Consider the following 51,601-nt stretch of genomic DNA (forward strand, 5'->3'; position numbering starts at 1 on the left):
TTTATCATTTGGATATACATGTATTTGTGAAATGACTTCATCCTCCATTGGAAATGCATTTTGTTGTTTTTAAATTACATAAATACTGTAGTTTACTTTGTTACATATTGTAGTTTAATTTGACTCAAAGCTGTCTATTCTGAATCTTGTATGAAATAGATAATGTATCTCTGTGGTACAGCATGTATTGTGTTTCTGCACTGCGCATGAATGCACATTTAAATAGATTATTCATTATATGTTATGTCTGCATGTATATAAAGAGAATAACAAATTTAACAATACATTTGCCACCTTCCTCTGTTAGAAGGGTATATTTCTTCATGATAATTAATATTTCATACTAAATACCATGTGCCGTGGCCTCGTTTTAACATCTCGAATGTGACGGCAGCAGGAACTGACTGTGCATTCATTAAATATATAAATGTACAATGTACTGTAGGGGAACAATTTTAAAATAACTTCACTCTTTTTAAACTAATTTTCTCATGGTCAAAGCATTGTGTTCCAATTTTAAAATGATAAAATAAAGGAAATAAAAATTTAATAGCAAAATTGCACAGACCTGAATTGGAGGCTTCACCTGTAATGACTTTCCTCCATTAAATTACTGTGACTGACACGATAACATGAACATCTCTAAAGCACACTTGGAAAATATAATGCAATCTAATGCAATAGTTACTGTAGTCGTAAATACGGCCCTTATAAAGACAAAGTAACAAACAACGTGCGATGTAATGTAATGCAATACAATACAGTTATAGACAGAATAGCAGATAATGCAGATACTTGGAGCCCTCAGTGTCATATGAGTCCTTAATGGTGAAATGATTCCATTAAATAGAGAGCAAATGTAAACTAAAAGATAAAATGAATTCTGATGAGAGTTAAAATCCACTCACCTCTGAATTAAATGCTGCCAAAAGTGTCAGTCATATACTGTATCTCAGCAGAACCATGATCTCATTAAGACCAAAACACTAATTGAGTGTACAGCCTGCTGACAAATTACCGGATTCCGACGTACACTCAGAGGCCTTAGAGGTAACAGTGATTGCGGTTGTCCAGATCTGGCTCTGCAGGTTGTGTCGTGCTGATAAAGATCCAGCTCTATAATCCCGATTCATAGTGAATCTCTACCTATCAGATGCTTCCTGGGCTCTTCAGCAGCCTGTGATTGACGATGATTATCTCAAGCGGATACCATATCTCTGCCATCACCGTGGCCATGTCAGGGATTTTAGGTGAGGATGTTTGATCAAATACAGCACCAAACAGCTGACAGAGAAGACGCACAGTGGCAGAGGCGTGTGTGGAAAGCACCATTGAATTAAGATATACAGATAAGGAATGATTTTTTTTCTCTCTCCCCTCGTGTGTCAGAGGCAAAATTATTGAGATTTGTGTTTCGCTGTGGTACAATTATTTCCTGACAAGCAATCTTCATGGCAGAGTCAGCCAGTCTGAGCTGTGTGTGAGCTGTGGTTGAAACAGAAACATAGATTCACCTACATACTAAAGGGATAGAAATAATGTCATTCAATATGATTGTTAATCCACTATCACTGTCTTTTGACTTTCAGTGGAATCATTTTACAAAATTCTGTTTCAAAATGAAAAAAAACATGTTCCTGAGCTCTATATGTGTATAAAATGAACTCTAAAGCTCCATGGAGCTTTAGAACATCTTTAAAACGTAACTTTTTTTGGTTCAGTTTTGCAGCAAAAACGCTCTGCTAAACACACTGTACACTGTCTGTTCAGCACCGACCAGCACACACACAAAGTTGGTGACAAGCTGGTGAACATAGTGGAGCATTTAGCAGCTAAAGAGCCATGAATGTTTCTCTGTGGAGATGGTTGTGACCATAGCGGAGCTAAAAGGAAAGTGAATACTTCAGGACTTCATTTGTCAGGTGGCTAGAGACTTGACCCCAAATTAATTCTGTTTCTCCATGTCTGCCGGAATCGTAAATTAGTTAGTAAATTAATTAGTTTGATAACACATTCACTGCATCGTTTTTTTTTCCTCACTACAAGAAGGTTCCAGGTTTGAACCTGTCGGCTGGCTGGGGCCTTTCTGTGTGGAGTTTGCATGATCTCCCTTACTCAGGCCTCCTGCGTTAATTGTACCCTGTGGTGTACGCCTCTTCACACCCAATGTCAGCAGGGATTGGCTCCAGCCACCCTACAACCCTTAAGGCTAAGCGGTAGAGATAAAAAATTAATGAATGTGTCGGCTTTATATGTGTTAATATGTCAGTTTGTTGCACTGCCTCCAAGTGGCCAAAAAAAACATTATTCATACAGGTTTGGGATCTTGTTTTACATGTGTGAAGAGATGTATGTAATGCTGATGTATGCCTCATGGTGATATACAAAATATCAATACTGAAAAAAAGTATTAATATTGTGCTATTGATTTCAGCCATATTTCAACCAGCTCTAATTACAAGCACTGACAGCTCACTTGTTATTTCCACTCATGCAGGCGCAAGAACACGTGAGGATGCTGGTGGTCAGCTGGCTGTCGGCTGCGGTCTGAGCGATATGTTCAAGTGAAACGTTTAACAGACTTGAGGTGACGCCAAGTGTTTGATCTGTCAGTGCACTGACAGTGCTGCGTCTTTGAGGTTGGCTTGGTGTGTCAGCATCCTGAGAAGAGGAGAGCTCTGACATATTAGATGTGAGGAGGCCAGTTGACCTTCGACAGAACAATGCTCATGTTTGTGAAGGAGAAACAGAAAGAGACTGATGGAGAGAACCGGAGTTACTGCCTCTCCTGCAACATAGATGTAGCGTACATGACACAGACAAAAGCCGGACTATGAGGAGAGCTCTAGAGTCCATCTATCAGTTAACATGAGAATGTCAAGAGTTAGTTAATGACGGGGATAGAGAAACAAATGAAGTGGCATGACGGCTTTGTGGATATTACTGTTGCCACGAATCAAGGCAGTGGAGGCCTGCGTGTGGAGTTTGCATGTTCAGTCCTTCAGTCAGAGTACTGCCCTTATATCTCAGATCTGCAGCTTGCGTGCGGGAGAATGTTCACAATAGGACAGGTTAAATTCAAGGGTCAACCTTGAGTATGTGGAAATGTATTCACACAAAAGAGCCTTCTTGTGCTAAAAGGAGCCCAGACCCTCACGACTATTCATCGTGTAGTTCTGAGTGAAGGTTTATGTTCCCTGATTTAGACATTTATTCTATGTATTTTTGTGTACCTGTGTCTGTATTGGATTTACGTTTCTCAATACTTCTGCCCTGCATTGCTGCAAGCTTAGAGCTCAAGAGCGTTACCATGAGTTGCGTGAGGCAGGTTACTCAGCCTGTCTGCAGCCAGCCAGTGAACCTGCTCTGAAACTGTATACCTGTGCTGAAAAGAGGAGTCGCCATTTCAGCGCTGTCTGTTTGGATCAGTGCTCCCCGTGGCGCTATGCCCTCTTTGAGAGCTCCTCTGTTGGGGATCTATTCCCTGGCCCCTGACTCTTTCCCTCCATTGACACAATGGGCCCATTGTACCTACATATACTGCTGCTGTGGGACCTTGCTTTGGATTTTCGGCAATTATACACGATCCCACTCTAGCCATGCCTCTTGTTGCTGCTTCATTGGAGAGAAATGCAATCAAATTCAGGAGAAATGCAGTGAAACGGGGATGCAGGAAGAGGCTTGCAGGAATTAGATTGTGGTGCTGATAAGTTCCATATAGAGCGAGTAAACATGTTCTTATCTTGTTATCCAGCTTGCACATTAACACATGGTGTGTGGAGGAGGTGGAGGAGGGCTTAAAAGGATAAATCAAATCCTAATCATTCTGTTTGGCTTTTCCCTCTCTCTGCTCTTTGTCTCTATTTCTGTTTCTCATTGTGCAAAGAACCCCAGCACACACTCAAGAACAATGGAGGGGTCAGAAGTACTAGCCATTTTCCTACACCTGCTGAATGCTCCAGAAATGAGTGCACAGTGATTACGTGCCCTAATGTGCGATGTTTAAAGAGCAGTTTCCTGCAGTAGAGTTAAATGATAGTGCCCTCTGTGAAGTATTAATGATGTGGATGGGTGAATCAGGTCGGCACAAACCTGTTGACGGCAGCCGCGGCTCTCTCTTAAAGCTACACCCAGACATCAGGCTTAACCGCTTGGTAAATTGGACATGCTTGTTGGCTGTAGCTCCAATTTATGTGCACTCTCTATTGCAGTTAGTCCATCTTCATTATTGAAATGGCCTCTCGTCAGGTCTTGACAGAATGGTGGAGATGGGGAGAGGGGGGGGCATACAGGAGAATCATGAATAATGTGGAAAATAAACACATTTGAGGCATTGGAGCTGGCTGGCAGGAGGGGTGTTGGGAGTGTTGTGAAATGCCCGGCTTTCGTTTTCTCTCTCTCTCCCTCTCTCTCTGCATTGGATGTGCAGCTTCTGCCAGTGGATGCTGATGCTGTGGATCCTCAGCCTTGGGGCTTTGTCTAACACACATGCAATTGGGTATAAATGTACACGCACACACACACACGCATACGCATACACACACACACACACACACAGCCACAAGCAGCCCTAGGCGCTGAGGTCTGGCAGGGCCTCTGTAGCCTCACCAGCATCCTAGCTGTGTGTTTTGTCACTGCCACTCTGGAGACACACTGCTCGGTGGCTACAGCCTATGTCTAATAGGGTGCTGCTGTGACTCCACTTTTTCTGAGTCCCCAGGATTGTTGCATTGATAAGTCTTGGCTTAGCTCATCTGGGTCAGCCAGTTCAGGAGTGGATATCCAATTCCAATTCAGGCTTTGTCGAAGGGGATGTTTTTAATGCCAGATGTAGAATTTCAATTTCTCAGTATGCCGAATTGATAGAAGATGACCTCAAAAACATCTCTTAGCTCTGTAAATGCCATGCGTACTTAAAGCTCAGCTTTAGCAGTAATAGTTCTTCTCTGTGAAGTAAAGAATGGGGTCTGGCTGGGTCTACCTACAGGGTCCTTGTACCTGCTGCACACATGAGCAGATGTGATGGCTCATGAGATAATTACCCACTGAGCCGGTGTGTATGCAACTGTAAGCTGAAGCAGGGGTTCCCTTCAGGTAGCTCTCCTGCTCAGGTCAGTGAACAGCTAATGACATTTAGAAGCAATAGGATGAAAGAGATGGCAGTTGTTTGTAGTCAGCTGCACACTACCTTTGTCGTATTGTCTACCGTCTGTCTTAATCTCCCAGCCACCGTTTTCACACCACAAGGAGATCATGTTATTAGATCCCCTCCCTTGGCTCATTTGTCATCCTGCAGCACCACTCCTCCAGAGAAGGACTGCAGGAACTGAAAAAAGAGAAACAATATAAACGGGCAGGAGGCCACAACATCAAATGTTCATCATTTACTGGCCCAGAGTCTCTGGTATCATCATTATTCTTTCAGGAATCGCACTAGGTTAATATGCTTTTTCTTCTCTGCGCCACCCCACCTACTTTTCACAGGCTGACAAACTTCAACCTCTCATTTCTCTCTCGCTCTCTCTCTCTCTGCCTTAACGTATTGTTTTGTGTTATATTGTACCCAGTGCACTGCATTCTGTTACACACACACACACACACACACTCAGTCATCCCCACCCCCACTTTCACCATCACTCGCTACGGTAAAAAGTATTGTCAGTGTTCACAGTTTGCTGTCACTGCCTCAGTCACATCTCTTTAATCTGTCCTCTTTGAGCTGGGTTGGTTTTCTTGCTGCTGAGGCACGTAGAAGGGAGGGAGTCAGCTAATTACAATAAACAAATATATGCTCAGAACCGCCTATGTAAGGTTCGCATAGGTTAACAACTCGGCTATAAATGTTAAATGAAGCTTAAAATAGGACAGTATGACATACAGTTGCCATAGTGATCTTAGCTGTGATTCTTTGTGTACTTTGTTGGTTGGTAAAGTTTAAATTAATCTTAGACACGAATCTGTGATACAGAGAAGACGTGAGTGATTATTTGGCACCCCAAGGGCCTCTTTGATGTCTCTATCACGTTTGGAGCTTTTTCCATAATTACTGCAACTTTGTGTTTGTCTTTGTTGTAATGAAGTCTAATGTTCTGCATTTAATTTTGCTCTGCCATGAGACACATGGCAGTCGCCCTTTGACGATGCCTCTCTTATTGACTTCTTCTCTCTTTCTGTTTCTCTCTGTCCTCTCTTGCTCTCTCTTTCAACAGGTGGGACAGTCAAAATGATGCGTAGGAGGTGAAGCGTTGAGCCGTATTGATGGATGTGTTAACAGACAGCAGTCTCACATTGATCGTGAAGACTTCAGAACCAGAGAATGCAAATGTAGTGGAGGACACAGGTGAAAACTATTTGCTTTTTCTTCCTAGATTTTTGATTCATAAACATAATATCAATTATTTTTGTCTTTTTAAGTGAGAAATAGATATTAAAACGTTGGTTTTGCCTTTTTAATTGTTTGAACTTTGCATAGAACATTTAGAGATACTTGGCTGTTGACCTAAGAGCAGAAATGTAAATTTTTCCAATAATCAAGTTTTTGCTAGAATTAATGAAAGATTAATGACCCCAGTTTCTCTAACAACATCTTAAAAACTTTGAAAAGACAATTAGTATTAGCACATACCATGGAACTAGCTTTCTTGAATTAGCTTTTCACCCTCGCCTTTAAGCTCTTTGACAAGATACAGGGAACGTGAAACACATCCTGTCTTTTTAAATGAAAAGTGGAAAAGAAACGATAAATGAAGCTTTTTAAGCTATTGTTAATCCTCTCTCCCAATGCTTCCGCAACTCAGAAATATGACATCTACCTTTTCTCATAAAAAGGTACAAATGTGAAAGAGGGTGCACCCATTAATTCTCCCACACTCATTCGTTCACAATCATTAGCATAGGCAGAGGAAGGTGAAGGTAAAACGCCATTTGCTCAGATTCATTTGCTTCTATACATTCTTGTATAAAACTTAATTCAAGTTTATTCAGGTACATTTACATTGTAGTCCTTTACTCTTAATGGTCTAGAAGTTCCACTGGTGTTGCACATTTTCCAAGACGCATTCGACCACTACCTAAAGTTTACCTTTTACCAAGCACCACTGATCCTTAGATGAGGTTTATCTTAGTGTGTCAGCTCTGGTCAGGCACAATGGGGACTGACTGGTCCCCCACTATGAGGACCACACAGATTATCCTCAGCAGTAGCTTGTGCCTTAAGAGAAGAGGAAGAGAGGAAATGAGAGAGGGGAGAGAGAGAGAGAGAGAGAGAGAGAGAGAGAGAGAGAGAGAGAGAGAGAGAGAGAAATTTCCAGTAAATTTGGGAATTTTTAAGATTTTGTACAATGTCAATATAAAAATCACATCCTCTAGTTGTGAACTTATTTGAAGGAAAATGCACAGAAAAAGCAACACGAGGTCTGATGGCATGTTTTAGTAGTAAAGTATGCCCATTTAATTTAATTACGCAACATACAGTTAATAACACCTTCCACTACTTTTTGCTAGCTAGCTATTAACATGTGGGATGTTGCTTGTTTGAGCATCCTAATTAAGGAGTCTGTCTCCATTGACTTGTTATTGTAAAACATATATTTATAAGTAAGTTGTTCACTTTATACTCTACGTTTGGCAGACAGCCCACATTGTTGGCTTGAATTAGCAGGATACCTTTCCCCATTAGTTGACTTGATAGCAAACTAACTTGCCACATGACACATTTCATTGTATGTGTTTGACAAATTAACTGATTTTTGTCATCAAAGAAAACACTGCTCATGAACAAAGGGCTTCAGAGGGTCAATCAGACTTCTCAGCTATTTATCTGCACATGGTGTTGCATCAGTGCATTTTACTATTTTTTTTTGAGGAGGGTCGTACGAAATGTTTTTACGCTGTTTATACAATATTTCAATTTATTCATAATATTTCAATATTTCAAATATGAGTTCAATACAATATTAAATTAGTCATTAGTCATTTCTTTGAAGTTCAGTTCACCTAAATTGTTGATTTTTTTCATTTCTATTCGACAGGTTTACAATTAAGCCTGCTTATGATATGGTAAAAGGTTCATTTCTATCGGCATATGACCTGGGATATATAGCCTGAGTAAATGACCCATAAATTTCCATTTTATTCCTGTTATTTTCTAGTTAATTCCCATAAATTCCCATGGAAAGTTTCCACTTCATATATTCTAAGTATTTTGTAACCTTAGTGGAGAATGAGAGTAGGAAAAAGAGCGGTAGAGGAAAGGGTGAAAGCGGCTCCATTGAGCAGGAATAGGGCAGCTCTCTGAGGAGGATAAACATGAATCATGCTGCAGTTACTCACCACTTATTATGAACATCCTGTACTGGCTGGATTGATTTCCCCCCACCATTCACAAAATGCCATATTGTGAAGATTGAGCAATAGGTAGCAAGTGGCTTCTGTGGCTGGCCTACCAGCTGGATGAGTGAACGCCCCGGGTGGCTGAGCTGCAGAACGGCTAGCTCGGCATTTTACGGATGTAAACGCCTCCATATAAGAGGGATAAGAAGCAGGGAAGTTGGAAGGGAAGTAGATAGCAAGAAGAAAAGGGAGGAAGAAGGGGATAGAAAGGGGGGATGGGAGTGAGGAATCATTTCAAAAAGCCATTAACAGAAGGAATGGACCATGTCAGCTATTTTCATTTGCATTGTACTTCATATTGTGATATTTGAGCTATTTAATTCCTTCGGCCACACAGAGTGAATGTATGGCTTTGATAAATGTTAATATCAGGGACAGGTGGTTGTCATATTGAAATATTCTTATACTTTCTCCTGTTTATAAAGTGGGCTGTAAGTGAAGAGAGAAAAGGCATGGATGCATGTGTGTATGTGCATGTGTGGCATCTGACACACTAATAGATGAGGCCACAGACGCCAACTTGTCTCTCTCCTCATGTCCATGGCCATGTCCCTCGGCATGGGCTCGTCTCCCCGCAGAGCCGCCTGGCACAGGAGCGGCTCGGGCTTACCTCAGGTGGACGAAGCCCTGAATGTCATGGCTAGAAAGATAGACGAGGCTCGCAGGGCTCAGAGTGCTAACTGGTCTGGTCTGGTCTGGTCTAGTTTGGCGGTGGTCGGGCTGTCTAGCATGGCTGGGTTTGGCAGGGTTGGGGATCAGAAGATCACCACCTCCTGCCAGCAGCCGGGGTCCTTCCATATGCTCAGTGGTGAATGTCCATGCCAGCTTGCGGGAGCTGTATCACATCCAGCCTCGGTTTCTATTCAAGGAGCACTTCTCCTGATAATGCAATTACAAAACTACAACTGTGTTAGGGTGATGTCTGAGTGTACGAAGCTTGTTTATCATTAGTAGATGAGCTGCTTTTTCTGTAAGCTAGATATTGAATTCTGGCAGCAATGAGTATTTTGGATGTGTATCTTGTTTACATTTGCCAGCTCAGATGCAGGAGTAACATTATGCTGTACCATAACAGTGAATATGAGGCTGCCGATTCCCCTTTGACCTCTAATGTCAAACTTGATTTGTCATCTACAGTCATCGCAGTGAGACCCCATGTGTGTGTGAGTGTGTGTGTGAGTGTGTGTGTGTGTGTTTGTACCTGTCTGACTGACTGATCTGTGGCACATTCTGAACAGCTGAAGAGCTAATGGTCCAGCTGGAGACAGATGGCCTCTCGATAACACTATACCCCCAAGCCAATACTCACACTCTATCACTCTCCCTCTCATACACACACACACACACACACACGTGCACACACACACGCACATGCATGTACATACACACATATGCATATTCGCATTTACACATACACATTTCTCCCACATACCCAGAAAATCACATGCACGCACACATTGGATAGGATAGATTGTTAATCCATTATAAACCCTGAGGAAACACATTTTTCAATATGAGTTTAATGTTTCACAGCAATTTTGAACAATCTTTTGGCAATATTAGGTGGCAGCTTAGGTTTCATGCAAGCACGCGGGGGATAAAGGAAGTTAATTTCTCCCCTTTTTTGTAATTTCCCTCTTTCTGTGGCTTTGCTCCTTTGTACGGCTAATGAATGAGATAAGTAATCATTTCTTTATATTTGCCTTATCTAGGAGTGCTGGGAAATTACTTGGTAGATTTCAAATACTGGCACTGTTTACATACAAGTCCAAATAAATCCAAATGAATTGCGTCCATGCCTGAAAAATAAACAATTGTTGTCCTCCTATGCTCCTGTACCCATACAACGAGATGCAAAAATGTAACACTGCACAGAAAATACTCAAATGGATGTCTGTCCTGACTCCACAGAGCATGTGTCAGTGACATGCGTTTGGTCTGAGGTCATTTGGGCTCACAGATTGAAGGGATCTGATGCTAAACACCTCGCTGTGAAGCTTCTGCGGCCTCTGACAAGTTGCTGCTATAACAGTTTTCTGACTCCGAGAGGAGGAGAGAAGATGCATATTTCTCCTGAGGTTTTCTTCATTAAGGATGACAGTAACGCAGTTGCCTGCTTTTAGTAGGCGTTCTAGTTGCTCCAATGTGTCTGCAGGCCGCAGACCCAGAGAGACCTGCTCTCAGAAATTTCATTACCTCGTTAAATCACTCTCAGATCATATCCGTATTCAAAGATTTACTCACCACCAATACAGCCACGTTGAACACTGTTTGTTAGGCAGTCTTCCCCTCAAGCATTTATCACTACCTCAATAATGATTAGCACATCCATTCTAAAATGGGGGACATTGCTAGTTAACCTCTGTGAACGCAGTAATTGCTGTGGTATGTTTTTGAATTTAATTTTTTTTCTGGCGTGATTTTAAAGAATATGTGTGAGGCAGCAGCTTGGGATTGTAGAGGGAGGCAGGTGTAGATGATATTGGTTATACAGTCTCCAACATATGGGGCTGTCGTGTCCCATGTGTACGTACCTGCCTCCGCTGCTGTCATCTAATTATGCAGAGCAAACAAAGCTATCTGCCTGCTGCTACAAGCCCGCTTCTGTGGGTTTTGATTGTTACTCATCAGATGGATGTCTTCAACTGATTAAGACATTGTCACAATCGACCTGTGGAAAATCACCAAAACCTACTTTCAATTTAGTCATTACTGCTATTGTTGCTGCCAATCTGTGTAATTTTGTGGTATCTTGTTACCTTAGAGCTAAGTTGGATCTGTGTCTACTGTATATAGATGAAATGCTAAAGGAGGGGGCGGTAATGCAAGATGATTGCATTCATTTGATCTCATATATTGCTCTTGGGTCGGTGAAGGAATACAAAGGATAATAAAGTATCATTGTTGTATGTTATTTCCATAGAATAGGTGATTTCTGAGTTAACGTTATTTTAGGTACTCTCTGTCTATGTACGAAAACTTTAACAGAAAATTCAGGCCATTTAGTTTATCCATTAAATCTTGTGCTGCTTCTTGTAAACATACAGTGAAGTCGCTCATTTTGTCCTGTTAAATAGAACAACTGCATTTCTAGCAGCTCTTTGTCACTTTCGCTTGTGATAAAGAGCCATGTTAACTTAACATGAAGCAAGTGACTCCATTTGTGAGTCACCTTTCTCAAGTTTTATGTGTTCTGTGAGAATTTGGTGGGAATTTTTACGGCTGTGTTACTTCTTGCCTTGTCTAGACTTAAGAAGTTGTCCTTACCCAGCTTGACATTGCTAATACCTCTTATTGAATTTTAGTACCAAAACTGAATTATTAATGTTTAAGGCTGGCATCACAAAATGACAGTTTTAGCTCTAGGGGGTTAATTGACACTAATTGCATTGCAACAGCCCAGAAGAAATGTCAGTGTAACTAAAGAACAAAAAACAATGTAATTTAACTCCAGACTTACACTTCAAAGAGTTGAACTGAAAATCTGAGCTGAAATCTTTGGTTTTTTTCTCCCTGCAGGGGCATGTGAGCAGAGTGGTGATCTGAGTCTGTGCGGGCTCGTTGATGCTACTCTCCCTCCATCCTCACCTCCTCCTGCCGCAGAGACTTCACAGCAGGCCTGCCCAACTCACCAGAGGACCACGCCTACATCACCAACCCTCCCCCTTCCCCTTGGCACTGACTCCTCTCTGGGCCTGACAGCGGCCCCCTGCCCTCCCTCTGATGATGCTCCAACTGTAGTCCCCCACCTTCACCACACTCCTCCCGCACCACTTCCAACCCCAGCTGTAACCTCCTGGGGCCCAACAGGAGAAACCCAGAAGACTTCCCTCCTGCTGCCTGTTGCCCTCCCTCTGTCAGCTACAATGATGGAGCCTGGCACTGTGTCAGCCCTGACAGAGGAGTGTCTTCTTCAGCCTACCCGCACCTGCCTCGGCTGCTTCATCGAGAACCGAGATGCCACTGACCCTAATTCCATCCAGAACCCGCCCCATGACCCTAACGCCAACCCCGACACAGAGACTGGGCTAAGTGTAAGGATAGGGGATGTGAGCCGAGAGGACTTCTCTGACATCAACAACATCAGCATCCAGTGCCTGAGCCATGCGGGGGAGGCAGTGAGTCACTATGGAGAACCGCTCCTCTCTGACCAGCTACTTAGCTTTCCTCTGCCAAAAGCCCCAGGTGACGGCAAGAGAGTGGATGGAAACAAAACAACAGAGGACTGTGATGACCCAGAGGATGATGCATCAGCTAAGAACTTGTATGAGGGACTGTTACTGGACAAAGTAAGCGGAGAGGAGGTTCTGCTTGCAAATGCCAGTCAGGACTGGGGCTACTTCGAATCCTTCATCAGTGAGAGTAAGATGGAACTGCTGGACCTTTGTTCTAAGAATGAGCTGTCAGTCAACCTCTTCTCTGAGGAAGATGTGGACAATCTGTTTGATGATGAAGATGATGATTCAACTTTAAGCAGTGATGTCTGTTCGCTGAAGATTCGTTATGAGTCTTTCCAGGACAACATGAGGGAAAAAACTAATGTGCTCCAGGAGGAGACACAGTTTAACTTCTTCCCCAGTGTCCTGGCCAACTGTGCCAAGAAAGAGGAAGGAGCGGGAGTCTTGAGGAGGAGTGCTGAGGAGCTTCAGCCCAAAACTGATGAGCTCATCCTGGAGACAGGAGAGGAAGGAAAGGCTGGGGACAGCAGTGGCAGGAGTCCCCTTGATGGCTCCCAAGGCTCACCCATGTCCACTCCCAAAGTCAACTACCTAATGGACTTCAATTCTACAGAGGAGTCCGGGGAATTCAGTGATGACAGCTCCTGCACTGGCTCTTCCTCAGACACCCTGCAGGAGGGCAAGTTTAAGAAGGGCCACTCAAAGAGATTGCTCAGCCCCTCTAACCCTCTAAACTATGGTTTGCGCTCTAAGAGAAAGGTTCGATACAGCGATGATTACTTATATGATGTTGACTCGCTTGAGAGTGAGAAGAATGCAGAGAAAAAAGAGAAACCTCCCTCTGGTCAGAAAGAGGAGGAGGATGTAGACTGGTGCCCCAAAAAACGTCGGAAATCCTGTCGTAAAGAGCCACCAGTGGTCATTAAGTACATCATCATCAACAGGTTTAAAGGAGAGAGACTGATGTCAGTGAAACTGGGAAAGTTGGACCCTGTGGATGCTACTGTGAGCTTAAACACTGACACAGTAAGCAAATATGAGACACTGGCTCCTCTGAAGGATTTCTGGCAGGAGAGGCAAAGAGAGAGACAGGAACAGCTTAAGCTGGCTGCCAGAGATAAACAACAACGCGGTTTCCATCTAAACGGACGCCATCATCGCCCTTTTAATTCTAGTCATCCCAAAAGGAAATACAAGATTGCAAACAGGCTTAAGGTTCAGAGGATTCACACTGTGGAGCAATCAGCAACAGCACAGGGCTCCCCTCTCTCTGATCAAGGCCAGAGAGGTGTCACTAAAGAAGAGGCCACCCCCATGGCAGGGGGAATAATAGCAGCCCCAGGCCTCCCAGTGACATTAGACACAAACTCCATCATGCACACAGTCACAGCCAAGAGCCGCTCCCAGGAGAGGGAGGAGAGGGAGGGTAGGAGATTGGGAGGAAATAAAACAGTCAGGATAAGGAAATTCAAAAGCGAAGCCAGGCTGAGGAGCAAGAAAATGAAAGAGGCAGAAGGAGAGGAGGGGAGGAGCGTGACAAATGAAACGGATGCCTGTGTCGCTGCAGCACAGATTGAGAACCCTACTGCTGGGTTAGAAGAGGCAGGCATTAGCTCAGCTACAGTCAAACCCCATTTCTCTGACAATACCACCACCGCTCACACATCTGAGGAGAAATTCCCCTTTGTTTCGTCCACCTGCTCTCCTGACAAAGCTCCCTCCTCAGAGGAGGTAGAAGCGGGTGTCCCTGTCATCCCGGGGGGCTACCTGCAGACCCTGTTAGATGCTACAGACTCCTCTGGTGGAGCAGCTATCTCTTATTTCCCCCAGCAACCCTCTAGGCAGCAGTATCCTCTGGGGCTATCCCTAGAGGAGAAACAGTTTCCGTCTCTGCAGCTCGCTCAGAGCTGCGTCCTCTCCCCTCCCTCGGAGTCAGAGCTCCAGCAGTCTCCCCAGAACTGCCCCAGCTTCCCCCAGATGTGGCACCCGCAGCTCTGCGCAAGTCACAACCAGAGCTTTGGGCCCGAGACCCCTGAGACTCCCATCTTACCCAACAACTTCCCAGCTGCCGTGCCCCTGAATGACAGCCTGCCAGTGTCTAACTACAGCCAGCTGAGCCCTGAGGGTGACAGGCTACTTTATGAGAAGAGCTACCTGACTGAGGCTGGGCTGCAGCCCGGGGCAGATCTGCAAGTGTGTCAGTCTGCCTGTGTGGAGGGCCAGGTGCAATACCAGAGAGGGTCCCTGTGCACAGACAATGGCAGGCTCATCAGCTATGACTCAGTGGGCTCTCTGTCAGCCTCCTCCAGCAATTACAGCTCCCTCAGCCTCAAGTCCTGTGAGCGAGAGGGTGAGGAGGAGGGCAGAGACAGTTTCTTAGCTCATTGCAGCCCGAAAGTGGTGATTCAGCAGAGTGTGGATGCCCTTACCCCACTCAGGGAGTCCTCAGACCTGCTGGACATCTCCAACTTCACTCCTGACAAGTTTAGACACTCATCACTGTCAGAGCTTTCCCCTCCTGAGACCCCAAACCTGTCCCCCCAGGTGGTGGGCCGCGAGATGAAGATGGCAGGGAATGTTGGAGAATACCAGGACGTGAACGAGATGACTATGGACTGCAATAGGGAGGTGAAGTGGAACTGTGACGTTATGCAGCCACAAGAGCACACAGCAAATGCATACACAGTGGAAGACAGACAATTTCCGCTGCACAACTTTAACGGTCAGGATGTGTTAGATTTAGAGAAAAAGGAGCTGGGAGGTACAGAATTTGGTGAACAGACTGGCGAGATGTTGGCTGGTGCGAAAAGCATAAAGTCAAAGAGGAAAGGCAGTTGTAAGCAGGCAGCTGCAGGTCAGAGTCCAAAGAAAGTCCGGGCTCCCAGAGCTCCTAAGTCAGAAAAGGTCAAGACCCCCAAACAGAACTCGCGTTCCACCAAAAAGATAAAGGCCATGTTGGAGGGTAAGGCAGCAAAGAACCAGGCAGGTGGCTGCGGCACAGGCCTGACTGACAGTAGCAGCACCGGGGACTGGTCTGGCACAGGCTGGTCAGAGAGCAACAGCCTGGTTGGGGACGACCAGAGAGAATTTGAGGAGCCCTCCAATATTCTGTCCAACATTGTCTCTGGCATGGCTGAGGTCCAAAGGTTCATGATGGCCTCCATTGAGCCACTGTGGAACCCCATGTCTGAGGCCTGCATGCCCTCTGAGGCCAATAGCCTCAACCTAAAGACCCTCAAAATCTTGGCAGGCACAGAGGCTGACCTGAAGAAAAAAGGAGCCGTCCTAACAGGGGCTGGGAGAGGCAGAAAGGCAGGGGGAAAGGGAGGAAAAAACCAGCCCAAATTCAACCCCTCTCATCCCTTATTCCCTCAACTAGCTCTGGGCTGTAACATGTTCGATAAACCCAACTTTATTAACCCTGGGCCTGCACACAAAAAGCTGTACCGCCACAAGACCAGTGCAAAGTTCCCTCGGATTGAGACACTGAAGGGGAAGCGAGCTGAGAGAGACCCAAATAAGGACATAGCACTGATGACCTCTTTTGAGAAACTGAGGTAATATTTTGTTATCAGCTGCTGTTGCACCCCTTCTCACTTTCCCCCCACTACCTGCTCAGCCCTCCCTCCCAAGCATACCTACACTGACGCTATGCCAGAGCTGCATGAGTACTACGTTCCCCCTGACTACTCCCACTTCCTTTTAACCCCCCCCCCCCCCCCCCCGAAGAGGAAATTAATATCTGCATGACAAACTTCTTGTACTTTGCAAACTACCTATTGAGTGATTGTGTCAAGCTTGATTGAGATTTGAAACGACCATGGCTGCATTTTTCTTGCTTTTGTTGTTTCTGCTTTGTTTGTTCTTCTTATAGTCGTTTTTGTTTTACTTTTGTCTGAAAAAAAAAGAATAAGCCTTGAAAACAGTTCTGTCGCCTTTTTGAGGAACTTGTTTTTGTATTTTCTCAGCAGAACTAGCTCCCCTGAATTATGTATTTATTGCCCTTTTCCCTAAAGATGTAGCTATATACACAAATGCATTGAGTGACATCTACGCACCCCTCCTCCTCATCTGTTTTTGTATGCAGAATATGGATGTCCTGTTGTTGCTGTCCTTCATACACTGCCTGGCTCATTTCAAGAGGGAAACCTACAATTAATGAGCCCTATTTAAGCCCAAGACATCTTGAAAACACAAGATGGGACCATTTTGTATTGATGACATATCAGACGTTGTCTTTTTTTTCCCCCCTCAAATGGAATGACTCCCCGTTTCTTTTTATCAAGCATTTCTTTTTCTTCTGGAGTTTAGAGGAACTGGTTATCTAAATTTACATTTTTACGCCTTGCAAATTCATAAAAGCTCCACCCTCAGAGTATTTTTGTCAATGTTGTTGTACAGGGACATGCAATATTTGCAAAAAAAGATGATTATAATCTTAAAATCAATGTGCCAAAAGTAACAATGCTGTGTAAATGACCTCTTATATATGTGTGAATATTGGCTGTTCCTCTTTTCTATCCATTGGAGTATTGGCTGCTCGGGTTGGAGACTCCTTACAGAGACTTGCCACTACAGGAATTCTTTATTTGGGACTTTTCTCTCTTCTCTGATGAAAGGCACCAACAGCTGGCAGTGGTACAACACCACTCACTAAACCAAATCAGAAAGACTCTGAATTCTCCTCGTTTCCCCCACTTTGTTTGCCAAATTCAATTTACCTCAACATCGCCTGGCACTGAGAAGCAACAAAAGAGAGGCAAAGGGGAGATCTGCTCTGAAGGCTACTGTAGAGGAAGAAGATGAAAAAAGAGATGTTCAAACGAGCTTTCTCTGGACCAAGGAGACTGGTAGTGCAGATGTTTGAGGGTAAGCAAGGAAATTATATATCAGCTGGGGCTGTGCCTCACTGAATAGCTGTTTTGTACTGGAGATTCAAGGCAGTTTATTACTCACAGAGATTCTGATGTACGCATCAGTCGTGAATGGACATTACAGTTTTGCAGTTAGATTCAATGTGAATGTGAAAGCAGTTTTCGGTACAAATGGAATCAGTAATCTTGTAAATGAAGGAAAGCATGTCTTTGCATTAACTCCACATGGGAATCTTACTTCTATCTTACCTAAAATGGTAATTTAAACAGTAATTTTTCTTGACATTCTCATGTAATTCATTTCTGAATGTTCCCATACTTCATAATTTGCACCGCTGGTGTATTATTTTGGTTCATTTTCACATAATGTCTAAATCTGACTTCTTTCTTTTGAAGGTACTGTCTTTTATATGTTGTCCTTAATTGTCATCTCAGTTTTGGTGGGTCAATATTTTGGCAGAAAATCAAGGCCAAATAAAGGCAATCTGATCCAGTGTATTTCCAGGCTATGTACACTTATTACTTTGGGTTCATTCACTGCCTCACTACCCTGAAATAAATCCACCTTAAAATCAACCATACAATCATATTTAATTGGATGTGAAATCTCTGATTTTATATACTAAAATTAATTTCAGGAGAAATGCAGAGCCCCTTCAACCGGTTAGAAGAGTATCTTTAATAAATATATACTCAAACAATAGGCCTATATTTTCCCTCCCTTTTGAATGTTAAATATAATTTTTAATCACAGCAGTAATTACATGAGACTGCATGGAGATGTGCGGGCAAACTGAAGCTTGACGTAAAAACAGGCCTTGCCACACTGGATATGGTAATTCTGACGCACAGGTGATAGTAATTGATTGCTTGCATATGGCAAGAATCATAATCAATCTTTCTCTGTCTCTTTTTTCTCTCCTCTCTGCCATGATCCTTTGTTTCTTTTCTCCAGTGTATCAGGGTTAGGACCAAGACAAGCTGCTGATGGGAAGCTCCACATGGGCTGCAAGCCCATTTAGTCTGCCTTCTCTCATTTCTGCCTATTGTCAAATTGAATGTACTTCTCTGAGTTCATAGTTTCTTTTCTTCTTTTTGTTTTGAAAATGTGCCACTGTTGAGCTGCCTCATGTTAATGGTGCTAAGAAAGCTGACAATTGTTTTCTTTTGTTTGTTTTTTTTTTTCCTGGTTTTGGTTTTTTGTTTTCCCAGAGTTAACAAAAAAAAGAAATGCAAAATAGATTAGGTACCTAACCCTCTTTATGAATGTATATTATAATGTTATGTTTGATGTATTCACTTCATGATTCTTTGACATTGATTGGAATTACTTTTGCTCTTTTCATTAAAAGATTACCGAGCTTTATATATACTGTCTAGAGTTGTTACCAGAAGGAATCTTAATGAACTCTTGACACTACAAAATCTTGTATATTTTTTGTGTGCCAATTTGTAACATATTTTGTAAGTGTATATTTTTCTTAGAAAGTGCTGTGAAGTATTTGTGTGTGTGAGTAACCTTTTATGCGCCTCTATGGGCAGTGGAAAGGATATACAATGACAAGTTTCTGGTTTTAAAAACCAAAATATGAAAGTATCAACAGAAAACTAGAAATATTTACATTTTGTTGGGAGTTTTGTAATAAGACCATGATCTTGTTGTGAGAGTGTTGTGTTACTGTGCAAAACACAAATAAGCAAAGAAAAAAATGAAAACTTGGAAAAAAATATAATTTGTGAACAATTTGCTGTTTTATAGATTTTCATGTAAATTATTTGAGTATTATTTTGTTTTTTGTTTTGTTGTAACTGTTGCAAAGGTTTTAAATATTTGTGATCAAGCCTGTATGGTGATAATGTAATATTGGTAACTTGCTGAGTTTTGTAATAATGTTTATGGAGTAAATATACAAATTAAAATAAGATTTTGAATGCTGCTTTCTGAAGAGAGTTGGGTTGTGTTTTTTACCCATTGCTCTAGCCAGTAACTACAGTAAATGTAAAATCCCCAAACTATTGACTTCTCTGCAGACTAATTCAGTCCATACAAAATAATAATAACAAAAGGTTATGGCGTGCAGTTTTGTTAAAAACAGTTAATATTACAAATAACTGCCAGGAATGAAACGTAAGTAACACATCTGTAAAGCAGAAACACCCCACCCTGTCTTTTTGTGGTACTACTACAATAATAGTAATAGGGAAGCACATAATCTGTTATATTCAATGTTTTGCCACAAAATGTGTATATGTAAATACAACCTTAATAATTTCAATGAGTCTGTCTGTATTTGTTATGTTGGAAGGTTCTTAGACGAAAGGCATTTTAATTTCTGCACAAGTCTGGCTTTGCCTCATGTTATTTTAATGTCATATCTAATTAGCACACAGGGTCAGGCATTGCTAGAGTGACTGCTCATCCATAACTCTGAGCTGGGCTGCCATAGTCCGCACTGCAACTCATTCTGGCATGCTTAATTGGAGCTGGAGATACTGTCTCAGGCCATAAACAGATCCTGTGATGTATGCCTCCAAAATTGTCAGGTGGTATTAGCATTGTTTTTGTTCTTTAGTCACCCATAGCAGATAAGGGAGCAAGCAAATTATAAGATGGAATGTCTAATGCAATGGATCAGGTACACCTGTGGTTATTAAATGAGATCCTAGTTTTTTTCCAGTTTGTGCTCACACTGCATAGACAGACATGGACTCTCTCATTAGAGCATTTGTCATTAGGGCAATTGTTTGTTATTTATCATTACTGACAAGACTATAGAATAACACTTTGATAGAATCAGTCTATTTCGGGACGCTTTAATAATGTAGGCGCACACTTTTACTTATTGAGTGAAACCACAAGAACCTACAAACAATACAATTACTCAACACACATTTTTTTCTTGCTTGGCAGGCAGATTAGGGAATAGGGATTAAAAGGATCAAGGGAAATTTATAATATTACCATTGACTTTGACTGAAAATACTTGCTATTCTCACACACTATTTTCATACACTATGGTGTGCTCAAATGCACTAATATTGGACTACTAATAATTAACAATTATTATTAATACAAGTTACTAACACAAAAAGTAACAATATACAGAGGGTTTGGCATCAAGTTAGTAAAATAGTAATTAACTGGCTCAACAAAAATTGTTTTTGTCAATATTTTTACTATTGAAAGAGGAAATTAAGCCTCAATGGCAACACATTTTTGCGAAGTTGTATACCCTAACCTGTCACTTAAAGTGAATTAATGTTAACTTTGTACAGTTAGATTTGGATGCATGTCATATTCTTTTGTTCTTCCAAGCGAATCTCCCAGACTTCTGTCAAAAAACTTGATAAATTGCTCGTCCTCTGACAGGTGTAGTCTGCAGTGGCAGCTGTGGATGTGCCTACATGATGGCAGTGCGGAAAAAGCCTGTTCATCAGTGGAACTTGAGTTTGGTACTCGATGCTGGTTGAGTGGCACTGAGTGAAGGTGTCCGTGAATTACTTCATTTTAGAGTTGCTTTCCTGAGCTACACATACTGTACATCATACTGTACATCATACAGTGTGTGCTATACTGTGTTGTTTTTGTATACAGTGCACACCGCTGGTTGTTCAACAGTGGAGCACTAATGATGCAGAAAACATCAAATAGGATTTTACTTATTGCCTTGCTGCCATTTGAATTTCACTATATGTCTGTAACATTTGTAGTTTATTGCCTTTTTTTTTTAAAGAAAAAATATAAGAACGGAAACCATGCTTTAAAAACACCAAACTACAAACGGGATTAATAACACAACGATAATGACATGATCCTTTAGTAACTATTGAAACATGAATTGCTTAGTTTATGATGTGGATGCTGTGGATGCTGTTGGGTAAATGCCAAGTATGATTATGAATACATGAACAGATTTTATTAAAAGTCGTTGTTGCTGTCATATGCTATCTTCTAGCCTGAATTCTGCAGAAGGAGAAAGTGTTTGCATGAACAACCGCATCGTGCCGCTACAGCTGAACAGTACCACACAGTCCAAAACAAACACCTTTTTTTCTAATGCTCCTCTTGGACTGGCAGGGGTTCACTGAGCCCTGAGCTTTGTCTTTCAGGCGAGCCCACTTATCGGGCTGCGTGTAACTCAGCCCGCCTCATTCGCTACGACTGTCGGGCGTAAACTCAAACCATTCGGCCTGCGTTATTCATGGTGGTGTTGCAGTGCCTGTGTCCACCTGCGAGGTTGTACTCAGGGACAACTCTTGTCTTGCCTCCGTTTCCGGAAGATCATTGTAGCCTTCCTAAAAGAAAGAAAATGGAATCCTGAAATCGCGTTTAGCTAAGCAGTCAAACGTTTTTCAGAGGATACTGGAAGAACAACAGGTCGTACGATTACATTGCTACTAACTTCACCGAACAGGTAATGTAATGCGGATTTTGTGACAGGCTGTATATACGTTGTGATTGCGATTATTTTCAATAGCTAGGTTAGCTAATTTTGGCTTGTTTGCTCTGGTTTGGTGCTGGTTGTGAACGTCACTGGTTGACGTCGTTTGCTGGGTTAGCTTGCGGCGATGCTAACACGATTTTACTGAAACTATGTGTGTTGTCCAATATGCCCAATATCAATAAACAAGACAAATATCCGCTTCTCTTAATGTTTCCTAACATCATCGGCCTTTGTGCTCAATAAATAATTACGTGAAGCTAATGTAACTGAGGACACCCATCACGAAGTTACTGGCCAAGTTAGCGTTAGCTGATGCTAGTATTCCCGGCTAGTTAACATGGAAGCTAACTAACTGTAGCGTAATTAAGGCTCAACATCACCAGGGTTGTTTTGTCATGTAAGACGCTTGGTTCGAGCCGACAATACAGATGGTATCATACTCACCGCATCGCCAGGTGTTCATTTGTACTGCACATTACAACAAACACAGTGGGTCGTCCTTGGTTAGCAGCGTTAGCACCCCTGTACAATGCTAATGGATAGTTAGCTAGCGTTAGCTAGGCTAACGCTAGATGATGCCATTTTGTTTTTATCTCGACTTTGACCAACATACCGTTTTCCCATATGTTTTAAAAACACACCAACCATCAAATTATCCACACCAGCTATTGCTATTGTACGGCCACATTATCAGGATAAGTACGCCACGATGAAGTAGTGACTCAGCTAGCCAATATTACGTTTGTAGTAACTTAGCATGTCAGTGTGCTTTGTAACCGGTGGACGTTAAATATTGATTGTGTTGTATTTCGACTCGAGTTTTCCCTTGATAACAGGTTCCCTGGTTGATAGTTATACCCTGATTCATCTTAGCTAGCAGAGTGGTAATACTTGAAGTTGTCAGCTAAGACATTTTCTTGTGCCTGTGGTTGTGAACCTCTGTGGCACAATCCTATTGTGAGTGGTCTCACTCCTTTAACTCGTCTAACTACATGTAGAGACAACAAGCAGTGCATATTCATCTGTTCCTGACATACATCTTGTCTTTCTGTTTGACTGCAGCAGCTGGATCTTGCTGAAAATTGGAGAACACCCCTCGACCTCCCTCCCTTCAGAGTCAATGGAGGGGTCTGACAGCTTAGAGCAGGGTGGCAGTGACCAGCCAGAGTCACAGCGCCGAAGGCAGCTGGACCGTCTGGGCAGGGAGGAGGCCTTCTACCAGTTTGTCAACAATCTCAGTGATGAGGACTATCGTCTCATGAGAGATAACAATCTTTTGGGTACCCCAGGTAATCTAATCACACTAGTATTAAGTCTTGTGACAGTGATCTGTGATTATTGTATAATGTTAAGCAACTCAGATGGTCATGAGCTGTATTATAACAAAAAGTGGGGCAAGATATCAACACTCTGCACATCTCAGGTATTCAGAGTGAGGTAAGATGGTTGCATCACACAGATGTCTGTTTAAAAAGGCTCCAGCAATTACGCCAAGTAAGCATGAGTGCAACAATTAAATTCTTGTGTTAGATGCCTCACATCAGAAGTCTTCCAGTGGGCCGAATAAGTAGGCTACGGTGTCTGAAGAAAGTTGAGATTAAAAAGAGACATGTCTGGTCCAAAGACGTGAACATGCTTCTTTTTACTCCCATATGTTGTTGTGATGTGGTGTCACAGTAGTGTTTTATCTTTTGAATATTTGATTTTCAAATATTTTGATGGTGTTGATCATACTTCTAAGGTTCTGTTCAAAATAATTTTGATGATGGGTGCCTGCCCTTTGCAAACTTTTCAATCACATTTGGTTGATGATATCAACATTTTATTTTCTTTTGAGTTATTGGTAAAGTCTCTCTCCTCCTCCATCTTTTTACACGTCTCCTACCTGGCCAGTAGAACTAGAAGTTATAATAAAAGTTAGAGGGAGAGTTAGGATTATTTAAGATGGTGTTGTATGAGGCACTTATACATAGTCAGTGTATTACCTAGCTAAGCAATGTACTGCTGTAAATGAAGATGTATTTAAGCCACCTAAAAAAAAAATCAGTTGAAGTGTACTTTGTATATTCAGATTACTTTTATGATTTTACATTGTCGTCAGACAGCACTTTCCAACGGGAAAAATAAGCCTCTGTCTCTCTCTCTCTGCTGTCTTCAAAGACATTAGGTCTGATCTGATTTATCATTTATTTAAAATATCACACAAGGTCACCATGTAAAGTCGCACAATAACAAATAAACAACTGATCAAGGCAGCAGTAGATTAGCAACTCTGTGTTGTGTTTTTTGGCTAAAATTTGGCGAGTTTTTCCTGGTGCCCCCATCCACATCAGTACACTGCTTAGCATCAGTGCCAGTAATCCTGTCTGCTATGAACACTTCCAAAATGGGGGCTACTGCAGTTACACTGGCTATGGACAAGTATTAGATACAACCCCACAAAAATCCGAACTATGCCTTTTTAGCTTAGCTAGTCTCCTCTAGTTATGGATTTGTCACTATGTTGGAAATGCAAGCGCCTACGGACTACTGAAGACTCCCAATCCGTTTCTGTCCCAGGACAGTGGGAGGGGGAATGTAAGTTTGGAGCATCCTTTAGCGGAGCACCCTGCAAGGAGAGGGCATTGAATGGACAGTGGCATGCCCTGGTAAGTCTGGAGGTTTTCAGTATTGTCCTGTTGCTCTGTGGGCTAATACAGTACAAACCAATTTCACCACTGATTTTCTTTCTGACACATGTACAGAATTTCTGCAACAGAACAATTTTTTATTTCCTTTTTCATTGTAATGTTCTGCCTGTCAGATATTTAGCTGTTACAGTGAGTCGCTCTGCCGACTTCTCCTCTTTCTATGCATTAAGTCAGAAAATGTTTTGTTCTTATTGTAGGGAGTTAAGCTTTCAAATCCTTCCAGACACCAATGAGCTTAACATTTAATAACCTTCAAGAAAGGATCACATGGATTGCCAAAAAGTAATTTCTCTTATAATAACAGACTATGGTATTGTTTTCTAATGTCTCCTTCAGGAGAAGCAACAGAGGATGAGCTGTTTAGTAGACTTCAGCAAATCAAAGATGGTCCAGAACAGCAGAATAACACCCCCAGTACTGAAAGTGGAGAAGAACCAGTTGGTATGTTTGCCCTTTTTTGACGCTATAATTTACAGTGAAAATTAGAAACAGTTTGTCACGTGTTAACTCGGCTGATTTTTCAGAACCACCGGAAAGCTCTGAGGATCCTGCCAGTGGGGACAGTCTCTTGGATTGGCTGAACACAGTGAGACGCACAGGCAACACAACCAGAACTGGTCATCGTGGAAACCAGTCATGGCGGGCCGTAAGCCAGACCAACCCAAACAGTGGGGATTTTCGCTTCAGCCTGGAAATCAGTGTGAACCGCAACCTGGCTGAGCAGCAAGCTGCTACTGAAGGGGAGCAGGAGTCCCCAGAGCAGTCCTCAGAGGTGTCTCCAGAGGCCCAAGAAGTGGTGGCAGCAAATGTTGAACCGCAGGTCCCCATGGAGACCGAAGTGATGGAGGAACCAGTTGTAGAGGAGTTAGCTGTCATTGTGGAACCGGAACCAGAACCGGAACCAGAGCAGGAACCAGAGCCAGAGCCAGAGCCGGAGCCAGAGCCAGAGCCAGAGCCGGAGCCTGAATTAGAAGAGGTTGTTTCACAAGAGACAGCTGTCCAGCCCGTACAACCCCCACTTTCTCCTTCTCCACGCAGGGGACAAAGGAGAGCCCGCAGCCGCAGTCCAGAGCCACGCAGGACTAGGGCCCGCACAGCCAGGAGCCGCTCCCCTCTCAACTTGGATCAGCTGGATGGTCTTCCTAATCCACGTCATGCTTACATCTCTCAAGGTCCCAACTCTGCCACCAACGCTCCCCCTGTGCCTCAAGTAGAGGGCAGCTCTCGGACTCGACAACATGTTCTATCCAGGCAAAGCACTGTTGACAGTGATGTTCAACCATCTAGGGCTAGCGCAGAACCAGTCCCAGAGGCCCAAAACGTTGCACCTCAGGAAGGAGAAGCTGCTGGGGGGGAAGGTGGAGCAACAGGGCGTCGTCCCCCTACTATTATGCTTGATCTCCAGGTGCGTCGTGTGCGTCCGGGCGAATATCGCCAAAGAGACAGCATTGCAAGTCGTACCCGCTCACGCTCCCAGAACTCAAACAACACATTTCTTTATGAGAGTGAGCGTGGTGGTTTTCGTAGGACTTTCTCACGCTCTGAGCGTGCTGGTGTGAGGACCTACGTCAGTACAATTCGCATCCCTATCCGAAGAATCTCTGATGCAGGCTTGGGAGAGGCAACCTCAATGGCTCTCCAGTCTATGATTCGGCAGATTATGACTGGTTTTGGCGAACTCGGCTACCTCATGGATTCAGACTCTGATTCTTCAGATTCAAACCGTGGAGCCAACACACCTGTGGATCTGGCTGAAGCCCTCAGCAACCCTGATGCTACTCCTGCTGCCACTCCTGCTGCTGATGTGGATGAACCACCTGTGGCTGCTGGAGTCAGGGCAAGGACAGCTGAGACTGATGTGGATGAGGGCCTTGCTGCTGGTCTGCCTGCCTCCGGTGGCAGAGCTCGACCTAGACCACCTATTAGCCTAGAGGAACCTAGCTCACTACCTTTCCTGCGGCTTGCTCACTTCTTCCTCCTAAATGATGATGATGAGGACCAGCCCCAAGGGCTGACCAAAGAGCAGATTGATAACCTCTCCATGCGTAACTTTGGTGAGAGTGATGCCTTGAAGACTTGCAGTGTCTGCATAACAGAGTACGCAGAAGGTAACAAGCTGCGTAAGCTGCCCTGTTCTCATGAGTACCACGTGCACTGCATTGATCGCTGGCTGTCCGAAAACTCCACTTGCCCTATTTGCCGCAGGGCTGTCCTGGTATCGGCTAACCGAGAGAGTGTGGTGTAGCTCATAAAAGACTGCAGGTCTTTTGTCTCAACCCAAGTAATATTATATCCCAGGTCCATGAGAGGCTTTGAGGAAATGTATCTCCACTGTTGAAATGTATTTCCTTCATACCATTTGTGAGTTTAATCATAATGCAGTCACAGGTTTGATTTTTGGGTGCTCCATTTGGTGACATTGGGACATATTCAATCTCTAGTAAGAATTTTCTCATTTGCAGTCCAAAGTCAGGCACAAGCAATGCATGCTGTTTGAATCAACCTGTAGTGACCAAGCAGTTTGTTGCATTGCATCAAGCTGTGCTCACAAGCAGAATCCCCTGGTTATAAATGCTGCACACCTGCTTTTTTTATATTGGCTCCTAAAATGGCGCCTTATATACCAGAAGTTGGGTATTGGTACAGATCTTAGTTACACCAGTTCAAAGTATTAGCTGTAAATAAGCTTGTAAAAATAATTTTGAATCATACTTTGTATCAGTGAATTGGTTTTGGATTGTAAATTATTTCATATTAAGATTAGGGTGGTGTTGGTCACAATTACATTCTATCAGAGCATCCCTAAATTTGGTGTTAAACAAAGAGGTTGTATCAGTGTACACAGCAGAATTATGTAGAGATTGTGATGTCCAAAAAAATCTAAGACATTAATTGGTTTGCCAATGACAGTGTGACTGAACACCTGAAAGAAACAGCTGTTATATTGGAGTGGCATATAACATGAAAATTCTCAGTGTGCTGAATTGCTTTAAAAATACAATGTTGTACAAGGGAAAGACAAGTCCAACAATCCTTGTTTTCTTGATCATTAAAAATGATTGACTGGTATCCATACCAGAAATTAGGGGTGTCTCAATGTTAACTTGATATTAAGTTATTGGCATGTGTATTTCCCAGCTCAAAAATACTATACTAACAGGCATGACATGTCAAAAAAATCTGATTGTAGATGCTTTTGTGTTTTTCCCCCCCATTTGTAAAAGGACATTTACTTTTTAATGTACAACCATGATTTCACAATAATTTTGTCCTGTCATCCGTTAGCTGCTGGTTTGATTCTTTAACTTTACACAAAAGTACTGGGTTGTCTATTAACTGATGAATTAAGTTCTCTGAAATGAGTGAAATGACCGGAAACTTGCCATCTCAGCATCTCTTTAAATTCACGTGCACCCCAGTGTACAAGTGACACTTAAGTTATTAATCCAAAGGTTTGAGTGTCGGACATTTACCAAGTCTGAAAAAAACATTCACACCATTAGCCTTCTGTCTTCGTAAGGCTCTAGTTTAAAGTCAAGAACCTCGCCCACCGCACCCTCCTCCAGTCTCAAGAGCAGATGCTCCATATCGTTGTGCAATACATGCTAGACTGACAGTAGGGGAATACAAACCGTGGTATAAATGTATGCTATTGTTTAAAAACTGTTAATGGCTAAAATCTTAAATGAAGACTTATTACCTTTTTAAAATGTGTTGACGTTCTTTTTATTTTATTTAGAAGTTCTGTAGGTTTTAATAGCACTGTTGAGGAACAGGAACGCTCGTTAAAGGAAGAAAAAGGCATTACTATAGATGCCATCCTGTCACGTTTCTTGTTTCACTGTTTGATGTCTTTGCCACAATTATTACTTCCCTTTGTGGGACATTAAGGTTTGAATGCAAGACACTGTCATTGTTGAATACCATGAACATGTAAATGAAATGTATGTTCCCTCTTAGGCCATGCTTTAGTTTTGGCCTTGTTCTGTGACCCACCCAGTGCAGTATGTTTACTGGGTGTTAAACGAAACTAACCGCTGAATTAAACAAGTTGTTATGCTTCAAAATGCATTGCAGGTATGCATTCTGTACAGTCACTATGCTGTTGGGAATGTTTCTGCACCCAGGTGCACAAATTATTGGTTATTACTTCTACCTTATATATTAAACAGTATAAATATACTTTTATTTCCCCATTTGCTTTGATTTGACTGGTTTTTCTGGTCCCGTAAAGCCGATACTAGTGGCTTTGAATGGTGAGTGCGATAGTGGTGTGAAGGATTGTTGGTGTTCACTTCCCATCAGTGTTATTATCATTAAAGTTCACACCCTTGGTGCTCTACATGACATTTTACAAAATATGTGTCATCGTTTATGATGCGTTTGTCCACTTATCCTTGCACTTGAGGAAGCAGTGTTACTATCAGCACCCCTACTGGTAAGACTGGTGAAAATCCCCATTCATTCCCAACTGTCAGATTTAAAAAAAAAAAAAAAAAAGTATGATTTTTGCAAGAATATCAGATCTTAAGAAGGTCCTGAAACAAGAATGACCACTAACTATCCCCACAGTTAATGAGCCGTGAAGGAGTGTTATTTTAAGTACAAACAGGGAAGTTAAGTTTATTTAATATCGTCCTTGCAGAAGCACCAAGCAGACACCACCATGCACAGCAGATTTCACCATGAAGTGTAGGAAAGCTGTTCCTTATCGCCCCCTTTGAAGGTTACTTGGTACTTTGGTCAGTGCAGTGTAGCAGCTCACTGGTTAAAAACAAGGAAGTAGCGCACCGGTGTCAGATCTGTGCAGGGCAGGATGGCGCTCCGGACAGCTGCGAGGCGTCTGTTGTTCTTCCAGAGGAAATGCTGTGAGGTAAACGAGCTGTATGACGCTAACTGCTAACGCTACACCTGTTCTCTCACCTGCGTCTCGCTTTGTTAGGACTGAAATTGCTGAAACTTCCCTTTAGAGAAACCACGACGCTGACTGTTAGAAGGTGGTCTAGTGAACGACCGACTGACATGTTAACTTACAAACACTCTTACTCAGTTTCATTCAAAGAGAACTTGTTGTGTGTATGTGTTAGCTAGCTATGACTCGTTGCCATGGCTACAGCAACATTTGGCTAATCGGTACAACTAGCGTTAGCGTCATCACGAGGCCACGTGACCAGAAGAAGGGGCCATGCTTTGACCACGCTGTGGCGCTCTTGTGCCGTTTATGCTATTGATTTCACCAATATCATTTTTTATCCGTTTTCTCGAAGACTGTCTCCATCCAAACACCTGGAGGTGTCAAATTTAAAGGAACATGTCCAGTTAAACTGAGTCATCTGGATCATTTGGTTCTAACTGTGAAAAGTGTGCCAGACACAGTCAACTTTTATACCTCAGTCCTTGGCATGGAGGCCATCACTTTCAAGGTATGCAAAGTGCTTTATTAATTATCATTATTATTCTGGTTATTATTAGATAATGTCAGTAATAGCATTATTATGTGTGCATCATTTACACAGGGCGTCAGGAAGAGTGACTAACGGTGTAAGAGATCACCCACTAGATGGCAGGCTTTGGTTAAACGTCAGCTGATGGAGCCCCTCTCCACTCAGTCAGTTCTCACTTCTCAATACTTCTCCTCTGTGCTCTTTCAAGGGAGACCGTAAGGCCCTGGGTTTTGGCCAGCAGAAGTTTAACCTTCACCAGCTGGGCCAGGAGTTTGAGCCCAAAGCCAAGCGTCCCACCTTGGGCTCTGCAGACCTGTGCCTCATCACCCAAACCCCTCTGGCTACAGTAGCTGCACATCTCAAGGTCTGTCACTCTTTTTCTCACAGACTTAAATCAATGAATCAATTGCTAATGCCAGTCTTAATCTTAAGTGGCGGCTCAGTGTCAGTTTCTGTCGTCTCCTCTCCTCTGCAGGTCTGCGGAGTCCAGATAGAGGAGGGTCCAGTGGAGAGGACTGGAGCTGTGGGGACCATCACCTCCCTTTACTTCAGAGATCCGGACGGCAATCTCATTGAAGTGTCAAACTACAACCAGTCCATATCAGAAGGATCTTCTTGAGATGTCTTTGGCCTTGTTTGTGAACAAGTCTGTTGGAGCCGCTTTGCACGACAGGAGTTTCTGCTGTGACGTTTTGAGACCAAAATTGCTGCAAGTTAAACAACACATGCACTATTTTCAGACAGGGTGGAAAGCATCATTTGGCTTTACAGAGACAGACTCACTGTTCCTGTGCAGTTCTGCTGACCAATGGTTGCTGTTTTAATCATGCATCTTAAAGGCTGCCTTAGCACTCTTAATTCAGAATTAAAACTAAACATCTTTAGATGCTGAGCTATGTGACAAAATGGGTACTTTTGATGAATTTCTTTTACTTTCTGAAGAGAAACTGAACACTTAAAGAACCACTGCTTTTTCAACTGAAAATAAAAGGTTCTTGTATTCACACAAATACAAGGTCCTGTTGTTTCTGCTTTTTGATAAAATTTTTATAACACTGATTTATATTAGGAATTGCCATTATGTATTCATTATTGTTGTTTTTATTAATGTAGTTTCTTAAGCCATTTATTATTGCAATAGTTCAGTTTTATGGTGGCTTTTTTATAACAGATAATTTGTCCATCTGAATAGAGAAAATACTCGCATTGCACTGCATTGCTCATCAGGTTAACAGTGAAAAATAAAAGCCAGAAATGCTAGTTAATTAGGAAGGTAAACATAATTTTCCAATTTATATTACAAAGACCGTTAAAACGCATACTGTACAGTGCACAGGCTAGAGGGACAGATGAGACTTGATTGTTTTGATGTATAGACACACATATTTAGGCTCTTTGAAGAGTTTGCCTGTGATAGTATTAAATTAAGTAGAATGGAATTTCCAGAAAAAACCTTTGTTTATGGTCTGTTCATATGTGGGCGACAAGATGACCCAGTTATCACTTCTACACACTGTGAAACCTGAGTGTGAGAGGCAGTGTAGATGTATAGGGTGTGTGAGGTTATTGATAGTGACGAAAGAGGAATTTCCTCCCTCATTCATTTCCCTGTTTCCTGACTGTAAACCTTTTACCTATTTTGGCTGACACCTATAATTCATCCTTACTGATGTGATCACAAAACTGTCCCTGGTATGAAGTGCGAGGGACCTGTTGTTTTTGAAGAAATTATTATTATTCTCCCTCACAATCCTGTTTTTGAGGGGCTTAGGATGCTCAAAAATTGGCACAAATGTCAGAAGTGGTAAAAATGGCAATTGGGCTCAGATGTGGTCAGTGAGCTCCAGTCGCGCCCCGTGGTGCGTACTAAAAATTGGAAGGACACAGATTGGATCTCTATGAAACTCATTGGGATCATAGCTTACATGTTGAAGAAACTTGCAAAATATTTTTCAGTTTTGTTTTTCACAAAACAGAAAGTCAGGCATTTTAGACTTCACACATTCATTTTAATTCCTTGGACATGTGTTTGATGCTTTTAGGAAGCACAAAAAGTTATTAAACTTTGCATTCATGTTTCTATGAGCAAATACTTTGATATATGTCATAATCAGGCTTGGCTTATAGTGCCCCCTAATTTCTGTTAGCATTTTTGAGGTGCTAGAGGTGCTCTAAAAGTCTTTGCACATGTATCATGAGTGGCCAAGCCTGATATTTCATATGGGTCTTGGGTGTGGTAAATCAGCTTGAGGGCCCTCCCTGGAAAATTTCAAAGTCACAACCCCGTCCACAAATTTTACAGAGGTATATAAAAAACAGTGAAGATTTGTATCATGTCTAGACTTTAAAAACATAACCTACTTCCATTTTAAATAGAGTTCTTGATTTTCTCGCAATTCAAGTCAAGCACAGAGTCGTTTAAACGCATTTTCGTTTGACAGAATTAACTTTAGCGACTTCAGATCCAGGAACTTTTTGAAGCCAAATTGCAAAGCTTTTGAAGTTTCATGAAACACCCTTGACTTTAATTTCAATTTGTAATTTGCATTAATTTGCACTGTTTCTTTATTTTATAATTGCCCAAATTTACATCAGTCACATTACTGTCGTGTTTTATATATCTTTACTTATATTAAGTAAGGGGTGGCTGTGGCTCAGTGGTAGCGTGGGTAGTCCCTCAATCGGAAGGTCGTGGTTCATCCCCGGCTTCTATGAATCAGCATGAATGAACCCCAACTTAACATAGCTTCAGTGTGTCAAAGAATAGTTGCTAGACAAATGCGGACCATTCACCATTGAATTTCTGTGCATGTCAGAGTATGAGCTCATCGGGTTGCTTGAGCATGTGAATGTGTAATCTTGCTTCTTATTTATTTTACTGGTTCACTTCCCTCTATCAGTTATCGTCCACTGTCAATCAAACCTTTGTTTATGGTCTGTTCATATGTGGGCGACAAGATGACACCAGTGTGTGAGAGGCAGTGCAGATGTATAGGGTGTGTGAGGTTGTCGATAGTGACGAAAGAGGAAAGACCTTCATTTCCCTGTTTCCTTACTGTAAACCTTAACACTAGCACCCATGAAAAGCAACCTGTCCAGCCTGTCAACTGTTGGAAAGTCCATCCATCCATGTCACAGCTATTGTCGTGGACAGGCTTGGATTCTTTAAGTTGTTTCTATTGTGTTTTCTCATTGTGGGTGGAGACAATATGTAAAATGGATACCTGTAATTCATCCTTACTGTGGTGGAATTCCCTCTTTTGTTGAGTGTGTTCCAGAACAAAAGCCTCTTTCCCGCATTGCAACATATCATATATATACACAGTGGGTATATATATAAAGTATTCAGACCCCTTCACTTTTTCCACATTTTATTTTTCATACATTTGCAAAAATTTCTAAAATACTTTTTTCACTTTGTCATTATGGGGTATTGTGTGTAGATTGATGAGGGAAAAAAAGAATTTAATTCATTTTGGAATAAGGCTGTAACATAACAAAATCTGGGAAAAGTGAAGGGGTCTGAATACTTTCTGTACCCACTGTATATACAGACTGAGAAGCCTGATTCGACACTCCAGAGAACACGTCTCCACTGCTCTAGAGTCCAGTGGTGGCTGCTTCACACCTCTGCATCCAACGCTTGGCATTGCACTTTTTATTACAGAGATTGTCAACCAGTGCAGGTTCTTCTGTTGTATTCTGAACCCAGGGCTGCTTTTAAACTTTGCTCCTTTTTTTTTTGGAAAGACCCACAGCTCTCTTTAATGATAAAGTAAATGTTGACATCTTTAGTACAGTATTATTGCTAATTAACACAGCGAAGCACTTGCTTGTGGAGTTAATGCACACAGGCCTGTCCAGTCATGGCTAACTTGTGTTTGCTTCCCTTTGCCCCATGCTGGACTGAGCTGGACAGACGCCTGGAACAGAGCCCCCGTGTCTCAGAAACTGGCATCAGTTTCCTCGTTTGTGCAGTGCCACACATTAACTTGAGGACCACACACTGGAATGAGGAAAACAGCTATCTTTTTCTAGCTATGCCCCACATTTAGACGTCTTTTATGGGAATCTAACCTTTGTATGCATGGATGTTACTTATTAACTTTGTCCTAACTGAAGGACACATAAATGCATGATGAAAACACTACAGACACCCACTTGGTTTTAAATGATTTATGATTACCCTAATTAAGATAATAACAAAAGTGCCAGTTTTTCCTTCCTTCTTTGAGGATAACACAGCAGGATGTTTTTTTCTGTTTGGTTTTTAATGAGTGTTTTAATAAGCATGGTCAAGTAATCACACGGGGAGATGTGAGTATTTTTCGAGGTCTAAAAGAACACTTTTTAATTTTCTCACACCATTTCACACAAGTTCTCAGACTGTGATTTGAGTTGTTTTATTAAACATAACATATTTAACATAAATGCACAAACAGATATACTACATATGTGTAATGAAATATTTACAGTCAAAGTTCTATTGCATTTACATTTTCAGAAGCATAAAATATTTACATGGTTTCAATTAACATTTTCACAATCCATTATTTGGCACAAAAAAACACAGTACAATACAACTTAATGTCTGTATAATGTTCAGTACATAAGTTTTCCTTCATTTTCCCTTTGCAATGTAACTAAATCAACTCATCTTGATTTCTCAGTAAAATAAAACAAAGATGGAATAATAATATATATATATATAATAATAATATGACTTGGCTAAATAGATATTTCAGTATTTGTCACCACTGGTAAAGGAAACAGTACTGGCTATAGCTCCTTTTTATGTAACACCTTCACCAAATGCAACAGCCAAAAAGTAATAATGCTCAAATATATAATTTTACAGACAAGGTCTATCTAATAATGTCTGTTTTACTGTTATTGTGTATGAAATTGAGTGTTCATTGTAGCTGGGAGACCAGGGCCCTGCAGTCCCCCAGTCTATCCAGATGCTCCACCACATCAATCAGCCTCTCAACCTTCTCTGAAGGAAGCACTGCCCCTGCGTTGTTTCTGAACTTCTTCCTCAGGCTCTCATTGCTCAGTGGGTTACGCCAGTGACCGTAGAAGGTGTCACAGCGTCCTTTCAGAATGTCGCCCCCAACAAGCGTCACCTGGACTTCGCCATACATGAGGTTGAAATTAGCCGGGTTGTCCTGCGGATGCTCCACGCGAACACGATTCAGCAGAGCATGCAGGTCAGAGCGCCTCATGGCAGCGGGTGTGAAGGACTGCACAGTCACCTCGCCATCCAGGAGAGCGCTGCAAGCATTGAACTGGAAGGAGTGGCGTGCCTCATGCTCTGAGTCAGGTAAAGGCCTGTTAATGTACTTTGATTTGGGGACTCTGAGCAGGATGTCCTGGACTTGAGTTGGGGGGAAAGTGCCAGGGCCAAGCCCTACAAGAAGCTTATGGACTGAGGCTGCAGCATCTGCTACCCAGTGCATCCCCAGATGGGCAGGGAAGCGCTTGAAGCCCATGTCTTGCTCCTCTAGCAGGAACATATGGCCGTCATCACTGGGTGATTCTAAAGGCTGCGGGACATAGTCTTCATAAAAAGCACTGAAGCCAGCCACCCCAGCCACAGCATCCAGGACCAGAGGACTTGCCTCTAAGCCTCGGGAGGCTAGCAGAGCGGCCTCCAAGCCCAGACGCGAGGCATTACCGATGTGGAGGGGTTTAGACTGAGTGGCAGCATTAGCCATTGGGGCTCCTGACAAAGAAGCAGCTATAGCCAAGGCATGACTGCACTGGGAGGGATCCAGAGACAAGAGGCGAGCACAGGCGGCTGCACTACCCATGGTCCCCACCACACTGGGAGGGTGAAACCTGGTGACGAGAAAGACGGAAAGAAAGAGACAAAGAGACCATGGTCAGGTGTTGTGGAACTACAGTGTTTACTCTTGTGTTTAAAGGAGCATTTAAAATGGGCGTTTGTCATCATTATGGTTATAACAGAGCTCCTTATGTGTAAAAGTGTCTCTTTGAACAAACAGCTACTCTTAAGCATGCCTCTCTTTATGCAGTAGAGCTTATTTCAGCAGTGTGTGTTAGAGGAAATTGTTTTTTAGTCATTTCAGTATTTGATAAACAAGCAAATGATGTGGTGGGTCATTTGACTTAGTGTAAACACTTCCTAAAATGAGTCCTGTGTGATAGTCTCCTCCACATGGCTAATTGTGCTAACACTACCCACAGGGCCTCATCTGTGTCTGAGATTAACATAATAACATGCCTTTCACAGCTCATTGACACCACTATGAGACTGCAGATTACACTGCTCCGGCCTCCTTCTAAACCACACTGCACACATCAGCAAAGTCAAATATGGATCTCTTTAGACTCCTGTGGATACTTCTGTGGACAGTAAATAAAAACTCTTCAACAAGGAGCTGGCTTATATATCTGTTAAATGATAAATATTAAAATCAAATACAAAACCTACTGCAATGCAGTTAAATTACAGTATCTACGTGAAATTTGACTGTGCTCTGTGGCCCTCACCTCTTGGGGATGTTGTGGGCCTCATTTGAGAACCTCATCAGTCGGCCCTGGATCTCGATGCCGACGTTGAATGCCAACAGGAAGTCCAGGCCGCTAGGTTTGCTGTTAGCAGGCATCATGTCACTGAGTGCTAACACAGCAGGGAGGACAGCTCCTGAGGGATGAGTGGCAGGGTGCCATGTATCATCAAAGTCCATAGAGTGTGTCTGCAATAAAAAAAAACGAAATAAATAAGTAAAAACAAAAAGCCAACACATTTTCACAATCAAATGACTGTGAAAAAAAGTACATGGAGTTACTTTAACACTGAGAGCAACTCAGTGATTATCAATACATATTTTATGAAGCACAGAAATATTATGTTCTTGCTGGCAGCAATTCACAGCACTAATTCACAGATAAAGGAGATGGGTGCAGAGAGCTGCAATTTTGCTCTCTACACCCATCTCCTTTCTTAGCAAATTGGAAAATCCCTTTAATTGCTATAATTGGCTTTCACCACTGGAGGGAAATGTGGGCTGCAGAAATGAGCTTGACATCCTGATGCCTTCTTTAGGGAACGAGGGCTGCGAAATGTTTGCAGAAATACTTTTGGAAAATTCTGCAGAAGGGTAATGAGGGGTCAATTTATTATTTGCGTCAACCCTCCTGTGGTTGGCTGCCCACATGGTACCAGTGCTGAGTATAAAATAGCAGTATTTTGGTTGTGGAAATGGGTTCAGTGCATCTGAAATTGTCTGGTGTACTGCTGCACAATGGTGACCCATCTGTTCCACCTATTCATACTCACCGCCACTCCATTGACAAAAGCTGCCAGTGTTGGTGAGAGCCTTGTGCCCCTGCGTCCGTACACAGAGCTGATGTCATCAGCAGCATACATGTGCTGGAGGGAAAAGACGGAGACAGGTAAACAGAGAGTCTTCACAAGGACGTGTTTGTAACACAGCAGTCGTCACATAAGTGAACTTTACCACTCCTGGCATATCACTTTTCAGCTGAAGCTGAATAACGTTCTTTGTGAGTTGTATGTCAAACACAGAAATTCAGTGAAAAAGGTCACCAGATATATCAAATTATATGATGAAAATTCAGTAATAACCTGTGATTTTTTTTTTTTACTCATCTCATCTGTCCTCACACAGCTGTTGCACTCATCTGTTTCATTGCCTCATATCAGATAAGACCTTAAGACCTTTTTTCCCCCCCTGCCCCTCACCTGGCAGTGCTGCAGCGCCAGTTCAAACACGTCTGTTGTGCTGCCAAGCAGACCAACTCCAATGCTGTCCAGCACCATCCTTTTGCTGCGATGGAGCACCATGGAGGACAAGTGCTGGGGCTTTACTTCACTGATGAACTTCCCGTAGCTGGCCGTGACTGTGTCGTCCGCGGCAGGGCCCTTCAACACTGCAGAAGGAAAGACAGAGGAATGCAGTGAGTAGAAAGAAAGCACATGAGCTGTTTGTAACAGCGGAAGCAGAGAGAAATGTTTTCTTGTGTTTGGACAAGAGGAGGAGGAGACAAGTTTACCTTCCACTGCAGACTTATGCAGCCCCCTCACAGCCCATACTGGTCTAATGGTTTTCTGTAGAACAAAGAGTATAGAATATCATTATTAACACCTATAAATTGAGTAACATTTATTTTATTTCTATGAAATAGATTTTTTTCCCCACATCTTAGCTCCCTTACACACTGTGTACAACATGATTTTCCTCTTTTGTCAGATTCTGTTCTAATTAAATCCTCCTTGTAGCCGACTCTGACATCACTATAAGGAATGTTACTTAGCCTCGTTGTGCCTCGTTTCAAAGAGCTATTGTTCAGCCAAGGTGATGCTTTTACAGGTGTAGTGTCATCTGCTCAATTTCTCATAAAGCGCTCTCTTAAATGAACTCTCACTATGTACTCATGAAAGCCATCTACACAGTACAAACCACAATGTAAGTTTAGGGATTTGTGTTAAATTCTTCACAAGACTGGATGAAGTCAAACAGTTTGAAGCATTCCCAGAGTGATATTTTCCCTTTAATTCCTTTTTTTTAATCTATTAATCTGACAGATTAAAAAAAGTAGGCCTACAAAAGTATCTTTAAATCTTTACCTTTAATGTAGAGATCATGGCTTCTGTCAGTTCTGTCACGTTGCTCCTCTTTCCTCTTTCTTTGATGCAGTAGGTTTGGAGTCAGCAGGTTGTGAAGGATGTTGATACCTTTTGGACTGAGAGAGCACCAGCCTTATATAGTCCAGGGTTCACAATAGTAGCAGGTACAGGCCTACAAGGAACAGGGAAGGGCAGGAATATCCATGACGAAACCTTGTAAGAGTAAATTGAGGAATTTTCATTATCATTATTGTCATCACCAGCATCACCATCCCCAGAAGAACAGAAAGAAGGGGTGGTACTTCATTGTTCAAGGTTAGGAGCAGCAGTGATGTCATCTCTCAGGTTTCACTCTGTAGTATAGTGTGGGGGAATTTTCAAGAACTCCTCCTACGCCTACCACTCCAGCCTTATTTATGACCACATTTCATCCCTCCTTAACTCAACTCAACAGTCCATCTGAGCTTCTTCGCCAGGTAAGGCTTTATTTTCATTTGCTTCATTACTGGCAAGCACTATGACTTTATTACAGGCACTCTTCAATGTGATTCAAAATGTATTGATGGTGATAAGATGCTTTTCACAAAAATATCTATAGTTAACTTGCAAGATGCTCCATGGCAGAACAAAACATATTACAGTTTAATGTTATTTATGAGATTTACAACAAATACCAAAATTACAACTCTGAAAATATGTAACTGGCAAAATCAAAAACAGTACTGATCTCTTGGATGAATAAGTCTATATCAGTCTATATCAGTCAGTTATGGATAAAATGTGGGCACCTGCTATTTTCCAGTTGTTAGATCAGGAAAGTTGAATACAGCTACTCCCCTGTGTCTCGTGCTACTGTCACACAATAACAGTGGTTTAGCCCACTTATGACTGGGCAGGGCCATCGACTCAGGTTCCTGAAAGTGCCCAGGGAGATACAGTTAGACAGAAAATAGTTTTTTTTGCATATTATATTAATAGTATATTAATGTTCCTTAAAGGTTTTATCATTTATAATTAGTTTCCTTTTTTGTAGGCCTCTCCTGCTCTATAAAAATCAAATAGAGGGTATTAAGGCCATTTTGCACCTTGTGGTCACCCTATGTGGGTTTTTAAGAGTCAAGTTGTGCCTCCCAACGACAAATGACCTCTCATTCTGGTTCTGCACATTATACCAAATTCATGGAAAGATTTAAATACCTTCATGGACATGTTCTCTGTGTCATTTGTTTGTTTGTTTCAGTGAAACTGCAGTTTGACACTAAACACGACACAATGGCAACATCAGACAGGTTTCCAGCCAGTTTCTATGGTGAACCTGGAGTGTTAGGCATGTTATCAAATGGAATCAGTGCGTTCCTCGTACTTCTACAGAACTTCAATACAGCACACACTGGCAAAGCACCACTCGGAGTGGAGAACATACTTGCAGGTACAACTTTTAGAAGATCTGCCTGAAGAATGTAATAAAAGGTAATATAGAGTTGTTTTAGTAATTTCAATTTCATATTTTTCTAGGTGTTCATCTCATCCTGATTGGTGGTGTATGCCAACTAGTGGCCGGGCTGCTTTCCTTTAGGAAATATGATCATCTGAGTGGCACTGCCTTCATTGGCTATGCTGCTCTTTGGGGCAGTTATGGTGCCACCCGAATATATGTTGGTGCCTTAGCTGAAACAGTTGCCATGCCACATCAGATGATGATGAACAACATATCTCTGAATGCCACCACAGAGATCCCAGTTTGCCATTTATGTCTGTCCATAAATGAGTCAGCGATTGCCGGTCTGGTCCCCTACATCCTTCTGTCCTTTGTTCTTGCCTTCTGCTCTGCCACAGTCAACTACATCATGCCTTTTGTTTTTGGGGCCATCACAGCCACCTTAGTTTTTGAAGCAGTGGGTTTGGTAGCAAGCTCCTGGGCTCTCGTGGTCTCAGGGGTTCTGGAGTTGCTCATTCTGATTTTTGCCATCTACGGTTCAGCTGCACTGCTCGTCAAAGGTCTGACCCAACGTTTAGTCCTCAGAGGCTTCGGTACCCCCCTCTTTAATGTTCTCCTGTTAGGGACCACCAACTCAGGAAGCACCCAGAGCATTGGCCAAGAGAAGAAGAAAAATACGAAATATGCAGAGCCCATGGCCTTGGGTTTCTTCTGTGACACTGTTGCCCCCTTCATCTTTGCTTTCTACAGCTTTGGGTACATGAAGTCCTTTGGCCTAGGGGCTGCATGGATCTCAATCATCACAGTTGCTCAGCTGCTCTCCAGCTACTACGCCTATTTGCGCCAAGATTGCTACCACACCACCAAGTTTGGTCTTCATGCCACATATTGGTTGATTAAAGCCTGGGATGAGTTTGTCGTATCTGCTCTGGTTGTAGAGGATGTGGTGTCAGGGAGGGAAATAATGATCGGAAATTGGTTCTTTGTGATAGCAGGCTTGGTGCTCTGCGTGGGAAGCCTCAATACAGATGTGCTGGAGCTGATCCACAACATACTGTTTGTCCTACTAACAGTCTCCACAATCCCCCAGATCCCTCTCCGGGGATACTACATCTTCTTTGGCGTAGCTTGCTCCCTGTTCACTGCTGCCTCCCTGTACGGCACCTTCTCACGTCTTATCAACACCATAGCAGAGAAGTTGCTAATCCCCGTAGGACCGCAGCCCGTGTCCACCGACCAGATGATGAAGGTTTTTAAATACAGCAGGTCCAAGCAGGGAGACCAGGAGGCGCTGCCCCAAACTGACCAGGCTTCAGATGCCCTGTTCTACCTTTCAAATGGGGTTGCAGCTCTCTCAGCTCTTCATGCAAGTTCTTCCAGTACAAATCCTGCCTTCCTTCATCTGACTGTCCCTTGGGTCCTCGTCTCTGGAGTCATCATCCAGGTCTATGTCAGTCGGCTACAGGTCATAGGAGGTGGCCGTTTTGGGTCTGTCATCTCATCCATCTATGTTGCAGTTTGGGCAACATGGACCTGGTTTAGATTTGCAGGTATGTCAGTACAAACATGTTTAAATGGACACTTGTTTTGGCTGAATTACACAAAATTCTGATCCCAGCTTTTTCTCCTCCAGGTAATCTGCTCCAGCTTTCCATAGCAGCAGCCAATGGTTTCACAGCAGGAGCCATTGCTCTCTTGGTCATCAATGCTTTCCTTATACTGATTGGTAAGGTTAACAAGAGTATTGTTCTTAGGAGAATGAATGAATTTGTTTGATTTTGAGCTTGTTTTCATTCTTCCATTATTCATGTCAGCTGCCTATAGGAACCTGGTTTTGCTGTTGCTAACAGCAGTCATGGAGGTTGTTCTGGTCTGTTTCCTGCTTTCCACTCTGCAGCAACTGCCATATGAACTAGAAAGTAAGCACTCATTCTGAAAATTTGTTTAGGGTTTAGGTAATGCACTTTTTTTTAATAGGCTTAAATTATTATTATTATTGAAACATTGTGGCATTTTCTTAACAGTGGCAATGCTTGCAATACTTTCAACAATTTGCTTATATGGAGCTCTGGCGTCACTGGTGAACTGCATCTACTCACAGAGGCTGATGCCCATAGGTCCTCCCTTGATAAAGGTAACCAATTAAGAAAATCATTTTGCATTCCTCTGCCAAATCTATAGTGGTTTGTTATATTCTATCCTCTTGATTGTTATGAAAATGCCCCTCCCTCTGTGGCCTGTCTCAGGAGGAAGTGAAGCAGGAGTCTGTTCTAGAGCTACCCTGTCCTGTGGCTGATTCACGACTCACCAGTGGTCTCCTGAAGATCGCCCACCTGCTGGAGGAAGGAGGAGTATGTGGCATTCCCACAGACACTGTATATGCCCTGGCTGCCTCCTGCAAGAATCCTCAAGCTATAGAGAAAATCTACAATATTAAAGTAAGAAGTGAAAAATAACCTGGAGCATCTGAGCCAGATTATTTAATCCAATTGCAGCATTTTATCTTTATTGTGAAACTCACTTATCTGTGACCTCATCCAGGACAGACCAGCGGAGAAGCCCATCTGTATCTGCATTTCTAGTGTGGAGCAGCTGGTGGCAGCCAAGCCTCCCTTCAGTCCTTTGCTGTGGGAGTTTATGAAGAATGTGTATCCAGGAGGCATCAGCTGCATTGTCAGCAAAGGAGACTGGCTGTTCAAACTAGGTAAACTAGGTTTATAGTTCACAACTTTAAATCCTGTGCTACTGCATTCAGTTTATGTCAGTTTCAGCTTATTTTTTTCTGTAGGAGTGGGACCGGCTTACGATCGTGTTGGCACCAGGGACAGCATCATGATCCGCGTCCCTGACCACACTGTGACCGGGCACCTATGTGACATCACTGGACCCCTCGCTATAACATCAGCCAACCCCAGCGGAGAGCCAGACAGCACCCATCACAGCATGGTCATCAAGTAAGTGTCATAGCAGTGCGACAAATGTGTCTTTTATTTTCAATTATCCCAGTGTTAATGCTAATGTGGCACATGCATCACACATCTCCTGCCATCTGTTTTACCACAGGCGACTAGGACACAAGATTCAAGGGGTTCTGTGTGATGGGGACTCAAATGAAGTTGTTGCTTCCACCGTGGTCAACTGCCTGAAAATTGATGAAGGTAAAGGGCAAAAATATTCCCATTACACTCTCTAAATTTCATATATTTTAGCAGACACTTTCTAACTCAAGTGTGTCATACTCTCTCCACAGGGATCATCACCATCGTGAGGGAAGGCTGTGTCCCTGCAGTAAAAGTCCGACAGATCTTTGACAGAGTGAAAAGCACTATGGTGTGATTGTCCCATACCTCATTTGTCTCCTTCAGACGGCCTCTTCATGCTCGCTTCCCTGCAAGATTAGCCTCTTCAGCACTCCTATTTCTATTCAACAATCTCAGGGACACTTTTTGAATAATATGAGAAAGAGTTTTGCTTGTGGTGTATGTATATAACTGTGGATGTCTTGGTAAATGTTACAGTAAAGTAACCATTTGTCTCTCAGTTTGTCAGATATTTCGGTTACTTTCAACTATATCAAAATATATTCATTATTGAATTGTAAATGTTTATACTGTAAATATGTATTTGTTCCTTTAAATTATGACATGCATTAATCATTTTTGTTCATTTTAAGGGTGGATTATAAAATCTCGTATTTAAACACGGTTCATTCTTGAACTGAATAATTCTGTCAAAATAAACTATGAAACTATAAACTATTCACTGATGTTGTGTAACACTTGTGTCCTAAAAACAAATATATAGAGTGATACAATTATTACAACTTCACATATGTTTTAGAGCATTTCTGCCTGTATTCAATAGTTCATAATTAAGATGTGACAAGAAACAAGAGGGGAAAGAAAGGAGGAAAATAAGATGCAATAAAGATCCCCAGATGGAGTAAAACCAGGGACACAGTGATCAGAACACAGCATGCTTGTCAACCAACAGTTGATTTATTGATTTAGAATTTACAATGAAGAAACTATTTGTTTTTTAACTGATGCATTAAGGATACAAAGTTAATTTACATTTACAACATTTATAAAGAATACTTTTTAAAAACACAGAATGCTGAAAATTAAAACCAGTGTCCAAAATGCAGTCTAACAGTTAACTGAAGAATTAACAAAGCAAGTCAAGAGAAAATGTGGTGCACACACACAGAAAGTGATGGGGAAAGGTCTTTGCATGCATGTGATAATACATACATACAAGGCATTGCTCTAAACACTCTGAACTTAGACATACAGCAATGTGACTTAACCCAAACTCACACTGTCAATGAAAAAATAATTTATTGAAGCCACTTGAGCGGCTCTGCGAAGCTGTATTTAGGCACAGCAGTCACAGCTAGCATGTGTGTAACATGGTTTCAAATCAGTTTTCATTTATTATGAAGCCATATTATTATGAAGCTTTATCTCTTATAAGCAGAGCTGCAGTCTTACACACTTCTCTGCTCCTCCATTAGAACAGTCACCCACCCAACATCCCATAGAGACTGTGTCTGTCCCCCGACCACTCAGACCATTTAGATCTATTAAGTCCAACAGGAGAGGAGTTCAGCCTAAACATTTAATCAGAGTTAATACCACTGGCACAATGAAACAGGACAGGAGAGTGAAATGTGGACTTTTAAACATCAGATCTCTGCCATCCAAAGCTGTTTTAGTAAATGATCTGATATCTGACCATGAAATTGATTTATTGTGTCTGACAGAAACCTGGCTACGTCCTGAGGAGTATGTTTGCCTTAATGAGGCCACTCCTCCCAGTCATACTAATACTCACATTCCCAGAGATTCTGGACGAGGATGCGGAGTTGCAGCAATCTTTAACTCTAGTTTAATAGTCCAACCTAGACCTCCTTTGAAAGCCTTGTTCTTAGTTTTTCACACCCAACCTGGAAAACTCTAAAACCAGTGTTGGTTGTCACAGTGTACCGCCCTCCTGGTCCAGACTCTGAATTCTTAACTGAGTTTTCAGAGTTTTTATCAGATTTAGTCCTCAGTGTGGACAAAGTGATTATAGTAGGTGACTTTAATATTCATGTGGACAATGAAAATGATCACTTTTGGACTCAATTGGCTTCTCCCAGAGTGTAAATGAACCAACTCACTGTTTTAACCACACTCTTGACCTTGTTTTGGCTTATGGTGTTGAAACTGAACAGTTAAGAGTCTTTCCACATAACTCTATTTTATCAGACCATTACCTGATAACATTTGATTTCTTGCTTACTTCCTTACAGGACTATGCTCTATATGACAGAGAGGTCCTCACTAGATCCTTATCTGATAGTGCTGTTGTGTGTCTCTGTGCTGTGGATGACCCCCATGTTAATCTCAGCCCCTCCCAAATTGATTATCTGGTCGATAGTGCTGCAGGTTCACTGCGAATGACACTAGACTCTATTGTCCCTCTAAAAAAGAAGAGAATTAAAGAGAAGAGACAAGCTTCCTGGTATAACTCCCAGACACGCAAGCTTAAGCAACACTCACGAAAACTAGAAAGGACATGGCGGGCCACCAAAGAGGAAGAATCCTGTTTAATCGGGCAACATAGTCTTAAAACCTATAAAAAGGCCCTCTGTAATGCCAGAGCCGCCTACTACTCCTCATTGATAATGAAAATAAAAGCAACCCTAGATTCCTTTTCAGCACAATAGCTAGGCTGACAAGGAGCCAGAACTCTATTGATCCTTGTGTTCCCTTAGAGCTCAGCAGTAACGACTTCATGAGCTTCTTTAATGATAAAATTCTAACTATTAGGGACAAAATTCAGCACCTCCTGCCCTCAACAGGGTCTGGTCCAACCTCAAACCTAGGAACCATAGAAACAGCTGTTAGACCTGATGTGTACTTGGACTGTTTTTCTCCAATTGATCTTGCTGAATTGGCCTCAATAATCTCCTCATCTAGATCGTCAACATGTCTCCTAGACCCCATTCCTACTGGACTCCTTAAAGAGGTCCTGCCCCTAATTAACACGTCCTTACTGGATATGACACATCAGTCTTTACTAACAGGCTATGTACCACAGTCCTTTAAAGTAGCAGTAATTAAACCTCTCCTGAAAAAGCCTACTCTTGATTCAGGTGTGTTAGCTAACTATAGACCTATATCCAACCTTCCCTTTCTCTCCAAGATCCTGGAGAAAGTCGTAGCTAATCAGCTGTGTAATTTTCTGAATTGTAATAGTCTATTTGAGGATTTTCAGTCAGGTTTTAGAGCGAACCACAGCACAGAGACACTGGTGAAGGTTACAAACCTCCTCCTTATGGCATCAGACAGAGGACTTCTCTCTGTCCTGGTCTTGTTAGATCTGAGTGCTGCTTTCGACACCATCGACCATCACATCCTGTTACAGAGGCTGGAACAGTTCATTGGTATAAAAGGAACTGCATTAAGCTGGTTTAAGTCCTATTTATTAGATCAATTTCAGTTTGTACATATTAATAACGAATCCTCTGTCCACACTAAGGTTAGACATGGAGTTCCACAAGGCTCAGTGCTTGGACCAATACTCTTCATCTTATATATGCTTCCTCTGGGTAATATTATCAGGAAGCACTCCATTAATCTCCACTGTTATGCAGATGATACACAATTATATTAATCAATAAAGCCAGATGAACACAATCAGTTAACTAAACTTCAAATCTGCCTTAAGGACATAAAGTCCTGGATGAGCAGCAACTTTCTGCTGCTAAATTCAGATAAAACTGAAGTTATTCTGCTCGGCCCCAGACACCTCAGAGACAGCTTTTCTACTACCATAACTGTTCTGGACGGCATTAATCTGGCCTCCAGCTCCACTGTGAGGAATCTGGGAGTCTTATTTGATCAGGATTTGTCCTTTTAACATTAAACAGATTTCTAGAACTGCCTTTTTCCATCTACGTAATATTGCCAAAATCAGGCCCATCATATCCACAGACGATGCAGAAAAATTGGTCCATGCATTTGTCACTTCTAGGTTGGACTATTGTAACTCATTATTATCAGGCTGCCCCAATAAATCGTTAAAGACTCTCCAGCTGGTCCAGAACGCTGCTGCTCGTGTTCTGATGAGAACTAAAAGAAGAGACCATATTTCTCCTGTACTGGCTTCTCTTCATTGGCTTCCAGTAAAATCTAGAATAGAGTTTAAAATCCTTCTCCTCACCTACAAGGCTCTTAAGGGTCAGGCCCCATCATATCTTAAAGAGCTCATAGTACCGTACTACCCCACTAGAGCACTGCGCTCCCAGACTGCAGGTCTACTGGTGGTTCCTAAAGTCCTCTAAAGTAGTGATGGAGCCAGAGCTTTCAGCTATCAGGCTCCTCTCCTGTGGAACCTCCTTCCAGTTTGGGTTCGGGGGGGCAGACACCCTCTCTACATTTAAGAGTAGACTAAAAACCTTCCTTTTTGACAAGGCATATATTTAAGGGCTGGCTCAGGCCTTAGACCAGCCCCTAGTTATGCTGCTATAGGCTCAGACTGCCGGGGGACTCCCATGATGCACTGAGCTCCTCTATTCTCTATCCTCCTCTTCCTCTCCATCGTTATGTCTCATGTCAGCCAAATGTCTGCCTCTAACTTGCTGTCTTCCCCGGAGCCTTTCTGTGCTTTCTCATCTCTCAGGTTCCTGTGGATCCTGGTCCAGGTCCTGCTGATGTGGTTCTCCATCAGCCAATGGATGTGCGTCTGTCCTCAAGGGTAAGATAAGGTGCTGCAACTTTTTCGCATTTTCCTCGTCTTGCTAGGTCTTCAGGAATTCTATAAATAGTTGTTCTTTTCAACATGAAGCTCAATTTCAAGCCTTTTCCTTTGTGATTATTTTGAAATGATGTGGTGGATTAAATTACATTGCCTCTTTTGTTTGCTGAATTGCGTACACTACTGTGGTGGGTGGTTTGCTAACAAAGGTGAGCAACTTCATCCACTGGGATTTCCTCACATGATGTTTCATGAGGACACAGAAAGAGTCAGGAAATATCCACTGCAAAGAGGACTACGTCATGCTTCTCCCAACAAGACGTCAAACACTTGTTCTCAGCAGAATATATGTCGCATCTTATACTTGTTTTATTTAACAGAAATCTTTGAATTTTGAGCTTATAATTTCTAAATGTTACATTCTTATAGGAAGAAATTGTATTTTCCCAATATATCACTTTGAGTGAACTTGAAAGATGAGGCTATATGTAATAATAATGTCCTTGAATTTTCTTTCTTTAAAACACAATCTAAACTCTTGTTCTTATTGAAGGAAGTAATTTCCCTGACACCACACGATAACTGTCACAACAAGGAAATATCTTTGAGTTTTCCTGGTTCTCAAACCTGCACTGAGAAACACATCCTTATGACTTCTAAAGAATAGTAACTCATTTACAGGAAACAGGAAACTGATTTTCACATTACTTTGAAATAACAATATAAGGCCCATAAACATTAATCTTTTATTTACTCATAGGTGCCCACAGTACCCATTATTATATTATCATTTATAATAAATAAGTAATAAATAAGTACTAAATACGTATAAGGCTTAGATTGTAGTCATGCAGAGAACAAAGTGCTCAGTGATGTTTTAGTGGCAGTGAAAACCATCCGCACACGGTGGAAATGGTGAGAGAGGGCCAGACAGTCAACAAACACACAGATATTTACCCATACACTACGTGTACTGAAACATGTCCACAGAAACACCCAAACCCTGTCTGACAAAACCACTGTTGTGAGAGGTTATAGGTGTGGATGTCTTCTCACTTTCCTCCACAGGCTGTTAGTCACTGTGGTTATGAGTGTGCAGAGGATATCCTTTAGTCTTCAGCCAACTCATTGACACCCAAAGAGAGGACACAGGAAGTTCCTGAAAGACAAAACCCGTGCGTATGCGTCTTAGTTCCTCAGCCAGATTTATCATCTTCTTAAAGTTTCACCAACATCTGTAACTGATCTGTAACAAGAATCAGGAAGTATTTTCAGAAAAGAAACGCACACAAAGAAGAACATACAAATAAAGAGCATTTACTGTCCAGGAAACAGAATCAGGAGACAACATACTTTACTGAAGGTTTCAGCAGAAGAAGACAAGAGGATGTTTTAGGTTTCATTTCTCTGAGTGTTTGTCCTGGCAACACTTTGTAAGTCAGATTAATGTCAATCATTACCTATCGTGTGACAAAACACACCTGTTCTGCGCAGCTTTACCTGTAACCCTAATCCTAGTTGCGTTTTTATTGTAATAGAAACATGATTAAATTTCCACTTGAATTGCCAGCTTATGTGATCAGTATTAGTTTACAAACAAAGAATTATATTTTGGTATTATTTATTGTTAGATAATAAAGTGACTTGATTTCAGTCTTTTTCTTCCTCAAACAGTTGCTGTATTGATTTGCAAACAAAGAATGATATTTTCATTGGCTTCTGACAGACAAAACCCAGGAACGGCCTGTATGCGTCTTAGTTCCTCAGCCAGATTTATCATCTTCTTAAAGTTTCACTAACATTAACTGAACTGTGACAAGAATCAAGGAGTATTTTCAGGAAAAAAACGCACACAAAGAAGAACATACAAATAAAGAGCATTTACTGTCCAGGAAACAGAATCAGAAAACAACACACTTTGCTGAAGGTTTCAGCAGAAGGAGACAAGAGGATGTTTTAGGTTTCATTCCTCTGAGTGTTTGTTCTGGCAACACTTTGTAAATCAGGTTAATGTCAATCATTACCTATCGTGTGACAAAACGCACCTGTTTTGCGCAGCTTCACCTGTAACCCTAATCCTAGTTGTGTTTTAATTGTAATAAAATGTGATCACATTTCCACTTGGATTGCCAGCTTATGTGATCAGTATTAGTTTACAAACAAAGAAGGATATTTTGATGGTTATCTACATAACGTAAAGTAGTAGGAGGTATATTATTTGAATTGCAAATTTTAATAAACAACAATGTGTCCAGGCAGCTTCACAAATGATGGACGATGATGATGATGATGATGATGATGATAGAAATCATGCCCGGGTGGCAGAAACTGTTTATCCTACTAGAGACAGCTAATAAAATGACTTGATTTCAGCCTTTTTTTCCTCAAACAACAATTGCTGGGTCAACTGGTCAACTGGCATTTTACCTTTATAATGATCACATCTGTATTAATAAACATATTTAGCCCTCCTGTTATGTTCATTTGTCAGGAACAGCAATGATGTTCGTGGGTCAATGTGGGTCAAAAACCAAAACATCCTAATAAACATTGTTTATATGTGATTACCAACTCCATTACTAACAATTCCATCAATATTTAGTGCAATGGTGTTCTTTACCCCTCATAGATAATGGTTCAATTAGGATAATGCACTCGTTTTTCTTAAAAAATACATGTTCAAACTTTTTTTAATGCACATTGGAAAGACCTACAGATAAAATACAATTGTTTTACATAAGGTTGATTTTTTTTAAATTTTGTTTTATATTTAAAAAAAAAATAAAAATTTCATGGGGGGGTATTGATAAATTAAGATGAGACACCTCTTCTGTTCAGGGTCAAATTGACCCGTTCACTTAAAATCACGACAAATTAGTCATAAAGAGCTCCTCCAACTGGTTTTCCAGTGTAAACCTGCATGTTCAATGCATAACCGGTGTTTGCGTCACATGCTGCCCAGATTTTTATGCTGTATATCCCTGGTTTGGAAGGCATGCATCACCTGAATGGGCAGTGAAATGGGCAGTTTTGCCTGATGTATATTTGGGGATGAGGACCACTGTATTTCACCATTTTTTTACATGAATGTCTTGCTTGGAGGAATTGAATAGCAATTTCCTCATCTGGTTCATAACCAGAATCAGAGTAATGTTAATAGGACTCCAAAGCAGAGAATCTTTTATATGTTTAGCCCCTCCCCTGATGAGGGTCCACTGAGTGTGGATGGAGTTTTCCCACGTGAACATGAAAAGTTCCCACCAAAAGTCATACTAACACCTGCACTGGCACTTTACAGGTGGGGTCAGATTGGAGTGAAATATGTTTAATAGTTGCAAAGACAGAAATAGTAACAATTCTGACCCCTTTTAGTCTCCACCTGGACTGCCGGGTCAAATTGACCCGAACAGTATCAATGTAATATATACATGCAGGGGGGGGTTGCAAATATGTGACATGAACAACTTTCATTTTATATGTTGATTACACTAAATAAGGCAAGCAGAAAAAGTTTCATAATAAAAAAATACTTTTAACTATTTTTCCCAGATTTTCAAAATTCAAAACGGGTCAATTTGACCCGGAACACGACAGGAGGGTTAAATATCAGTTATGTAACGGAGAAAAATCAGTGCAAAAAAAAATCTGTACACACCCAAACAGGTGATTTTAATAGACTAAGCTAACCATAACTCTATGAACTAATAGCAATAGTAACAGTGTGATTATCCTAAAAGTTAACAGGAGAGAGATTGAGCTCTCAGTCAGCACAGTCTGC

At 41.9% G+C, this 51,601-nt stretch overlaps 4 protein-coding genes across 4 annotated transcripts; 3 read left to right on the top strand and 1 right to left on the bottom strand.

Moving 5' to 3' along the window:
* Positions 1-6,258: 6,258 nt before the first annotated feature.
* nexmifb (neurite extension and migration factor b) lies at positions 6,259-16,130 on the top strand. Its single transcript, XM_070837429.1, has 2 exons — positions 6,259-6,340; positions 11,911-16,130. The coding sequence occupies exons 1-2, from the start codon at positions 6,259-6,261 to the stop codon at positions 16,128-16,130; spliced, it is 4,302 nt and encodes a 1,433-aa protein (XP_070693530.1).
* A 5,617-nt stretch (positions 16,131-21,747) lies between these two features.
* rlim (ring finger protein, LIM domain interacting) lies at positions 21,748-27,895 on the top strand. The gene is made up of 4 exons (XM_070837056.1): positions 21,748-21,858; positions 22,951-23,177; positions 24,915-25,019; positions 25,103-27,895. Exons 2-4 carry the CDS (start codon positions 23,009-23,011, stop codon positions 26,821-26,823), a joined length of 1,995 nt encoding a protein of 664 aa, XP_070693157.1. The 5' UTR covers positions 21,748-21,858; positions 22,951-23,008; the 3' UTR covers positions 26,824-27,895.
* A 1,479-nt stretch (positions 27,896-29,374) lies between these two features.
* Positions 29,375-30,972, top strand: glod5 (glyoxalase domain containing 5). Its single transcript, XM_070837170.1, has 4 exons — positions 29,375-29,451; positions 29,846-30,001; positions 30,231-30,386; positions 30,498-30,972. Exons 1-4 carry the CDS (start codon positions 29,395-29,397, stop codon positions 30,639-30,641), a joined length of 513 nt encoding a protein of 170 aa, XP_070693271.1. The 5' UTR covers positions 29,375-29,394; the 3' UTR covers positions 30,642-30,972.
* Positions 30,973-34,758: 3,786 nt separating this feature from the next.
* irg1l (immunoresponsive gene 1, like) lies at positions 34,759-38,665 on the bottom strand. Its single transcript, XM_070837244.1, has 6 exons — positions 38,640-38,665; positions 38,066-38,120; positions 37,755-37,942; positions 37,329-37,421; positions 36,539-36,744; positions 34,759-35,863 (listed from the first exon to the last, which is right to left on the bottom strand). Exons 1-6 carry the CDS (start codon positions 38,655-38,657, stop codon positions 34,936-34,938), a joined length of 1,488 nt encoding a protein of 495 aa, XP_070693345.1. The 5' UTR covers positions 38,658-38,665; the 3' UTR covers positions 34,759-34,935.
* Between the last annotated feature and the right edge of the window lie 12,936 nt (positions 38,666-51,601).

This window comes from Pempheris klunzingeri, chromosome 9 (assembly GCF_042242105.1).
Source record: "Pempheris klunzingeri isolate RE-2024b chromosome 9, fPemKlu1.hap1, whole genome shotgun sequence".
Lineage (NCBI taxonomy): Eukaryota > Metazoa > Chordata > Actinopteri > Acropomatiformes > Pempheridae > Pempheris > Pempheris klunzingeri.

Excerpts from the sequence above, each read along its gene's own strand:
- rlim (XM_070837056.1), top strand. The coding sequence starts at position 23,009 with ATGGAGGGGTCTGACAGCTTAGAGCAGGGTGGCAGTGACCAGCCAGAG. Across the intron at positions 23,178-24,914 it reads CAATCTTTTGGGTACCCCAG|GAGAAGCAACAGAGGATGAG; the intron begins GTAATCTAATCA and ends TGTCTCCTTCAG. Across the intron at positions 25,020-25,102 it reads AAGTGGAGAAGAACCAGTTG|AACCACCGGAAAGCTCTGAG; the intron begins GTATGTTTGCCC and ends CTGATTTTTCAG.
- irg1l (XM_070837244.1), bottom strand. Across the intron at positions 37,943-38,065 it reads GCATAAGTCTGCAGTGGAAG|TGTTGAAGGGCCCTGCCGCG; the intron begins GTAAACTTGTCT and ends TTCCTTCTGCAG. Across the intron at positions 35,864-36,538 it reads GCCCACAACATCCCCAAGAG|GTTTCACCCTCCCAGTGTGG; the intron begins GTGAGGGCCACA and ends TCTCGTCACCAG.
- glod5 (XM_070837170.1), top strand. The coding sequence starts at position 29,395 with ATGGCGCTCCGGACAGCTGCGAGGCGTCTGTTGTTCTTCCAGAGGAAA. Across the intron at positions 30,002-30,230 it reads TGGAGGCCATCACTTTCAAG|GGAGACCGTAAGGCCCTGGG; the intron begins GTATGCAAAGTG and ends TGCTCTTTCAAG. Across the intron at positions 30,387-30,497 it reads CAGTAGCTGCACATCTCAAG|GTCTGCGGAGTCCAGATAGA; the intron begins GTCTGTCACTCT and ends TCTCCTCTGCAG.
- nexmifb (XM_070837429.1), top strand. The coding sequence starts at position 6,259 with ATGGATGTGTTAACAGACAGCAGTCTCACATTGATCGTGAAGACTTCA. Across the intron at positions 6,341-11,910 it reads AAATGTAGTGGAGGACACAG|GGGCATGTGAGCAGAGTGGT; the intron begins GTGAAAACTATT and ends TTCTCCCTGCAG.